The sequence below is a fragment of the Actinia tenebrosa genome, unplaced genomic scaffold (assembly GCF_029948245.1).
Source record: "Actinia tenebrosa isolate PJP-AT-01 unplaced genomic scaffold, QUT_ActTen_1.0 PGA_scaffold7__59_contigs__length_16204524, whole genome shotgun sequence".
NCBI lineage: Eukaryota > Metazoa > Cnidaria > Anthozoa > Actiniaria > Actiniidae > Actinia > Actinia tenebrosa.
The window spans coordinates 3,538,649-3,610,737 of NW_028292584.1; the positions used below are offsets into that span (position 1 = coordinate 3,538,649).

General features: G+C 37.7%; 4 protein-coding genes and 1 long non-coding RNA gene across 7 annotated transcripts; 1 reads left to right on the top strand and 4 right to left on the bottom strand.

Annotated features, from left to right (window-relative positions):
• The first annotated feature begins 18,816 nt into the window (after positions 1-18,816).
• Positions 18,817-34,298, top strand: LOC116286412 (GTPase KRas). Its single transcript, XM_031692929.2, has 9 exons — positions 18,817-18,987; positions 19,115-19,163; positions 21,966-21,994; positions 25,969-26,018; positions 26,636-26,670; positions 26,923-27,025; positions 29,725-29,764; positions 31,671-31,831; positions 32,653-34,298. Exons 1-9 carry the CDS (start codon positions 18,957-18,959, stop codon positions 32,710-32,712), a joined length of 558 nt encoding a protein of 185 aa, XP_031548789.1. The 5' UTR covers positions 18,817-18,956; the 3' UTR covers positions 32,713-34,298.
• A 1,856-nt stretch (positions 34,299-36,154) lies between these two features.
• On the bottom strand, positions 36,155-37,785 carry LOC116286411 (UPF0739 protein C1orf74 homolog). The gene has a single exon (XM_031692928.2). It carries the CDS (start codon positions 37,767-37,769, stop codon positions 36,918-36,920), a length of 852 nt encoding a protein of 283 aa, XP_031548788.1. The 5' UTR covers positions 37,770-37,785; the 3' UTR covers positions 36,155-36,917.
• A 1,571-nt stretch (positions 37,786-39,356) lies between these two features.
• Positions 39,357-46,825, bottom strand: LOC116286413 (SAP30-binding protein). 3 transcript variants are annotated; one of them, XM_089040514.1, is made up of 9 exons: positions 46,245-46,802; positions 46,097-46,130; positions 45,920-46,014; positions 45,027-45,118; positions 44,512-44,572; positions 43,672-43,723; positions 43,006-43,064; positions 41,372-41,426; positions 39,357-40,267 (listed from the first exon to the last, which is right to left on the bottom strand). In XM_089040514.1, the coding sequence occupies exons 1-9, from the start codon at positions 46,266-46,268 to the stop codon at positions 40,137-40,139; spliced, it is 603 nt and encodes a 200-aa protein (XP_088896640.1). In that variant the 5' UTR covers positions 46,269-46,802; the 3' UTR covers positions 39,357-40,136. The 3 variants fall into 3 exon arrangements, with proteins under 3 accessions (XP_088896640.1, XP_088896642.1, XP_088896641.1); XM_089040516.1 differs by having other exon boundaries at positions 40,145-40,267; positions 41,365-41,426; positions 46,245-46,815; XM_089040515.1 differs by lacking the exon at positions 39,357-40,267 and adding an exon at positions 40,292-41,268 and having other exon boundaries at positions 46,245-46,825.
• A 676-nt stretch (positions 46,826-47,501) lies between these two features.
• Positions 47,502-48,499, bottom strand: LOC148905368 (uncharacterized). Its single transcript, XR_016121779.1, has 3 exons — positions 48,269-48,499; positions 47,679-47,749; positions 47,502-47,564 (listed from the first exon to the last, which is right to left on the bottom strand). It is a non-coding gene; the product is annotated as an uncharacterized LOC148905368 (long non-coding RNA).
• A 6,703-nt stretch (positions 48,500-55,202) lies between these two features.
• On the bottom strand, positions 55,203-62,376 carry LOC116286408 (uncharacterized). Its single transcript, XM_031692927.2, has 3 exons — positions 62,324-62,376; positions 58,679-59,024; positions 55,203-57,119 (listed from the first exon to the last, which is right to left on the bottom strand). Exons 2-3 carry the CDS (start codon positions 59,009-59,011, stop codon positions 56,301-56,303), a joined length of 1,152 nt encoding a protein of 383 aa, XP_031548787.1. The 5' UTR covers positions 59,012-59,024; positions 62,324-62,376; the 3' UTR covers positions 55,203-56,300.
• Between the last annotated feature and the right edge of the window lie 9,713 nt (positions 62,377-72,089).

Here is a 72,089-nt window from a genome sequence, read left to right on the forward strand (position 1 = left end):
AGCCCGATTTTTCGCTAGGGTTTCTAACCCCATTTTCCACTAGGGTTTCTAACCCCATCTTGCGATACACTTTAAAGCCCGATTTTCCGCTAGGGTGTCTAACCTCAATTTCTGCTAGGGTTTCTAACCCCAATTTCTGCTAGGGTTTCTAACCCCAATTTCTAGTAGAGTTTCTAACCCCACGCTGCGATAGAGGTTAAAGCCCGATTTTTCGCTAGGGTTTCTAACCCCATTTTCCGCTAGGGTTTCTAACCCCAACTTGCGATAGACTTTAATGGCCGATTTTTCGCTAGGGTTTCTAACCCCAATTTCTGATAGGGTTTCTAACCCCATTTTCAGCTAGGGTTTCTAACCCCAACTTGCGATAGACTTTAAAGCCCGATTTTTCGCTAGGGTTTCTAACCCCAATTTCTGCTAGGGTTTCTAACCCCAATTTCTAGTACGGTCTCTAACCCCAAACTGCGATAGATTTTAAAGCCCGATTTTTCGCTAGGGTTTCTAACCCCATTTTCCGCTAGGGTTTCTAACCCTAACTTGCGATAGACTTTAAAGCCCGATTTTTCGCTAGGGTTTGTAGCCCCTATTTCTGCTAGGGTTTCTAACACCAACTTGCGATAGACTTTAAAGCCCGATTTTTCGCTAGGTTTTCTAATCACAATTACTGCTATAGTTTCTAACCCCAACTTGCGATAGACTTTAAAGCCCGATTTTTCGCTAGGGTTTGTAACCCCAATTTCTGCTAGGGTTTCTAACCCCAATTTCTGCTAGGTTTTCTAACCCCATTTTCCGCTAAGATTTCTAACCCCAACTTGCGATAGACTTTAAAGCCCGATTTTTCGCTAGGGTTTCTAACCCCAATTTCTGCTAGGTTTTCTAACCCCAATTTCTGCTAGGGTTTCTAACCCCAATTTCTAGTAGGGTCTCTAACCCCAAGCTGCGATAGATTTTAAAGCCCGATTTTTCGCTAGGGTTTCTAACCCCATTTTCCGCTAGGGTTTCTAACCCTAACTTGCGATAGACTTTAAAGCCCGATTTTTCGCTAGGGTTTGTAGCCCCTATTTCTGCTAGGGTTTCTAACACCAACTTGCGATAGACTTTAAAGCCCGATTTTTCGCTAGGTTTTCTAATCACAATTACTGCTATAGTTTCTAACCCCAACTTGCGATAGACTTTAAAGCCCGATATTTCGCTAGGGTTTGTAACCCCAATTTCTGCTAGGGTTTATAACCCCAATTTCTGCTAGGTTTTCTAACCCCATTTTCCGCTAAGATTTCTAACCCCAACTTGCGATAGACTTTAAAGACCGATTTTTCGCTAGGGTTTCTAACCCCAAGCTGCCATAGAGTTTAAAGCCCGATTTTTCGCTAGGGTTTCTAACCCCATTTTCCACTAGGGTTTCTAACCCCATCTTGCGATAGACTTTAATGGCCGATTTTTCGCTAGTGTTTGTAACCCCAATTTCTGATAGGGTTTCTAACCCCATTTTCCGCTAGGGTTTCTAACCCCAACTTGCGATAGACTTTAAAGCCCGATTTTTCGCTAGGGTTTCTAACCCCAAGTTCTGCTAGGGTTTCTAACCCCAATTTCTAGTAGGGTCTCTAACCCCAAGCTGCGATAAATTTTAAAGCCGGATTTTTCGCTAGGGTTTCTAACCCCATTTTCAGCTAGCGTTTCTAACCCCAACTTGCGATAGACTTTAAAGCCCGATTTTTCGCTAGGGTTTCTAATCCCAATTTCTGCTAAGGTATCTAACCCCAACTTGCGATAGACTTTAAAGCCCGATTTTTCGCTAGGGTTTCTAACCCCAATTTCTGCTAGGGTTTCTAACCCCAATTTCTGCTAGGGTTTCTAACCCCAATTTCTGCTAGGGTTTCTAACCCCAAACTGCGATAGAGTTTAAAAACCGAACTTGCGCTAGGGTTTCTTACCCCAATTTCTGCTAGGGTTTCTAACCCCAACTTGCGATAGACTTTAAAGCCCGATTTTTCGCTAGGGTTTCTAATCCCAATTCCTGCTAAGGTATCTAACCCCAACTTGCGATAGACTTTAAAGCCCGATTTTTCGCTAGGGTTTGTAACCCCAATTTCTGCTAGGGTTTCTAACCCCAATTTCTGCTAGGTTTTCTAACCCCATTTTCCGCTAAGATTTCTAACCCCAACTTGCGATAGACTTTAAAGCCCGATTTTTCGCTAGGGTTTCTAACCTCAATTTCTGCTAGGTTTTCTAACCCCAATTTCTGCTAGGGTTTCTAACCCCAATTTCTAGTAGGGTCTCTAACCCCAAGCTGCGATAGATTTTAAAGCCCGATTTTTCGCTAGGGTTTCTAACCCCATTTTCCGCTAGGGTTTCTAACCCTAACTTGCGATAGACTTTAAAGCCCGATTTTTCGCTAGGGATTGTAGCCCCTATTTCTGGTAGGGTTTCTAACACCAACTTGCGATAGACTTTAAAGCCCGATTTTTCGCTAGGTTTTCTAATCACAATTACTGCTATAGTTTCTAACCCCAACTTGCGATAGACTTTAAAGCCCGATATTTCGCTAGGGTTTGTAACCCCAATTTCTGCTAGGGTTTATAACCCCAATTTCTGCTAGGTTTTCTAACCCCATTTTCCGCTAAGATTTCTAACCCCAACTTGCGATAGACTTTAAAGACCGATTTTTCGCTAGGGTTTCTAACCCCAAGCTGCCATAGAGTTTAAAGCCCGATTTTTCGCTAGGGTTTCTAACCCCATTTTCCACTAGGGTTTCTAACCCCATCTTGCGATAGACTTTAATGGCCGATTTTTCGCTAGTGTTTGTAACCCCAATTTCTGATAGGGTTTCTAACCCCATTTTCCGCTAGGGTTTCTAACCCCAACTTGCGATAGACTTTAAAGCCCGATTATTCGCTAGGGTTTCTAACCCCAACTTCTGCTAGGGTTTCTAACCCCAATTTCTAGTAGGGTCTCTAACCCCAAGATGCGATAAATTTTAAAGCCGGATTTTTCGCTAGGGTTTCTAACCCCATTTTCCGCTAGCGTTTCTAACCCCAACTTGCGATAGACTTTAAAGCCCGATTTTTCGCTAGGGTTTCTAATCCCAATTTCTGCTAAGGTATCTAACCCCAACTTGCGATAGACTTTAAAGCCCGATTTTTCGCTAGGGTTTCTAACCCCAATTTCTGCTAGGGTTTCTAACCCCAATTTCTGCTAGGGTTTCTAACCCCAATTTCTGTTAGGGTTTCTAACCCCAAACTGCGATAGAGTTTAAAAACCGAACTTGCGCTAGGGTTTCTTACCCCAATTTCTGCTAGGGTTTCTAACCCCAACTTGCGATAGACTTTAAAGCCCGATTTTTCGCTAGGGTTTCTAACCCCAATTTCTGCTAGGTTTTCTAACCCCATTTTCCACTAAGATTTCTAACCCCAACTTGCGATAGACTTTAAAGCCCGATTTTTCGCTAGGGCTTCTAACCCCAATTTCTGCTAGGGTTTCTAACCCCAATTTCTGCTAGGGTTTCTAACCCCAACCTGCAATAGAGTTTAAAGACCGAACTTGCGCTAGGGTTTCTTACCCCAACTTGCGATAGACTTTAAAGCCCGATTTTTCGCTAGGGTTTCTAAACCCAATTTCTGCTAGGGTTTCTAACCCCAACTTGCGATAGACTTTAAAGCCTGATTTTTCGCTAGGGTTTCTAACCCCTATTTCTGCTAGGGTTTCTAACCCCAAGCTGCTATAGAGTTTAAAGCCCGATTTTTCGCTAGGGTTTCTAACCCCATTTTCCGCTAGGGTTTCTAACCCCAACTTGCGATAGACTTTAAAGCCCGATTTTTCGCTAGGGTTTCTAATCCCAATTTCTGCTAAGGTATCTAACCCCAATTTCTGCTAGGGTTTCTAACCCCATTTTCCGCTAAGGTTTCTAACCCCAACTTGCGATAGACTTTAAAGCCCGATTTTTCGCTATGGTTTCTAACCCCAATTTCTGCTAGGGTTTCTAACCCCAATTTCTGCTAGGGTTTCTAACCCCAACCTGCGATAGAGTTTAAAAACCGAACTTGCGCTAGGGTTTGTAACCCCAATTTCTGCTAGGGTTTCTAACCCCAACTTGCGATAGACTTTAAAGCCCGATTTTTCGCTAGGGTTTCTAACCCCAATTTCTGCTAGGGTTTCTAACCCCAATTTCTGCTAGGGTTTCTAACCCCAAGCTGCAATAGAGTTTAAAGACCGAAATTGCGCTAGGGTTTCTAACCCCAACTTGCGATAGACTTTAAAGCCCGATTTTTCGCTAGGGTTTGTAAACCGAATTTCTGCTAGGGTTTCTAACCCCAACTTGCGATAGACTTTAAAGCCTGATTTTTCGCTAGGGTTTCTAACCCCTATTTCTGCTAGGGTTTCTAACCCCAAGCTGCTATAGAGTTTAAATCCCGATTTTTCGCTAGGGTTTCTAACCCCAACTTGCGTTAGACTTTAAAGCCCGATTATTCGCTAGGGTTTCTAACCCCAACTTCTGCTAGGGTTTCTAACCCCAATTTCTAGTAGGGTCTCTAACCCCAAGCTGCGATAAATTTTAAAGCCGGATTTTTCGCTAGGGTTTCTAACCCCATTTTCCGCTAGGGTTTCTAACCCTAACTTGCGTTAGACTTTAAAGCCCGATTATTCGCTAGGGTTTCTAACCCCAATTTCTGCTAGTGTTTCTAACCCCAATTTCTAGTAGGGTCTCTAACCCCAAGCTGCGATAGATTTTAAAGCCCGATTTTTCGCTAGGGTTTGTAAACCCAATTTCTGCTAGGGTTTCTAACCCCAACTTGCGATAGACTTTAAAGCCTGATTTTTCGCTACGGTTTCTAACCCCAATTTCTGCTAGGGTTTCTAACCCCAAGCTGCTATAGAGTTTAAAGCCCGATTTTTCGCTAGGGTTTCTAACCCCATTTTCCGCTAGGGTTTCTAACCCCAACTTGCGATAGACTTTAAAGCCCGATTTTTCGCTAGGGTTTGTAGCCCCTATTTCTGCTAGGGTTTCTAACACCAACTTGCGATAGACTTTAAAGCCCGATTTTTCGCTAGGTTTTCTAAACACAATTTCTGCTATCGTTTCTAACCCCAACTTGCGATAGACTTTAAAGCCCGATTTTTCGCTAGGGTTTGTAACCCCAATTTCTGCTAGGGTTTCTAACCCCAATTTCTGCTAGGTTTTCTAACCCCATTTTCCGCTAAGATTTCTAACCCCAACTTGCGATAGACTTTAAAGCCCGATTTTTCGCTAGGGTTTCTAACCTCAATTTCTGCTAGGTTTTCTAACCCCAATTTCTGCTAGGGTTTCTAACCCCAATTTCTAGTAGGGTCTCTAACCCCAAGATGCGATAGATTTTAAAGCCCGATTTTTCGCTAGGGTTTCTATCCCCATTTTCCGCTAGGGTTTCTAACCCTAACTTGCGATAGACTTTAAAGCCCGATTTTTCGCTAGGGTTTGTAGCCCCTATTTCTGCTAGGGTTTCTAACACCAACTTGCGATAGACTTTAAAGCCCGATTTTTCGCTAGGTTTTCTAATCACAATTACTGCTATAGTTTCTAACCCCAACTTGCGATAGACTTTAAAGCCCGATATTTCGCTAGGGTTTGTAACCCCAATTTCTGCTAGGGTTTATAACCCCAATTTCTGCTAGGTTTTCTAACCCCATTTTCCGCTATGTTTTCTAACCCCAACTTGCGATAGACTTTAAAGACCGATTTTTCGCTAGGGTTTCTAACCCCAAGCTGCCATAGAGTTTAAAGCCCGATCTTTCGCTAGGGTTTCTAACCCCATTTTCCACTAGGGTTTCTAACCCCATCTTGCGATAGACTTTAATGGCCGATTTTTCGCTAGTGTTTCTAACCCCAATTTCTGATAGGGTTTCTAACCCCATTTTCCGCTAGGGTTTCTAACCCCAACTTGCGTTAGACTTTAAAGCCCGATTATTCGCTAGGGTTTCTAACCCCAACTTCTGCTAGGGTTTCTAACCCCAATTTCTAGTAGGGTCTCTAACCCCAAGCTGCGATAAATTTTAAAGCCGGATTTTTCGCTAGGGTTTCTAACCCCATTTTCCGCTAGCGTTTCTAACCCCAACTTGCGATAGACTTTAAAGCCCGATTTTTCGCTAGGGTTTCTAACCCCAATTTCTGCTAGGGTTTCTAACCCCAACTTGCGATAGACTTTAAAGCCCGATTTTTCGCTAGGGTTTCTAACCCCAATTTCTGCTAGGGTTTCTAACCCCAATTTCTGCTAGGGCTTCTAACCCCAATTTCTAGTAGGGTTTCTAACCCCAAACTGCGATAGAGTTTAAAAACCGAACTTGCGCTAGTGTTTCTTACCCCAATTTCTGCTAGGGTTTCTAACCCCAACTTGCGATAGACTTTAAAGCCTGATTTTTCGCTAGGGTTTCAACCCCAATTTCTGCTAGGTTTTCTAACCCCATTTTCCACTAAGATTTCTAACCCCAACTTGCGATAGACTTTAAAGCCCGATTTTTCGCTAGGGTTTCTAACCCCAATTTCTGCTAGGGTTTCTAACCCCAATTTCTGCTAGGGTTTCTAACCCCAACCTGCAATAGAGTTTAAAGACCGAACTTGCGCTAGGGTTTCTTACCCCAACTTGCGATAGACTTTAAAGCCCGATTTTTCGCTAGGGTTTGTAAACCCAATTTCTGCTAGGGTTTCTAACCCCAACTTGCGATAGACTTTAAAGCCTGATTTTTCGCTAGGGTTTCTAACCCCTATTTCTGCTAGGGTTTCTAACCCCAAGTTGCTATAGAGTTTAAAGCCCGATTTTTCGCTAGGGTTTCTAACCCCATTTTCCGCTAGGGTTTCTAACCCCAACTTGCGATAGACTTTAAAGCCCGATTTTTCGCTAGGGTTTCTAATCCCAATTTCTGCTAAGGTATCTAACCCCAATTTCTGCTAGGGTTTCTAACCCCATTTTCCGCTATGGTTTCTAACCCCAACTTGCGATAGACTTTAAAGGCCGATTTTTCGCTAGGGTTTCTAACCCCAATTTCTGCTAGGGTTTCTAACCCCAATTTCTGCTAGGGTTTCTAACCCCAATTTCTGCTAGGGTTTCTAACCCCAATTTCTGCTAGGGTTTCTAACCCCAACCTGCAATAGAGTTTAAAGACCGAACTTGCGCTAGGGTTTCTTACCCCAACTTGCGATAGACTTTAAAGCCCGATTTTTCGCTAGGGTTTGTAAACCGAATTTCTGCTAGGGTTTCTAACCCCAACTTGCGATAGACTTTAAAGCCTGATTTTTCGCTAGGGTTTCTAACCCCTATTTCTGCTAGGGTTTCTAACCCCAAGATGCTATAGAGTTTAAATCCCGATTTTCCGCTAGGGTTTCTAACCCCAACTTGCGGTAGACTTTAAAGCCCGATTTTTCGCTAGGGTTTCTACCCCCAAGTTCTGCTAGGGTTTCTAACCCCAATTTCTAGTAGGGTCTCTAACCCCAAGCTGCGATAAATTTTAAAGCCGGATTTTTCGCTAGGGTTTCTAACCCCATTTTCTGCTAGTGTTTCTAACCCCAACTTGCGATAGACTTTAAAGCCCGATTTTTCGCTAGGGTTTCTAATCCCAATTTCTGCTAAGGTATCTAACCCCAACTTGCGATAGACTTTAAAGCCCGATTTTTCGCTAGGGTTTCTAACCCCAATTTCTGCTAGGGTTTCTAACCCCAATTTCTGCTAGGGTTTCTAACCCCAATTTCTGTTAGGGTTTCTAACCCCAAACTGCGATAGAGTTTAAAAACCGAACTTGCGCTAGGGTTTCTTACCCCAATTTCTGCTAGGGTTTCTAACCCCAACTTGCGATAGACTTTAAAGCCCGATTTTTCGCTAGGGTTTCTAACCCCAATTTCTGCTAGGTTTTCTAACCCCATTTTCCACTAAGATTTCTAACCCCAACTTGCGATAGACTTTAAAGCCCGATTTTTCGCTAGGGTTTCTAACCCCAATTTCTGCTAGGGTTTCTAACCCCAATTTCTGCTAGGGTTTCTAACCCCAACCTGCCATAGAGTTTAAAGCCCGATTTTTCGCTAGGGTTTCTAACCCCATTTTCCACTAGGGTTTCTAACCCCATCTTGCGATAGACTTTAATGGCCGATTTTTCGCTAGTGTTTCTAACCCCAATTTCTGATAGGGTTTCTAACCCCATTTTCCGCTAGGGTTTCTAACCCCAACTTGCGTTAGACTTTAAAGCCCGATTATTCGCTAGGGTTTCTAACCCCAAGTTCTGCTAGGGTTTCTAACCCCAATTTCTAGTAGGGTCTCTAACCCCAAGCCGCGATAAATTTTAAAGCCGGATTTTTCGCTAGGGTTTCTAACCCCATTTTCCGCTAGCGTTTCTAACCCCAACTTGCGATAGACTTTAAAGCCCGATTTTTCGCTAGGGTTTCTAATCCCAATTTCTGCTAAGGTATCTAACCCCAACTTGCGATAGACTTTAAAGCCCGATTTTTCGCTAGGGTTTCTAACCCCAATTTCTGCTAGGGTTTCTAACCCCAATTTCTGCTAGGGCTTCTAACCCCAATTTCTAGTAGGGTTTCTAACCCCAAACTGCGATAGAGTTTAAAAACCGAACTTGCGCTAGGGTTTCTTACCCCAATTTCTGCTAGGGTTTCTAACCCCAACTTGCGATAGACTTTAAAGCCCGATTTTTCGCTAGGGTTTCTAACCCCAATTTCTGCTAGGTTTTCTAACCCCATTTTCCACTAAGATTTCTAACCCCAACTTGCGATAGACTTTAAAGCCCGATTTTTCGCTAGGGTTTCTAACCCCAATTTCTGCTAGGGTTTCTAACCCCAATTTCTGCTAGGGTTTCTAACCCCAACCTGCAATAGAGTTTAAAGACCGAACTTGCGCTAGGGTTTCTTACCCCAACTTGCGATAGACTTTAAAGCCCGATTTTTCGCTAGGGTTTGTAAACCCAATTTCTGCTAGGGTTTTTAACCCCAACTTGCGATAGACTTTAAAGCCTGATTTTTCGCTAGGGTTTCTAACCCCTATTTCTGCTAGGGTTTCTAACCCCAAGCTGCTATAGAGTTTAAAGCCCGATTTTTCGCTAGGGTTTCTAACCCCATTTTCCGCTAGGGTTTCTAACCCCAACTTGCGATAGACTTTAAATCCCGATTTTTCGCTAGGGTTTCTAATCCCAATTTCTGCTAAGGTATCTAACCCCAATTTCTGCTAGGGTTTCTAACCCCATTTTCCGCTAAGGTTTCTAACCCCAAGTTGCGATAGACTTTAAAGGCCGATTTTTCGCTAAGGTTTCTAACCCCAATTTCTGCTAGGGTTTCTAACCCCAATTTCTGCTAGGGTTTCTAACCCCAATTTCTGCTAGGGTTTCTAACCCCAATTTCTGCTAGGGTTTCTAACCCCAACCTGCAATAGAGTTTAAAGACCGAACTTGCGCTAGGGTTTCTTACCCCAACTTGCGATAGACTTTAAAGCCCGATTTTTCGCTAGGGTTTGTAAACCGAATTTCTGCTAGGGTTTCTAACCCCAACTTTCGATAGACTTTAAAGCCTGATTTTTCGCTAGGGTTTCTAACCCCTATTTCTGCTAGGGTTTCTAACCCCAAGCTGCTATAGAGTTTAAATCCCGATTTTCCGCCAGGGTTTCTAACCCCAACTTGCGTTAGACTTTAAAGCCCGATTATTCGCTAGGGTTTCTAACCCCAACTTCTGCTAGGGTTTCTAACCCCAATTTCTAGTAGGGTCTCTAACCCCAAGCTGCGATAAATTTTAAAGCCGGATTTTTCGCTAGGGTTTCTAACCCCATTTTCCGCTAGCGTTTCTAACCCCAACTTGCGATAGACTTTAAAGCGCGATTTTTCGCTAGGGTTTCTAATCCCAATTTCTGCTAAGGTATCTAACCCCAACTTGCGATAGACTTTAAAGCCCGATTTTTCGCTAGGGTTTCTAACCCCAATTTCTGCTAGGGTTTCTAACCCCAATTTCTGCTAGGGTTTCTAACCCCAATTTCTGTTAGGGTTTCTAACCCCAAACTGCGATAGAGTTTAAAAACCGAACTTGCGCTAGGGTTTCTTACCCCAATTTCTGCTAGGGTTTCTAACCCCAACTTGCGATAGACTTTAAAGCCCGATTTTTCGCTAGGGTTTCTAACCCCAATTTCTGCTAGGTTTTCTAACCCCATTTTCCACTAAGTTTTCTAACCCCAACTTGCGATAGACTTTAAAGCCCGATTTTTCGCTAGGGTTTCTAACCCCAATTCTTGCTAGGGTTTCTAACCCCAATTTCTGCTAGGGTTTCTAACCCCAACCTGCTATAGAGTTTAAAGACCGAACTTGCGCTAGGGTTTCTTACCCCAACTTGCGATAGACTTTAAAGCCCGATTTTTCGCTAGGGTTTGTAAACCCAATTTCTGCTAGGGTTTCTAACCCCAACTTGCGATAGACTTTAAAGCCTGATTTTTCGCTAGGGTTTCTAACCCCTATTTCTGCTAGGGTTTCTAACCCCAAGCTCCGATAGAGTTTAAAACCCGATTTTTCGCTAGGGTTTCTAACCCCATTTTCCGCTAGGGTTTCTAACCCCAACTTGCGATAGACTTTAAAGCCCGATTTTTCGCTAGGGTTTGTAACCCCAATTTCTGCTAGGGTTTCTAACCCCTATTTCTGCTAGGGTTTCTAACCCCAATTTCTGCTAGGGTTTCTAACCCCAACCTGCGATAGAGTTTAAAAACCGAACTTGCGCTAGGGTTTGTAACCCCAATTTCTGCTAGGGTTTCTAACCCCAACTTGCGATAGACTTTAAAGCCCGATTTTTCGCTAGGGTTTCTAACCCCAATTTCTGCTAGGGTTTCTAACCCCAATTTCTGCTAGGGTTTCTAACCCCAACCTGCAATAGAGTTTAAAGACCGAACTTGCGCTAGGGTTTCTTACCCCAACTTGCGATAGACTTTAAAGCCCGATTTTTCGCTAGGGTTTGTAAACCCATTTTCTGCTAGGTTTTCTAACCCCAATTTCTGCTAGTGTTTCTAACCCCAATTTCTAGTAGGGTCTCTAACCCCAAGCTGCGATAGATTTTAAAGCCCGATTTTTCGCTAGGGTTTCTAACCCCATTTTCCGCTAGGGTTTCTAACCCTAACTTGCGATAGACTTTAAAGCCCGATTTTTCACTAGGGTTTGTAACCCCTATTTCTGCTAGGGTTTCTAACACCAACTTGCGATAGACTTTAAAGCCCGATTTTTCGCTAGGTTTTCTAATCACAATTACTGCTATAGTTTCTAACCCCAACTTGCGATAGACTTTAAAGCCCGATTTTTCGCTAGGGTTTGTAACCCCAATTTCTGCTAGGGTTTCTAACCCCAATTTCTGCTAGGGTTTCTAACCCCATTTTCCGCTAAGATTTCTAACCCCAACTTGCGATAGACTTTAAAGACCGATTTTTCGCTAGGGTTTCTAACCCCAAGCTGCGATAGAGTTTAAAGCCCGATTTTTCGCTAGGGTTTCTAACCCCATTCTCTACTAGGGTTTCTAACCCCATCTTGCGATAGACTTTAAAGACCGATTTTTCGCTAGGGTTTCTAACCCCAAGCTGCGATAGAGTTTAAAGCCCGATTTTTCGCTAGGGTTTCTAACCCCATTTTCCACTAGGGTTTCTAACCCCATCTTGCGATACACTTTAAAGCCCGATTTTCCGCTAGGGTGTCTAACCTCAATTTCTGCCTGGGTTTCTAACCCCAATTTCTGCTAGGGTTTCTAACCCCAATTTCGAGTAGAGTTTCTAACCCCACGCTGCGATAGAGGTTAAAGCCCGATTTTTCGCTAGGGTTTCTATCCCCATTTTCCGCTAGGGTTTCTAACCCCAACTTGCGATAGACTTTAATGGCCGATTTTTTGCTAGGGTTTCTAACCCCAATTTCTGATAGGGTTTCTAACCCCATTTTCCGCTAGGGTTTCTAACCCCAACTTGCGTTAGACTTTAAAGCCCGATTATTCGCTAGGGTTTCTAACCCCAACTTCTGCTAGGGTTTCTAACCCCAATTTCTAGTAGGGTCTCTAACCCCAAGCTGCGATAAATTTTAAAGCCGGATTTTTCGCTAGGGTTTCTAACCCCATTTTCCGCTAGCGTTTCTAACCCCAACTTGCGATAGACTTTAAAGCCCGATTTTTCGCTAGGGTTTCTAATCCCAATTTCTGCTAAGGTTTCTAACCCCAACTTGCGATAGACTTTAAAGCCCGATTTTTCGCTAGGGTTTCTAACCCCAATTTCTGCTAGGGTTTCTAACCCCAATTTCTGCTAGGGTTTCTAACCCCAATTTCTGCTAGGGTTTCTAACCCCAAACTGCGATAGAGTTTAAAAACCGAACTTGCGCTAGGGTTTCTTACCCCAATTTCTGCTAGGGTTTCTAACCCCAACTTGCGATAGACTTTAAAGCCCGATTTTTCGCTAGGGTTTCTAACCCCAATTTCTGCTAGGTTTTCTAACCCCATTTTCCGCTAAGATTTCTAACCCCAACTTGCGATAGACTTTAAAGCCCGATTTTTCGCTAGGGTTTCTAACCCCAATTTCTGCTAGGGTTTCTAACCCCAATTTCTGCTAGGGTTTCTAACCCCAACCTGCAATAGAGTTTAAAGACCGAACTTGCGCTAGGGTTTCTTACCCCAACTTGCGATAGACTTTAAAGCCCGATTTTTCGCTAGGGTTTGTAAACCCAATTTCTGCTAGGGTTTCTAACCCCAACTTCCGATAGACTTTAAAGCCTGATTTTTCGCTAGGGTTTCTAACCCCTATTTCTGCTAGGGTTTCTTACCCCAAGCTGCTATAGAGTTTAAAGCCCGATTTTTCGCTAGGGTTTCTAACCCCATTTTCCGCTAGGGTTTCTAACCCCAACTTGCGATAGACTTTAAAGCCCGATTTTTCGCTAGGGTTTGTAACCCCAATTTCTGCTAGGGTTTCTAACCCCTATTTCTGCTAGGGTTTCTAACCCCAATTTCTGCTAGGGTTTCTAACCCCAACCTGCGATAGAGTTTAAAAACCGAACTTGCGCTAGGGTTTGTAACCCCAATTTCTGCTAGGGTTTCTAACCCCAACTTGCGATAGACTTTAAAGCCCGATTTTTCGCTAGGGTTTCTAACCCCAATTTCTGCTAGGGTTTCTAACCCCAATTTCTGCTAGGGTTTCTAACCCCAACCTGCAATAGAGTTTAAAGACCGAAATTGCGCTAGGGTTTCTTACCCCAACTTGCGATAGACTTTAAAGCCCGATTTTTCGCTAGGGTTTGTAAACCCATTTTCTGCTAGGGTTTCTAACCCCAACTTGCGATAGACTTTAAAGCCTGATTTTTCGCTAGGGTTTCTAACCCCTATTTCCGCTAGGGTTTCTAACCCCAAGCTGCTATAGAGTTTAAAGCCCGATTTTTCGCTAGGGTTTCTAACTCCAATTTCTGCCAGGGTTTCTAACCCCAATTTCTGCTAGGGTTTCTAACCCCAATTTCTAGTAGGGTTTCTAACCCCATGCTGCGATAGACTTTAAAGCCCGATTTTTCGCTAGGGTTTATAACCCCAATTTCTGCTAGGGTTTCTAACCCCAATTTCTGCTAGGGTTTCTAACCCCAATTTCTGCTAGGGTTTCTAACCTCAATTTCTGCTAGGGCTTCTAACCCCAATTTCTGCTAGGGTTTCTAACCCCAACTTGCGATAGACTTTAAAGCCCGATTTTTCGCTAGGGTTTCTAACCCCAATTTCTGCTAGGGTTTCTAACCCCAATTTCTGCTAGGGTTTCTAACCCCAACCTGCAATAGAGTTTAAAGACCGAAGTTGCGCTAGGGTTTCTTACCCCAACTTGCTATACACTTTAAAGCCGGATTTTTCGCTAGGGTTTGTAAATCCAACTTCTTCTAGGGTTTCTAACCCCAACTTGCGATAGACTTTAAAGCCCGATTTTTCGCTAGGGTTTCTAATCCCTATTTCTGCTAGGGTTTCTAACCCCAAGCTGCGATAGAGTTTAAAGTCCGATTTTTCGCTAGGGTTTCTAACGCCAATTTCTGCCAGGGTTTCTAACCCCAATTTCTGCTAGGGTTTATAACTCCAATTTCTAGTAGGGTTTCTAACCCCAAGCTGCGATAGAGTTTAAAGCCCGATTTTTCGCTAGGGTTTAGTTAAACACACTTACACACATGCACTTACCCACATTTTCACACACTTACAAACACTTACACACATATACACACATTTACATACACTTACACACATTTACACACACATACACACACTCTTAAACATACTTAGATACACACAAATTTACACTCACAGTTACACAAACTTACACACACACTTACACACACTTACACGACACATTTACACACACTTACACACACTTACACACACTTACACACACTTACACACACTTACACACATTACACACACTTACACACATTACACACACACATACGCAGACACTTACAACATTTACACATACTTGCAAATACTTACACACACTTAAACACGCTTACAAAAACTTACACATACAGTTACACAAATTTTCACACATTTATTAACACTTACACACACTTACACACACTTACACAAATTTACACACACTTACACACACTACACACTCTTATACAAACTTACACACACAGTTACACACATTTTCACACATTTATTAACACTTACACACACTTACACACACTTACACAAATTTACACACACTTAAACACACTTACACACACTTACACACACTTATACACACATACACACTTACAAACACTTACACACACTTACAATCACTTAGACAAATTTACACACACTTACACATACACTTACACACATATTCACACATTTACACAAACTTACACACATTTACACAAATTTACACAAACATTCACACACATACACACAAACTTGCACACACTTACACTCACTTACACACACTTACACACACACATATTCACGCATTTACACAAACTCACACAACTTTATACACATTTACATAAACATACACACACATACACACACACTTACACACACTTACACACAATTACACACACTTACACACACACTTACACACACTTACATACACTTACACACACTTACACACATGCACTTACCCACATTTTCAAACACTTACAAACACTTACACACATATACACACATTTACATACACTTACACAAACTTAGACACACTTATACACAAGCACTTACTCACATTTTCACTAACACTTACACACATTTACACACATTTACACATACTTACACACATTTACACATACTTACACACACTCTTAAACATACTTAGACACACTTACACAAATATACACTCACAGTTACACAAACTTACACAGACACTTACACACAATTACACGACACATTTACACACACTTACACACACTTACACACACTTACACACACTTACACACATTTACACACACATACACACACTCTTAAACACACTTAGACACACTTACACAAACATACTTTCAAAGTTACACAAACTTACACACACACTTACACACACTTACACATACATTGACACAAACTTACACACACTTACTCACACTTACACACATTACACACACATACGCAGACACTTACAACATTTACACATACTTGCAAACACTTACACAAACTTATACACACTTACACACACACTTACACACATATTCACACATTTACACAAACTTACACACATTTACACACATTTACACAAACATACACACACATACACATGCACTTACACACACTTACACTTACTTACGCACACTTACACACACTTACATACAAATACAAACAATTACAATAACATACACTCACATTTACACACATATACACACACTTAAACACACTTACTCACATTTACACACACTTATACACAAGCATTTACACACATTTTCACACATTTTCTAACACTTACACACATTTACACACATTTACACACATTTACACACATTTACACACATTTACACACATTTACACACATTTACACATATTTACACGCACATACACACTCTTAAACACACTTAGACACACTTACACAAATTTGCACACACACTTACACACACATTTACACACTTACACACACTTACGCACACTTACACACACTTACACACTTACACACACTTACACAAACTTACACACACTTACACAAACTTACACACACTTACACACACTTACACAACTTTACACACATTTACACACACTTACACACATTTACACGCACATACACACACTCTTAAACACACTTAGACACACTTACACAAACATACTTTCAAAGTTACACAAACTTACACACACACTTACACACACTTACACATACATTGACACAAACTTACACACACTTACTCACACTTACACACATTACACACTTATACGCAGACACTTACAACATTTACACATACTTGCAAACACTTACACAAACTTATACACACTTACACACACACTTACACACATATTCACACATTTACACAAACTTACACACATTTACACACATTTACACAAACATACACACACATACACAAGCACTTACACACACTTACACTTACTTACGCACACTTACACACACTTACATACAATTACAAACAATTACAATAACATACACTCACATTTACACACATATACACACACTTAAACACACTTATACACATTTACACACACTTATACACAAGCATTTACACACATTTTCACACATTTTCTAACACTTACACACATTTACACACATTTACACATATTTACACGCACATACACACACTCTTAAACACACTTAGACACACTTACACAAATTTGCACACACCTACACACACTTACACACACACTTACACACTTACACATACTTACGCACACTTAAACACTTACACACACTTACACACACTTACACAAACTTACACACACTTACACAAACTTACACACACTAACACACACTAACACACACTTACACACACTTACACACATTTACACACACTTACACAACTTTACACACATTTACACACACATACACACACACTTACACACACTTACACACACTTACACACACTTACACACACTTACACACACTTACACACAATTACACACATTTACACACACTTACACTCACTTACACACACTTTCACACACTTACACAAACTTATACACACTTACACACACACTTACACACATATTCACACATTTACACACATTTACACACATTTACACAAACATACACACACACACACACTTACACACACTTACACTCACTTATACACACTTACACACACTTACACACAATTACATACACTTACACAAACATACACTTACAGTTACACACACTTACGCACACACTTACACACACTTACACGAAACATTTACACACATTTACACTCACTTACACACACTTACATACACTCTTAAACACATTTACACACACATACACACACACTTACAACATTTACACATACTTACGTACACTTACACACACTTTCGCACGCTTACACAAACTTACTCACACAGATACACACATTTTCACACATTTACTAACAGTTACACACATTTACACACATTTACGCTTATACAGTTCAACGGGGTCGAATTGAAAGCTGTGTAGAGGCGGTTCTGGTAGCCGCTATACAGTCCATGTATGACCCCGGAGCACAGGTCTAGCCAGTTTAAAGTGCTACTCTGACGAAAATTGCTCAAATTTGGATTCAGCTGAAACTTCCTAAGAATACTATTTAAAGGTCCAATAATCACTGTATGAAATGTTTTCTCGATATTCAGGACGAAAGTATGATATTTTTATGAATTTTTTTTTTTTTTTTTTTTTTTTTTTTTTTTTTTTTTTGGAGTCTGTGATGTCATATACTCATCAATTATTAATTATTCAATTGTTATAACCAATCGTATAATATTTAGACAGCATTATATTAATGCAATAAACCCAGATGTCATAACAGCTGTCAAAAAGCCTAATCATCATCATAATCTTGATCATTTTCATCAACTGTCAATATTACCGTTTAAAACGAAAGATTAGGTTTTAAACGGTTACAACTGAAGGTTTGGCCGTTTTTTTGAATTCAGCAACTATAACAAAAAAAACAAGAAGGGGCTGGTGGGTGAGTGGGGGTATGGGGGGGGGGGGGGGGAGCCGTAGTAAGGCAGCCACATTGCAAGTAGGTCATGGCAGGATATTACTAAAGAAATACACTGTTTATTTTGATACCGAATCTTGCAGGATTGACAAATACGGACTTTCGTCTTTTTTTAAAAAAACGTCTCTATATACAGGTGTAAATACCAGAAAACCAGAAATTGAATAATTAGTTGAGGTCTTTATCCACGTTGTCATATATTCTAAGGCGACTCATAACAGGGGCGAATCCAGGGGAGGGGTGCAGGGGGTGCGCACCCCTCCCTGGTTACACTTTGGGCTCTTACTTCGAAGATAACCAATTTTGTTTTTTGCCTTTGATTCTAAGGGTTACACCCCTCCCTGGGTTATAAACATTGTGCGTAGCACCCCTCCCTTAACAAAATCCTGGATCCGCCCCTGCATAACATTAAGAAATCGCTTTAAATTGAGCACGGGGCATAAAAGTCGACAAATGAAGACGTCAATTAAGGTTGGTAAATCTTGCTCTTAAATTTCTATATATAATACATTACGATCAAAACGATTCCCCATACATTCTCTCTAGAAGTACATCTCTAGAACAGAGCTTGGGCTGCCTGTGTTCCTTCCAGATGTGCAGTGTACTCTGTTGATAGGCGAAAAAGACAATAGCCACTATATAAGAAGGAATCTGATTGGTTGATAAATTTAGTTGGCTGATATATAAAAGGTGTTTGGTACAGCGGATTGAATGGGTAAGACATGCGCATTGCATTTCAAACAGGCCACGACCTTACTCAACAATACGAGGTATTTCCTCTGATCGGAGTCCACCTTACTTTCAGATCAACATCTTGTCAGACTCAGAAACTAATTTGAAACTCCACGGGAACGCCGTGATCTACGAACATGACGGAGTATAAACTAGTTGTAGTGGGAGGTAAGTTTTTTGGGATCCCAATGGAATTTTTTGGAAGGTTTTCAGCCCTGGATCCTGCGATAATGGAACACGATTTTCAACTGACTTTTTGGTCTTTTCTTCGTCCCTGTCTCTCTCTCTCTCTTAGCTGGAGGTGTGGGAAAGAGTGCTTTGACCATTCAACTCATCCAAAACCAGTAAGTAATAATATATTTTAATCCAAAGTTTGAAGACTCCTTCGTATGATATCAGAGTATTTTTAATGTTTATTAATACTTGATATTTTACATGATGGAAATATTGTGCCTAGTCTTATGCATAAAGGGCTGGTTCGCTCGACCTGCCATTGATAAATTTAATATAGTCGCGGCGTTATAGCGCTCACACTGTTTCAGAAACTTCCTCTGAGTGGTATTCTTACCTCAGCTCAACTCGATAATATCCATCTCGACGGCAAGGTGCAGGTATTTAGATATATTCAAAAAAGAACATGCAAATTCGCTAATAAGTTGTGCAAAAGTTGGAGCTACCGGTTTGGGAAACCAGAGTCAGACCAACTCGGTGTGTGCATATATTTAAGCCCATAAAGGCGTTGTACAAACATCAATAGGCTTTAGAAATTCGCCAGATTCAGATACGACACATCCCAAATGATAGTCTGAGTAGCCTTCTAAGCTTCGTGTTCCAGCTTGTACCAAGCAGAACGAACGAAGAGCAAAGAACAGTTCGCTAAGCAAGTCCAGAATTGTGTTCAAATTTTACACTGATCAGCGACCTCGATCCGCGAGAGTCGAAAGTTCCACAGCTATCTATTGCTTTCGTTTGTGCTGCGGTGTTGTGCAGTTTATAACATTATATGACTTAGACCGTTAGGAAAGGGCCAGCTTCCTGCAGGCCTGTAATAGCGCTTAGGATTTGAAGCCTAGCTGTAGACTGTTGTTTTGGTGTCCAGCTAGGGGCAGGGCTTAATTGTATGGGTGTTGCCTCCTACAAGAAACATTATGGAACTTTGAAATCTTAGGTGTTAACTTCTGTTAGCTTGTTATTATCTAGAGAACTGGTGTAAACTTTTAGCTGCATAATTAATCCATAAGAAGTGCGATGTATCATGACCCACCCCTCCGCTCCCTAAGTTTTTGGGAGTGGTGAGGTGAGGGTACGCATCTGAAATTTATTTGCTACCATTATTTAACAAAGATTTCGTAGTAAACTGGTAATAATGCTGCATAACATCCAATCTTTTAAAACTATTGGTTCTAATTGGTTCTGACTTTCTCAGATCTTACTTGACCAGTAACCTTTTTTACCATGGTAACCAAATATTTGGTCCATCACCAATTTCTCAGATTGAAGATAAAACCTAGGTATTGTGTATACGTTGTATATAAAATAAAATGTCGTACCATTAGACATGTTTTATCTGTGTTAAAATTATTTATGCCACACCCTTTTTTGACAAATTCATAGTATAACAAACTACTTTAGTATTTATTATTATATAGTTATGATAGCACCTGCGTGCTGATTGGTCGAAAACTGTGCCACATAAGTTAAGGGAGCACAGTGTGGCTAGATCCTGCCTTGTCTTTCTTTTTTTTTTTCAATAAATTAAATACCAAAATGAAATTAGTAACTAAATGATAAAACGAAAAACGCATCTTTTTCCATGCTTCATTCAGCAATAAAGCACTTACTTAGGAGTGCCATAAGCATTACACTTCTTTCATGCTTACTTCACATCCTATGTGCTTTGTTACTAAAAAAGCTGTTTATTTGTTAATCATTAAAGAATACTAAAAGAACCCAACCACATTGCATTTGTTGGAAACAATGGAATGCTATCCAATGCACCATTTTCTCTGCTACCCAAAATGGCAGTTTTTTAGGTAAAATTCCATAAGTCTTGCTATTGCTGCTAGATGTTTGATGACCACCATGATATAGTGATACATAGTCACTTTATGCTGTCCTTGAGACTATCTGGATTTTGGCAATGAATCTAGGATAGATTTTGAAAGTTATGATGGCTACCAGTTGGATGTCCCAAAAGTTATAATGTAACAAACAGAATCTTTCTGAAAAAATTCAAACTACTAGCTGTGGAATGAAAGGAAAGAGACTTTGGCAGTTTGAAGACTTCTGTATATTTAATTTGTATCAATTTTGATCCATCAGAGCTTGGAATAGCTGCATGATTGATAAAGGCAAATGATGTAACCAGTAATATAGAAATGCTGGCATTGTGTTTGACTAAGATTCTTTAAGACGCCAAGGTGCATAATGGGCATACATTAATGCAATGAGTATTAAGTATCAATCATGATTAGTGATTGCATGTATTTAAACATCAGACACCACTTGTGTCTTGATAGTAATTAACCAAAAACTAGGAGCATTTTCAGCCAAGCTATATTCTCAGTATGTGGTTGTAATTGTAATAGCATATTTGATTATAAACACTTTTCTGATAATTTGCCATTTTAATACCATACAGGAGATTCCTGTGCATGAGTTTTTTAAGGAAAAATTGAGCCACACGACCCTTGTTAAATAAAGTTTTTAATTTTCTTTAACTCATTAGTTTATTATCATTATTATCATTACTACTACTTATTGAATTATATTATTTGTAATTATTGTAATTTAGTAAAAATATACAGGTGATTATAGAAAATCTCGCGCGTTGATTGGTCAAGAAACTACTTATTGAATTATATTATTTGTAATTATTGTTAAATATTTACACCTGATTGCCATTTTTTTAATATTTATTTACAGTTTTATATTTTATGTTCCATAATTTTATAGTTTCATGATTTTATAGTTTTATAGTTTTTATATTATAATGTAGTTTAATACTTTTAAAAGGTGAGGGCCACAAGTTTATAAGTGTTATCAGTTTTAGTGTTTACCCTCTTTAAATAAAGTCTATCTATCTATCTATCTTTCTACTACTACGACTGCTATTCTAATACAATTGATCATGATCTTACTTTCAGTTTTGTAGATGAATATGATCCTACAATTGGTAAGTAAATGCACTGTACAGTACATGTAGAGGGAGGACACATTTTCACCCCTTAAAATCTAGGGTATCTGGTCTTTTCAATCCAAAGTCTTTTCGATCCAGGTATTTTCGAACCACCGATATACACTTTTGATCCACCTATAAACACTTTCGATCCACTATCATATAACTAAAGCATATAACAAGTCCTTTTTGCTGTGTACATGCAAAATGTAAAAGAGTATAGTTAAAAAAGTTGTCAAAAGTAACAACTAAAAATCATGATCAGAAAAGAAATCGAAACTATGTGCTTTGGACTATGAGTTTGGCTGGGCATGATGATTACATCGGTGGTGTCACAGACTTTTTCAAACAAATGCCTTCCAACTGTCTTAAATAGTAGGACATTGTTATAAATTCTGAAGTGGAAATATCATTGGCTAAGTTTATCGTATAAGATGCTAACTACAGTATTTTTGGAATCGATCAAATAGTTTTGGATTGAAATATTATGAATTCAAAACGCCATTCAGTTCTGATTGATTAAGCTTATTTATGTGTTTCACATACTTGAATATTAAAGTTTTTTTCTAGAGTTAATCAACATCTAAATCAAAATGAAAACTGTTGACTTCTGAAACTATTTAGTCTCTTAGTAAAAACTTATACAAACGGTTCAGTTGAAAGAAACTCCACTTCGTGTATCCAATTAGTATATAGGTGAATCTTGTCACAACATTTTAACGCATTCGCCATGTGTTTCCCTTACTTTATTTGCCATGTATTTAACATTACTTGAGAAAGTACCTGTATTTTTGTACTCAAGATTTGGGCAAACAAGCAAATATTTTTTTCACATATCGGATAAGTTGCCGGTTTTATTGACAAGTTTCACATGTAACACTCTTGTTGTCACATGCGCACATATATTCGTTCGCAACTTAAGTTTAACTCATTCAAGATGTTTCCCCTACTTTATTTGCCCTGAGTTTAACATATAATTAACAAATAGATCAGGCTTAGCTATGTTCTGTTCTCTGATAAAACACGACTGGAGCTGTAGGAAACGAAAAAAGTTATAGAAATCACGAGCCGTAATCGCTATATGTAATCGATTTTTACGAAAAAAATAGCGTAAAATTTCAAATAAAAAGATTTGTTTACAAAAAGAGCACACGTCTGTCATCAAACTCACATAAACAAATTTGATCTATGCGATGATTGGCTAAAAAGGAGACCTATGGCTATCTGATTGGTCCAGTTTTGACAGGTAATGACATATCTGTACAGGCTGGCATACAACTGGTTTATCGCAAATGTTCAACAAGAAAGGAGAATTGCTTGTAAATTTTAGCAAAAAAGCCAAAGAAAACAAGCATTTAACTGCTAGAAGAAATGAAAATTCAAATACTGAAGTAGTATTGTAGTACCAATCAAATGTGCTTCAAAACGACATATTTTCCTTTTATAGAGGAAAGACATAATTCTTGATAAAAATGGATGAATATTTTAAATTTGAAATGTGAAAATGCTTTAAATTAAAAAGCCGAATTCCCGTGACGTAATTTCTATGTTTAATTTTGTATAGAAAACATGGTTTTGACGTCATATCTATGTTTCTATACTCTGATAAAATGTAGCTTTTCAGCCAATCAGAGCGCACGTTCATGAAAATCTATTATATGATATGTTATAAAATGCATAATAAAACTTTTTTGCACAATAAGATGGATTTTATGTTTATCATGAACTGCTTTTTATGGTGTATTATGTAACCAGCTTTATAAATAACCACAGCGTTGTGTTATGTGTCGCTCCTTTAATTCATGAATAATCTGTCTTCTCTTTATTCTTTCCTGATGTTCCTCTAATTTTATTCATTTGAAAGGTATTTTAAAGCTTCTTGGATATAAAAAAAGTTTTTCCAGAAAGATTCCAAAAATCAATAAATAACCCGTTACCAAATAGAAGGTTTACTGTTTTCATTGACGAGATAGTAACAATACACGCTTGTCACACAACATTAATCATTCGCTTCTAAAGTTTTTGACTTCTTCATGATATTCCTTCCTTTTATCAACTAGGAGATTCATATTTATTAAGGGAGAAAATATTTTTTCTTGGCTAAAGACTTTACGTTGGAAGTGACTATGGGGGATAACTTAACTTTGTAAGCAATAACACATGTCACACACGAATACACACAATACTTGGTTCCCTCAGTTGGTTCACTTCTTCTGTGATATTTCTGTAATATTTCTGAAAGAAAACACTAAACATCTATAAAATATGTCATAACTGTATTGGATCGAATGTGTATGTATGTGGATCAAATGTGTATGTATGTGGATCAAATGTGTATGTATGTGGATGGAAAGTGTATATAGATGGATCGAAAGTGTATATGGGTGGTTCAAAAAGACCTGCATTGAAAAGGCTTTGGATCGAAAAGACCGGTATTCAAATCTAGCATTAACTTCTTTTCTGGCTACATATCTTGTTCTTTAATGACAACATGAAATGTACTGTCCTAGGAGGGCACTAAGTAATGTTTAATAAACGAGCAGGAGTGTTTTATCGGGTATAAAACACGAGGCACAGCCGAGTGGTTTTAGACCCGATAAACCACGATCTGTGAGATTATTGAACGGCTTAGAAAACTTATGATGTTTGTTCTCATTGTGTACCGATTTTTTTACGAAATAAACCAAGTTTGATAGAGAAAATCCAAGTTAAAGTTTATGCAAATGAAGACGAATCTTTATCAGATATAAAATCACCTTCATGGTCATGATTTCTATTGTGTTTCCTTCATGAATTATTAATGAGTTTTCTAACTAGAGTTAAAACCCTTAACACTGACCCATGCAGTGCCCAAAACCGACTGTAGAAAATGCACCTTCTTTGGCAAATTATAGCTTTTGGTAATTTTGAGTGAGTTGGTCTTTACTGCCATTTTCATGAACATGCAAACTCAGTAGCTGTGAGCTGCACTCTGAAATTTAATTTTTCACTGCCGCCAGCCAACAATATGAAAGTGATTAGTTTTGATTGACAGCAGCGAAAAACCAAATTTCTAAAAAAAATCTAAAAATGGCTGTAAAAAAAACTACTTGCATCATGTATATATTTACCATCTTTAAAGCATAAGCAGAATTAGAAGATATTGTAATTTGACTGTAGTTTGTTTCAATGTGTAGTTTCTTTTGATCATATCCTTGTTGTCGTTACTCATGACAACTTTTTTAACATACACTTTTACATTTTGCATATACACAGCATATAGGACTTGTTATATGCTTTATTTATATACATGGATCGAAAGAGTGTATTATTATTTGGATCGAATGTGTAATATACATGGATCGATGTGTACATGGGTGGATTAAAATGACTGGTTACCGTGAAAAATATATTAGAGACAAAATGGCTGTCACTTGTTGCATTGATAGAATTGATGGCAAAGAAAGCACTAGAAACCAAAGACTAGACTAGGTCTAATGTAATAGTATTTTTGAATAGCGATAGATATTTCTTCAACCCCTTGCCTCCCATGGATGTATACGTACCTTAACAGATTCTTGTATGATCTACATCTTGAGCTTGATCATTGGTGATCATGATTTTTAAAAAATCTGTTTGTTGAGTGTTCTGTTGCTTAAATAGCAATGTATGAGTATTTGGCATGAGTATTTGGCTGCTTACAGCATTTCCCATTGATCTTATGGGAAAATCCAAGTTGCCTGCAGGTAGATCAAGTGAGTGCCTTGTTACAGACCCTGTGCTTCGAAACTAACTTCAAAAATATGCATTGATATTTCAACTGAGTTTGAAGGTGTTTTTGTTATAATTTTTTAAGTTTTTTCCAACCTTTTCTATTTCAAAAGTTTTTATGTTTCCAATAAGGTGCATTTTTATGAGTGGTTTCTTGCATTGCAGGAGTACCAATAATACCTTTGCTTTCTTTTTCTTTGTTTGTTGGTTGAAAATTGCAGAAGATTCATACAGAAAACAAGTTGTAATAGATGGAGAAACATGTCTGCTGGTAAGTGAGGGGTATTATTAACATAATAAAACAATGATTTGCTTTCATTTTTCTTTTGGATATTTTGCGTATATACCCAGAGTTATCAGTATTAAGCTGGTAGTTATTAAGGTAGTTCCAGACCTTTGCTACTGCGCATCCATTTTGCTCTTCTCGTTTTTTACTGTTTATTAGCATACTGTAGTTTTGAAAATTTCTCCAAATGATATCTTACTCTGACTACCTTTTCGTAATCTGACAAAATATTCTGTAATTTCATGTACATTTTGATATAAATTGGGCGTTTTTTAAAACATGCTAAGATTTTTATTGCTTGACCTGGTATAAAAGTAACGTAGCATAGCATAATAGTAGCGTAAAAGTTAAGGTATGTTAAAACTTAGGACTCAAAGTGTACGTAAACAGAAACTAGCGAAGAGCCAAATAATTCCCAATCTTGATGAAAAAATGAGCTATCTATGCTGCCCAAGTCGATGTCCATGATACATTTGCTTAGTGATTTACAGACTGCAATGAAAACAAGTTGAACAACCATTATTATTGAAACTAATTTGGAAAATCAGTTACATCAGAGTTGGAAACCTAGATTTTTATTTTTCCTGTTGATTTTGTTGTAGGACATATTGGATACGGCTGGACAAGAAGAATACAGGTATTGCATCACAGAAAAATTATGTATATATTAAAAATCTCTGGGACATGTTACAGTTACCAGGTGAATCATCACCATTTTTTTAAAGAATGACAGTACTGGTAAACCGATAAACATTTGTAAATTAAAGTAAATAAAAGTTGGAACTTTTAGAGGTACACATGTATCGTTTGCAGTGACTTGTGTGAATTCTGGAAAAGTCCATCAGTATTATAGTTGAATTAAATTTCTTGTTAATTTTTTGTATTTCAGTGCAATGAGAGACCAGTATATGAGGACAGGAGAAGGGTTTCTTTGTGTATTTGCTGTAAATAATAGAAAATCATTTGAAGATATAAACCAGTACAGAGAACAGGTAAAGAATCAACAATATAAGAACTGAAACTTAGTTCTTACAGGGTTTTTCCAGACTCTTCTCAAAAATTAGGAAATTTATACCTAAATTGTTATTCTGTCATTTCTATCAATAATTATTATTTGACAGACTTAGTTTTAACTTGTGGATACGCAAAGCGTAGGGGTCTATATATGGAAATGTGTCACACTAAACCACTAAGATGTAAGCAGATCATGTCATCATAATGTTACGAACATTTCGCTAAACTTACTTTCGGACTTCATACAAACACAAGGTTTTTATCCGATAAGGCTAGCTGAAAGGAAAGATCAGGTGTAGTTTATGACTCAAACTTAATGCACACTCGTAAATTTAACTGTTGTGAAACTTTAATGATGAAAAGGTAAATTATACACTGTGAAAAGATGAAAAAACTTACTGACGTTTCGGACGCTAGTCCTTCGTCTTTTACTCCGACGAAGGACTAGCGTCCGAAACGTTAGTTTTTTCATCTATTCACAGTGTATAATTTACCTTTTCATCATTACTGTTTCATTAGAAACACCGACGCAGCTCACACTAGTTTTTAGCTAGTTATATCTTGTTGTGAAACTTATTCATTGTTAAATAGCAATTGTGTCAATAGACTAGTTTCGAATTCCAAATTACTGCTGTGTTTCTTGATTACTGACTCATTTGCACAGGGTTAGCCTCAAGTTTGTGCAGAATATACACGTGTTCAAGTCAAGGTCCGTAGAGTTTCAAAGTGTTTGTATTGTTGAAATTGTGCATTCTTTACTTTGCTGTTGGTATTTGTGAATATTTAAACACTGATACGAGGCTAACCCTGTGTAAATAAGTCTGTAATCAAGGAACACAGCGGTAATTTGGAATTCAAAACTGGTCTATTGCATCACCTCTAGATTACAGTCATGAAAAATAGCATCCAGTCTAGATAAAGAATGATCCAAAATCAATAATTTTCTACTTATTCATTCAACTTTATTCAGTACAACCTCTGATGGAATCCCTCAATTCCCTCTGATCATTAACTACCAAATTAGAAACGTTACCATCAGATTTCCCTCTCAAGACCTCTCAAATGAAAACAATGTGACGTGCCTGTGCAACAAGGTGTGACTTTATGAACACTTGACTAACTGGCTTGACTACCGAAATAGTTTTCTTATGAACTATGACTTTTGACTGAGGTATATTAAAATGGAATTAGCCAACATCCGCTTTCATGAAATATGCATCTGACTTTATTCAGAGATATCCCATCATAATAATTTGAGAAGAAGTTTATAGGTGATCAAAATCATTTCGACTAACTCCTGACACTTTATTGGGTCCGAGCAACCAAACTTCTTGCGCCTTCATGGACCAGGAAAGCGGTAGATTTCATATGTGCCCATTTTACAACTTGCCGTTCACTTTTGGTTCATGACAATCTTTGTTTGATCGTGGTCGTACTGATTGCTAAAACTAATCTAAAATGCCTTTAAATGTTTTATGAAGCTTTACTACTGCTAAATAAGTTATATTTGTGTTATTGGTTTGACAATTCCCTTAATTAATGAACTCCGCACGACTGAACTATGCATTGTGGGTGAACCGAACCACAACCACAGGCCACTTGAGTACAGGCAACTGAACTCACGGGCAACTTCAATCTGGATACCCTTGAATAGTTTATATCAGGAGCTGGAATTTCACTGTTCCATGTGGGATGATGTCTAGCACTGAGCATGCTCACACTTTCACATAGCTTGACCTTTGGTTATTTATATAAAATGAATCAAGGCAAGATGCAGGTTGAAGTGAAACAAAAAGCAATCATCAAAACTAGAGTTTCAAAGAGTTAAGTAAGCAAACAGAAATCGCTTGCATATAATTGTATAGTTGACATATCTATATTCAGAATAGTTGTAGGTCAAAAGATTCATGGAAAAAGCACTTATTTAATTTATCTATTTATTTAATCAATTTAATGGCAATAAAAGAGAACATAGAGAGAAGAAAGAGCCATATGGATAATCCATAAAGGAGTCCTAGACCCCATATGGAAACAGATCACCAGGCAAGATATAAAATAGAAATAAAAATAAAATCTATACAGTACACACTAAAAAAAGCTAAAGTCCTAAAAACTAAACTTTTGAAGGAATTTATTGTGTATAGAGAAAGTCATAAAGACCCTATGAGCAAAATAAGTGATATGTAAGTGATTAAAGCTGTCTATTACACTGAGTGTGAAGTAAATATGAAACATCGTTTTTATTACAGAAAACTCAATAAAGTAACAAAGAACTAAGCTAAAAATATAAGGTTGATCACCTATCTTACCAGTTAAATTGAACACTTAAATTTGATCTATGTAAAAAGGGCACAGGTTTAGTATCCACAAGTTTGCCAAAGGCAGTTTGATTATGTTTGAATGGCCTATTCAGCCTTGCTATTAAACAAAGAAATGATACTCAAAGGATTCCCTGTGATTAGAAATGGAAAAGCAGTGGATTGGGTTTATTTATATTTTCAAGAACTGCAGAGTATTAAATGATATTGAAATATATAGTAGACAATCTAGTAAAAGTTATTGGATCTATGATTTAGTTAAAGGCTCTCACCCTCTCTCTCTTTGGCAAGGTTCAGTACATTAGATTATTCTTTTTGCATTTGTGTATATTGAGTTATTTTTTATTGTTTTTTCACAGATTAAGAGAGTTAAAGATGCAGAAGAAGTACCTATGGTTTGTAAGTATCAGACCATACTAGAAAGTGACTGTTATCAATCATTATGATTATCTCCACAGCGCATTGAGGTAGCAGAATGCGCTATACAAGTACTGTTTATTATTATTATTATTATTATTATTATTATTATTATTATTATTATTCCAATCTTGTACCCAGAGCCCACGTTCCTTTTGGTCAGCACCAAGAAACCAGAAACTGCACATACCTAAATCACAGGCTAGGCATTGTTTGGGTTACCTTTGTTTGGTCTTTCTCATACTATATTATAGTAAATCCTGAGTTTGATCCAATCAAATTTAGTGCTTGAGAAATCCAGTTATTTTCTAAAAATTTTCTTGTCATTTTATTTTGAGGAAGACTATAACTTTCTATTGTTTTTTGTTTCCTGGACCAATCAGAATCCTCAAAAAATCGGCCACCTTTAGAGCCTCTAGGTATTATCAGGCATTAAACTTGATATATAAATACCTTAACTCCATTGTTTCACACTATGTTAAGGATCTTTTAAATTTAAGAGAAGTTAGTTACAATTTAAGGAGGCTCAAAACGGTTTTTCTTGAGCGCGCACGCTCTAGATCCAATCACGTAGAACTTGCAAAAGGAAACTTTTGCCCTCAAAAATTTTAATATTCAAACTGAAAAAAATCAAAAACTGTATGGTGAAATTTTTTCATATGGCTTAATTGGTCTATGTTTTTCGAAAACTTAAGGAAAAATTGAAGACATTCTGTAAGAGGAAACTATCCCAAACAAATTTTATTAATTTTTATTAATTCCATCTTACAGAATTTTTTCTTTTTTCGTCAAAAAAAAAAGATCATGATACAAAGTTTAAATATTCTGGTTTTTAAAAAATTTACCATTTGGTTCATGAGTTATGATTTTTTAAATGAACATTTTTGATGGCATAAGAAGGGTTCTGATGTAGTCATAGCAACATATTACGTCATTTTTTCATGTTCATTGTGATTATATTATGGCCATATTAATTTTTTTAGTTCATAATTGTGACTGTATGTGAAGGCACAAAACACTTTCGAGCCTCCTTAAGGTGAAAAGGAAGCAATTTGGATCAACCTCATTTCAACTCTGAATGGCATAAGTCGTTCTCCTATATAAGTCATAAGTTGTGGAATAAGCTACCTATTAAGGTCAGAAACTGTGGGAGTCTACAAGAATTCAAGAGGGCTTTAAGAAAATTAGAATTCACTTTGTTACATTAGGCAAAGATTTGTAAAATATCTACCAGTGGGGGGTTCAGTGTATTCTTACAGAGATTCCTACACTTACATAATATTGTTAGACCTAGAATTTTATATATATTGTAATATTTAGTTTTTAGTTTAACAGGTGCACGTTCTAACGAGACTTAATTGTAAGCTCCTGTGTGAATAAATTACTTATTCACTCACTCACTCACTTACTCACTAAATCACTCACTCACTCACTCACTTACTTACTTGTTTCTCAGTACTGACCAAGGGAAGCATGGGCTCTGAGTACAAGATTGTCATTATTCATTTGGTTGAACATTAGTCAAGTGTGGTAGGAGGCCATGGTCTTCAATCCCTGCAAGACCATCTCCATGCTAAACACTCTGATAAAAGGAAAACATTAATATATTACGTAATTAATTCTTTCAATAAAAATGCCTTACCTTGTCTTTTGCAGTACTGGCCATCACTTTTGGCATTTCTTCTACCCCCTTAGTAGCATTTATAAGTTATTAGCATCCATAAGTTATTAATGTTACAATACAAAACAATATTGATTAAATTACAAAACAACATAATATCTTGATTTATGGAGAGATTCAATACCCATTTACAGTTATCTGCACACAGCTTTCATAGTGGTTTTGGATTTTCTGGGATAAATCTGACCCATTTTTGTTTTCTTTTAGTGGTAGGAAATAAATGTGATCTTCCACAAAGGACAGTTAGTACAGGTGATGCACAAGAACTTGCTAAAAGTTATGGTATCCCCTTCCAAGAAACATCAGCCAAAACAAGACAAGGTGTTGATGATGCTTTCTACACACTGGTCAGAGAGATTAGAAAAGATGTAAGTTAACAAATTTAGTGATAATAGTCACAGATATTATTAATGATAGATATTATAAATGTATTGTTCCTAATTAGCGGGGCATGTGTACCCAGCTAAAGGCAATGGCAATGATAATAACAATTTTAAAAATAAATGATGATGATGATGATGATAATGTTGAATTTAAAAAAAGAATAATAAGGATAATAAAAATACACCATAACCTTTTACATAAAGATGATAAGCATTGGCCCATTTTAATTCAATTTTTTGGGTTCAAGGAAGTGAGAACCAAGGTCATGTGACCACTATATCTCAAAACTTTTCATCCTAAAAACTTAAGCTCAAAAAGTTGTGGCCATGGCAATTAAGAAATTGAGTAAAAATCAACAGCATTTTAACAAAAATAAAACTATCCTAGCCATAATTGGCCTTTGACCTACAGGACAACAAAAAAACAGATGTCTCAAAATTTTCTGCCATGTTATTTGAAGGTTCTTACCTGCATAGGACCTGGGCGAGAACGAATTTTGACCTTACTACTCTCCCACACAGGATTTTTGTAACGTGTACATGACCCACCACCAACCACCCCACAGGACTAGTTTTGCTCTTGAAAATTCCTTCCACAAAGTTCTCTATGGTCGACATTTTTTTGCTTTTTTGGTTGGGTTTACTTTGAAAAATGAAAGATAACTACAGATAATTCAACACGATTTTAATGCTGTCTTATATATTGTCTATGTTGCAGAGGGTGGTTGACTGAATTGGATGCTTGTAAAATGATTATATGTTTGACATCATTTTGATCCTTTCTATTGTTTGGTTTATTTTAACAGAAAGAAAAACGTGGACCTCCAAAGAAAGATAGTAAAAAGAAGAAATGTATTATTCTTTAAATCACAACAACAATTGATTCACTAACAGTCTAATGACTTTTACCAAGATTCTGCAAGACTCACTTATTTCCTTTGTCTTCAGAGAATAGGTTGCCAATGGTAATTCTCTGAAAATAAAAGGGATGACATTTTCCCATCGCTACAAAACAAGAACACTTCTAGAATTGAAAAAAAAAATGCATGGTTTTCCATCCAAAAAACTACATATTTATTTTTGTAGTGTATGATGTAGTGGTAGTGGGATTTTAAGCCAGTCAATATACGTAGGATAAATAATATGTAAATGTGTACCTAATAATTATGTAATGCCATTTCTCTTCTTGATCTCTCTTGCATGTAATATACTGAACTGTAAGGAGAAATCACAGGTAGCCCAATCGTACAGTTTAGGGATGTGACGTTATTAGTTTTAACGTCAAATGATCGATTGAAATTCAACATAGTTTGAGAATGTGCTTTCAGTTGTTCAGTAGTTAGGAATATTTTGATAATGAAATATTGTAAAGACTTTAAGCCAAATCATATAGCATTTTGAGTCCTCCTGAAAGCACATTTTCGAACCACACAAAATTTCATTCACCTGTTAAACCTGATGACACATCCTGGCAATAACTCTATGCTAAGGTTACCTGTGGAGTAATGAGTACTCTCGGCGGGTAGTTTAAGAGTAGGATAGTTGAAGGCCTTTCAAACAAATAGTTCTCTCCTTTGTGTTTAGCACTTTTTGTGTTTCTGTGACCCTGGGAACTCCAAATATACATGTAAGCACATTTTTAGCTGTTTTAGGTGCATCATATTCAATGGGCCATTAATTGCATTATAGCATCATTACTTTCTTTTGTTTAGTATAGTAACACCAGTTGTCTATTTTAATGAAATTATCAACATTTTAATGCTTCAGAAAATTCACGAAACATTCTTGTAATGGTAGTAAAGTGATGCATTATATACAAGCAGCTTGTGTGAGGTTTAATCTGAGGCTACAGAACATGAAAGCAATTCTAAGCGATAGGTACATGTATCAACAAAAATATCCTCAGGCCATTATCACAAACAAATTTTTGTCCATACCTCACTCTTCAAATGATTAAGGTACTTTGCAAATGCTATCAAGCACCATAGTCTGTTGTTTCCATAGCAACAAAATTAAAATAACTAGGAAATCATTATACTCAATTCTTAGGTCCATTTTAGGTTACATGTACTATATTCCCCAAAAATTGTAATTTTCTAGTCTCAAAATGAATGCCTTTGTTTATAATATTTTGACTAATTTTATGGTAAAATCTAAGGTAGTGTTTCAACCCGGTTTTCTGTAGATTTTAAAGAATTCATTAAAATCATATTGTAATTAAGAAATTCATATGAAGTGGCTCAACTTGATTATCATGATTGCAATGATTTAATTGTTTTGATTTTACAATCTAAGGTTGACTTGAATGCCAGTCCTTTATCAAACACAGTATACACTAAGAATGACTGACATTTATGTCAAAACTAATGAACTATTTTTGTAACTGCATGACAATGGAAAATGTTGTCTACAGTGTGTAAGAAAGTGTTATTAAAATACATCTTTAATTATTGACAGCTATATAAATATTCATGATACAATTTAAAATAATCTGCACTGGTAGCATAGTACATGTGCTAACAACAGAAGCTACATCTTAAAGCAGGGTTAGTGCTACTCCTTTAAACTCCTTGAAAACTCCTTGAATTTAATCAATTAATGTTTTCAAGGGCACTTGAAAAGCTCATGAATTTTATGATTTTAGCAAAACTCCTTGATCTTTTGCTTTGATCATTACTTGCATTGTTCTAGAATAGATCTAGTCTGAAAGATTGGAAAATCTGAAAGTCAGCCATGTGCAACCACCATGTAAGACCTTGGCATAGTTAGCTGAACATACTCCTTGAAAATTCATTTTTGGATCCTTGTATAGTCCTTTAATAGTCCTTGAATTTTAGGTGGTTACCTCAGCACGAACCCTGTAAAGTTAGAGTAACTTAATATTTAGCTGCTTTGGTCTTCCTGGACAACATTCGGAAGGCTATGCCCACTTGGAGTCAGCTGTGGTCTTACTACCCTGGCTCCAGAGGTTGTCTCACTGATTTTAGTGGGAGAATCTCTGGAGCCAGGGTACTGTCTTGCCAGTTCCAAACATGAGGCCATTACCAGGTCATATCTGCTTGGTGGATACGATGTTCATAAAACTTTATTCGGGCAATGATAAACAATGAAACCCATGCTTAACTTTGTTTCAATTTATCTCGGCTATGATTTTGCTTATTTTTGGGTCAAATCAACCAAATGCACGCTTTTTAATTTTTTTATTAAAACATGAAGTCATAAATTATGTACATCAGAACTAGATCACAAACATTTCATAAATTGGTTTTGTGTGTGATTGACAACACAAGAAAAACCTTGTAAAGATTTAAATCTTTTCCATGTAGTATCTATGGCTGGTAAATAGGCAAGACCCCCTAGCACTAAGAACTAACACTTAGTATAGGACACTTGCATTATGGTGTCAAACTACAACTACCAGAATACCTTGCACACTTTTTTGTTCAGTTAATTAGCACCAATAGCACAGCGCAGCCATGACGTAGTAAAAACAAAGACAAAGGTGAAATTCGGACAAACAAACTTACAAGTTTACTTTCAGCAGATAATTTTCACCACCAATCGCAGTTGATCTTAGTTTACATGGGTTATTATTGTAACTTTTAAGTAAAAATAATAAAATGAGTTCGTATAATCCTGGTAGCGGTTAAACAGAATGCAATGTTTGTCCGAATCTTTAAGCTATTTTTAGAATCAGCGCACTGCGCTACTGTCTTCATTCTCATAAAGCAATACAATTTGTGAAGCATTTTGGTAGTACTAGCGGTCAAATGACACCATTGACAATATTAACAGTCTACAACAGTTCAGTTTTCCAAGTCAATAGATAGTCGATCAGCAACAGTGTTGCATGGGCCATTTGACTTATGGAAAATGAGAATGGGTAGTCTAAATGCTTTAGTAGAAACTAGTTAATAATCTACTATCTTCGATTTCATACCAATATTTAATTATCAGTTTTAGCTCAAAACACTTTGCAACTTGAAGGATAGATAAGAGTAGATTATCCAATCAGAGTGCACGATTCATGATTGTATGTTAGTATAAAGTTAAGGTTTCTACTAATTGATGGTTTTCACGGTGGCCATGTTGGAGGAACTTAAAAGAATTATCAATGAATTCTTTTGTTATGTCCTCCAACATGGCCGTTGTGTCTTTTGTTATTTAATTCAGTGGGAATGGTTGAAAACCATCAATACTTAGCGCTTATTGACTAGGACCAAGGGAAACAGTGTGTTTATTGGACCCAGGGAGATTTTTCAAAAAAATAGATGTTGAGGGAATACAAAACACTTTGCTTTTCAGAGGTTCAAGATAATAAGTGTTTTTATATACTGAGTTTTAAAGAACACAATTCAAGCAAATTTTTAATTATTTGATTTTCAAAAACTTGGATTTCTGGAGAAACCACTTCTGGTATACATGTAATTATTATTACTGGATATTGTTGCCCGCTGAGAGGTGTGGCATTGCCAGGGAAACATTGAAACTTGCTCAAGTTCATGTGATACCCTCTTGTCCAATATTAGAGTATGAGAAAAATGGCCTTTGACAGTTGGTATTTAACAATTCTCTTCTTTTACATACCTTAATATATTATTTTCCTGTTTGTGGAGTAACCAGAAGATGAAGCCACACTATTAAATTGTGCTAAAGGCTGAACAATGTTGAAAATACCACATTTGATATCCAAATATAAATGAAACAATAAACAGGATGACAGAATCTTGAAGAAGTTTAAGTAAATTTTTAAAAAAATAATTTATAAATACATTTTCTGTAACTCCAAGCCTTTTGATGTACTGAACACCAAAAATTGAACTCAGAATGAACTGATTATCAATATTGCACAGAATGGGATAGTATTTTGACTCCCCCCCAGGGCGGATCTAGGAATTTTAGAAGGGGGGTGATTATTACAAAAGTTTTACCAGGAATTCGAGGGTTTTTTTAAACCATTCTTTTAGTTAATCCCTCTAAGGGAGAACGAAATATTAAGACTTGGTTTGGTAATAATTCCATCAAGTAAATGTCATGCGTTTTGATCACCAGCTCATTTTCTTTTCTCTTTTTACAAAATGATTTCCTTTTCAACTACGTGTGTTCTATCAAAAACGACTGGATCATTGACACCAAGTTCTACAGCCAAGGATTTTTTCTGCACATATTTTATCCAATTTTGAACATGTATTTCGACGACCGAATTAAGTTGCTCCGGAAATGAGAAGGAGTACAATATCTTCAAGTCTCTGGGGTTTGCTTTCTTAAGCAACTTATTTGCAAATTCTTCAAATGTCTTAAACAAGTCATAGTTGACGTGTAAAGGGAGTTTGAGGTAGGCCCTGTGCAAGAGAAGTGGTACAAGTGAAAGACAATTGGATTGGTATTTACTGTCAAACCAGTAAATCACAGGATAACACAGAAGAAATCCAAACATTGTAGAAAGATTCCATTCTTCTTGGAGATCGACATTATAAAAATGTTCTTCTGGAATTCCAGGAAGATGGGACTTCTGGTCCAGTTGAATTAACAAGTCACCAATCTGTCTACAAACTGTTGTTTCTATTTCTTCAGTAACGGCTCTTGGTTGTTCAAGATTCCCGGTCACATCTATCAAAGAAAAACTTTTTAATTTCAGGTTTTTGTTCATGGCTTTCAACAGAACATTTATATCCGTTATGAAGAAATCTTGTCCCAGAACAACTACGTCTAAAACTAGTGTTGTCATGCCACTTTTATGAAGGTCTTCAAGAAGATGTACAACCTTTATGGGATCGATAAAGCAATAATCGAAGAGCAAAGATGGTTTGAGACCAATGCATATTAAAATTATGTCCATCATCAAACTATCGTAATGTTTTTGAAATGGTTTTCCCAAGTGTTTTCTCATTTTTGATTTCCATTCACCACACTCAGCAGACATCTTTAATTTCGGTCAGTACTTCGTGTAAGACTACATGAGTCGTCCCGGCTTTATACACCACTATTTTAAAGATTCCCTGAATTCCCCTGTGATCCCCTGCGTTTCCCTGCATTCCCCTGCGTTCCCCTGTGATCCCCTGCTTTCCCCTGTGATCACCTGTGATCCCCTGTGATCCCCTGCATTCCCATGTGATCCCCTGCGTTCCCCTGTATTCCCCTGCGTTCCCCTGCGTTCCCCTGCGTTCCCCTGCGTTCCCCTGCGTTCCCCTGCGTTCCCCTGCGTTCCCCTGCGTTCCCCTGCGTTCCCCTGTATTCCCATGTGCTCCCCTGTGGATGACAGGGGAATTTAGGAAATCTTTAAAATAGTGGTGTATAAGCCGGGACAACTCATGTAGTCTTACACGAAGTAATAACCTTAATTTCTACGGGTTGGCTGCCATTTCTCGTACCCAGACCCTACTCATTTCACTGAAAATCCGCGTGTCGAGCATCATGTTATAATGATGATAACAGGAATGTATATAATTGACATACCGAAAAACCTGATTAAAGATAACCTGACCACAGGACTACATGTATTTATAGTTAATTCTTACTTTCCTCAGGTCTAAATAATGAAAATGTGGTAAGCAAAAAAAATGATGATGATCGATGATGATCATAATAATAATAGCTATGCCACATGTATCCCAAATTAGCCAATCATTTTAGTGTCAGTTGAATTACAGTAAATGTATGGAGTTTGTAAACGATATATAATAGAAGCTAAAAAATTAATTTGGAAAATTAACTCACTTGGTGGTTGATTGATCCCCTGTGGGTCTAGGCTACTGTGGGTCTGGCATAGTTTGAGGCCAATCCGTCAAGTATTTCACAAGTTACAGTAATTTTTTTTTCCCTTTTAAAACAAAATGTTCTATAATTCATGAAATACTGAAACGGATCTATCAACCCAAGCAGAATGAAATGTGTGCTAAAAATGTGGGGTATGGAAACAAAAACCAAAGTGTTATTGGGGGCACTTGGATTGACACACAATTCGAAGAGTAGTATGTTTACCAACTACAAGGGGCATTGGTAGCAACAAAAACAAAAATGATATTTTATGATGGGATAAAAATTTTATATTAAAACTAACCTAATCTTGTAATGTAAACTTGAGAAGCATTACTCCCCAGACCCCTCCTCAACTGCCCCTAAAACAGTTATAGACCAAATGCGAAACTTACACCGACGTGAGGCTTAGTTGTGAACAAAGGGATCTGGCATGGTTCATAACTTTTGAATCACTCCAGATTGTTTTGAATCATACCAGATCCCTTTGTTCACAACTTAAGCCTCATGTACATGTTCATTGGGTCTTTGTTGGATGTGACGTCTTTTTTCATATCAGACCCTGTGTGAGCATCTTTTGAGGTAGAACAACATTTGTGGAATCATTCAAAAGTGATTTATGATTTCATTTCAATGTTGACTAGTAGGTAATATGAGGACCATCAGTTTCCAACCTTTATTCTCGGCTTCAAATTTGACGAGAAAAACTTCAAACCTTACTTAGCAATTAAATGAAACACAAAGAACAGGTAGGTGTAATTCAAATGAAAATTTATTTATTTCTTCAAGATTTTCTTTGTATATATTATATATCACATATCAGCTTTTCCAAGCACACTCATACATGTACATGTACATAGCCTGGGCTACCTGTGGTAAGACTGACCTTTATGACAAGAAAACAAAAAAAACTAAACAAAGTAGATATTGAAAGAAAAAAATAGAGGAACATTACTCATCTTACTAGTGGGACTGAGCGTTTAAAATATTGATGGGTTGCAAGCATTCCCTAGAGAGTCAAAAGACAAAAACATGGCAGCCATCGTGGTGCCATTAACGATGGATGATAATGAGAAATCTTTTGTTGAATGGCACCAACATGGCTTCGATGAAGTAATGTGTAATCAAATAATTAAATAGAGTAAAATGCTATGAATCCTTTGAATGTCAACAAGCATAAAGGCACAGGGAGCCCAATCTCTGAAAAGTGCAACTAGTATGCATGAGTTTCACCAAATAACTAGATCTAGACACTATAAATATTTTGCAATTTCTTGTAATACAGTCCAAAATTTTCAATAAGTAAAAAGAATACAAAAATACAATGTTTAGATCACAGAAACCTGAATATGAGTGAACTTGCATGACCCCCTTGCAATAAGTCTTTGACATCACATGCAAGTGGTATATGAACTTCTTCAGTTCGGCCCGTGAGAATGTAATACCAAAACTAATGACAGTTGCAAAGGAGACTAGGTTCATTTCAACTTCTTCTGAATCAATGGTGATGGAGATTTTAAATCTTCTCTTTTTGCTATGACTTTGCTTTCTTGGCAACAGATGATGTAGCATCACTTATAGCTTTAGCAAGCACAGGAGCAGTTACAACTGGTGCTGATGTGGCACTGATATCCCACTTAGATTTTCTTTTTTTTGCCTCTTCAACTAAAAAATGTAAAAAATAATAAGAATTGAGGGTTTGCCTAAAACGGACTCCGGTATAATCACACAGAATAGTAAAACACAAAATCACCAAAAAAAACTTTGAATTTAATGATTTGATGAGCAAATAAATATTTTAGTAAAAAAACTAATTTGCAACGTTTCGCTGTCATCTCGACAACATCATCAGGTCTAAATTGTATACCTAAACTGGTCCTACATGCCAGTGATACCCAATTTTTGGCAACTGGTAAAAACCTAGCGGTTTCCAGTTTGGATAAATTATCCAATTAATTAGTTCAACTTAGTTTATATGTATTGCAAAATGACTGTAAACCAAGTTATGGGCATAACTGGGCACACCACTTTTTCTGAAGTTCTTTGTAAAAAACGTAGGCATAGACATCATACATAGGCAACAAAGGCATAATCTTAATTTTTCCATTAATATCTGAAACATGATGAGAGGAAGAAATGAAAGAGAAGTATGTTTTCAAGATTTCCTTACTTCTTTGTTGCTGTCCACCTTACTGACCGGAGCAACCGCATAAAGATTGGACCTCAAACAGTACAAGTCCGCATTTACATCCACAAAACATGCACAGAATGCAGGGCCAGATCCAGAGAGGGGTGCAGGGGGTGCGCATCCCTCCCTAGTTCCACTTTGTGCCCCTACTTCAAAGATAACCAATACTGTTTTTTCCTTTGATTCTAATAGGTGCACCCCTCCCTGGGTTAACTTTGTGCACAGCACCCCTGGATCCACCCCTGGAATGCTGAGCAAAGTGTCAAAAATAAGTAAAAGTGGTACAAGGTTGGGGGTGGGTAGGGAATAAATACCACACTACAAATTCTTTTCTGCTGAGGAATGTGTTGAAATTCTCATTGTATCACCGCTATACCATCAAGGCATTAAAAGTAGAAAATATTCATTTGTTCATCAAATTCAACCAGGTTTTTTTGGTGATTCCAGGTTTTAGTACTCCATGCAATTATTCTGGATCCTGGAAAAAAAGTGTTCTGGGACATTAGCTTGTACACACAAACATAAAAAGCAATTTCAAATCTTTCATTATTATTTGCTATAATAATAAACATACTTTTTACCTGCTGTTGCAGTTATTTCTGTAGCAGATTTTTTAGTCCCTGAAAGAAACTGAATCTGTTGGGAAATAAAATTTATAACATTTGACTATAATGACGAAAATAGAACATTAGTGATTTATTGGGATAGGAATTATATTAAAAAACAAAAGAAGATCACTGAAGCTGAACTTTTTCTTTTGCCTTTTAATGTATTCCTTTCTCACAAAATTACTTATGTTCAAATATCATATGACAACGTTCTTGTAAGTAGGTGTATATCGTATGACAATGTTCTTGTAAGTAGGTGTATATCATATGACAACGTTCTTGTAAGTAGGTGTATATCGTATGACAACGTTCTTGTAAGTAGGTGTATATCATATGACAACGTTCTTGTAAGTAGGTGTATATCATATGACAACGTTCTTGTAAGTAGGTGTATATCGTATGACAACGTTCTTGTAAGTAGGTGTATATCATGTGACAACGTTCTTGTAAGTAGGTGTATATCGTATGACAACGTTCTCGTAAGTAGGTGTATATCATATGACAACGTTCTTGTAAGTAGGTGTATATCATATGACAACGTTCTTGTAAGTAGGTGTATATCGTATGACAACGTTCTTGTAAGTAGGTGTATATCGTATGACAACGTTCTTGCAAGTAGGTGTATATTAGTTTTGCTTATTTGAATGTTGTGTTTAAAGTTATAAAGTCTAATGTTACATTATACTTTCAATAAAAATATTATGTTAATAACTGTGACCTCATTTCCCTGGTTCACAAAAACAGTATTTAGAAGGATAAGCTTTCTAAGGTAACTAAAAATAAAATCAAACATTGCAATATTGCATGCATTCTATACCCGGAGTTGTTGGCTTTTCAATGCACTGCCACTTGCAGATGTTTAAGGCTTTACGAATATGCATACCTGCATGCTTTTCATGTGTGGAAAATGCAAATGCTAGAACTATAGTCATGCTAGTAAATGGATGACGCTGTCTTAATCCAAGGTTTCAATAAATTGCATATTTTTTATTTTATTACTAAATCAATGAAAATAAATCAATAAAAAGAGGTACTTGTAAAGACAGTTGAAGACTGCATAGTTATTTCACTAGTGTGACTATGTAGTTCTAGTTTGATTTGGGGGGGGGGGGGAATACAGAGTGAAATTACATTATAATGAAGGCACTCTGTTAAAATAATTTACCAAGTTCTAAAATTCATGAGCTTCCAGGTGCTCTTGAATACTAATCAAAATTAGATTCAAATAGTTTGAGTAGCATACATGTATATCCCTGATGCTAGAGTGACTTTACTTGGCAGGAGAGAAAGTAGTAATAATAAGTAAGATAGTAAGTACATGTAGACACCAATTCCATGATACACTCATTTTGTTTTTGGGGCTTAGTAAAATCACTAAAGCACAATCTCTTGTTTGCTTTATAATACTAAGAAAGATATAACTAGCTAAAAACTAGTGTGAGCTGCGTCGGTGTTTCTAATGTTTCTAATGTTGCTCTTTTACTCCGACGAAGGACTAGCAGTCCGAAACGTCAGTTTTTTCATCTTTTCACGGTGTATAATTTACATTTTCATCATTACTGTTTTATAATACTATGTTGAATAAGAAAGTGAATGATATAATTTACCTGAGTTCTTTTAGCTTTTTCCTTTTCTTTTTTCTCATATACTTCTTTCTGTTGCTTTGCTGTCAGCCAAGAGTACAAAGTAAAAATCAAAGATAAATAATGGAGTATGTTAATTGTTCAAGTAAAAATGGACGTGTATTGTCTATATTTTACTATACTACTGAGTGTTCTATTTTTGTTTCATCAGTGTTTTTATTACCATTTAGAGCTCATTCAGTACATGTCTGCCCTAAGCTTACATTCGTTCATAATGAAATAGAGGGCAGGGATTGGTTAAGTTCTCATAAGTTCTCAGAAGGAAAGAAGTGTGCGATGAAGAGTCCTTGTTGAACATTACTTTCCTAATATGCCCAAAACCGCCAGTAAATATGTTATACTTTTCAAATAAAAAACCCCTACAAAATGTCTAAAATTCTAACAAAAAATCCTTTAATCATTTTTGGGAAAACAAAAATTTCTATTTTTGACGTCATCTTTAAAAGCCAAAAGTCATTCATTTTCATTGGATTGTTTTACTTTCATTCTTTTAATTGCTACTCAAAGCATACCCAAGGGTTATACATAGTAAAGTTTGGACCTCGGCCTTAGTTTTTGAGAGCCATAGTCATCTTCATAAGAATTAGATAGCCTGGCATTAATATTTGATGTACACTTCTAGTTTTTTACCTAATATTTCATAGTTTGGCTCTTTCATCCATGCTTCTGGATCATACAACTCCTGTAAACAAAAAGACTCTTACTAACTTGTGCTAAAATATTTTACTATTTTCATTAAGAAAACAAAATATTGTACACAATTTAGTACTACTAAGTTTTTGTACCTTTTCATTGGTTTATTACAATTATTATTATTATTATAGTTTCTGTTTGTCTTCACAACACAACAATCTCTCTTGTGTCTCTGCTCACGATACAATCATGTCACGATACAATCACTTCACAATACAATCATGTCACGATACAATCACTTCACGATACAATCATGTCACAATACAATCACTTCACGATACAATCATGTCACGATACAATCGCTTCACGATACAATCATGTCACGATACAATCACCTCACAATACAATCATGTCACGATACAATCACTTCACGATACAATCATGTCACGATACAATCGCTTCACGATACAATCATGTCACAATACAATCACTTCACGATACAATCATGTCACGATACAATCACTTTACGATACAATCATGTCACGATACAATCATGTCACAATACAATCACGTCACAATACAATCATGTCACAATACAATCATGTCACAATACAATCACGTCACAATCACGCTATATTCAAAACACACTAGCTCGCGCTCAACTATAAAATACAACTGAAAAACATTTGTTTAAGTTCACTTGGCTATATCTGCATCTCATAAAAATATTACTTAAAGCACTGAAATGGTGAAATTACAAAGATCTATATTTTCTTTTGTAATTTTCATTTTTAAAAAGAGTTGAATCAAACATACAAAGTTGTTGTGTCTACTCACTGGAGGGTAATTTGTCCCATTTTCTTGTATGTTGAGAAATGATACCAGTTTTTCATAAATACTGCAAAAAAAAAATAGCAGGAAATGCAAATCAATGTCTTTATAGTTTCCTTACAATAATCTCTCCCAAAAGGTCCATTAACATCAAGGCTAATCTTCAAAGCTTATTCAATGATATGGCGGCCATCTTGCCAGGAGGCAAAACAATACAAAAATGATGGAATTTATATATAAATTATAGGGTTAAGTTGATAATGGGCCTGCATATATAAAATACAAATTAAAATTATTTTAGATAGGAATGACTCAACTGAAAGTGTGAGTGCATGCTCTGTGCTCTCATAAAGCACATGCTCCTAAATAATCAGAACATGAGATTTGTAATAATTCCCTTATAAACAGTAATACAGGATGTAAAACCTGATTGTTCTGGATTCATACATGTTTTAATATTCAGTTTTGAATAATCCATAACAGCACTTAAATTATATAAATTAGCTTTTCAATAAAGATACCTTGGATTCCTAAAATCTTTCATTTTCTGTATCTTTGCATTGAAGTCTATTCCATTCCTTTTTTTGTTTTCTAAAGAGTCCACTATTCTTTTCTGCCAACAAAAGAGAAAATTGTTTGTCAAACAAAAAAAATATTTATTCAAAGAAAATTCAACCTGTATACTTAATTATCTTAGACTCAGATAAAATGTCAAACTTCTCATGAGCCAAACCTAATTGAAACAATGGATAACAACGTGCTGGTCTTCTTTAATGTCATTAAGTTTGGCTCATGTGAAGTCGAAGTTTGACCTTGTGTCTGTATCTAATTTAATATTGAAGAAACAACCCATCATAATTCATTATAATTTTGTACTGTAATTGTGGTCAAGTTGAAATAGAATATCATAGAAGAGCCAGCTGGTGGATTGCTAATAATAATGTTATTATTACGCTGAAACACCACTCCTCTCAACCAAAAGAAATTTCTATTTCTATTATGTCATATCGTAATGGTTGTAAAAGTGTAAGTTTTCGAATATTATACAGTAGGTTGTTATCAATAGACGTCACTTCTGGTAATAGCTGCATTTTTAATGGTTTGTAGAATTGTGGAGGTTGTTTTAATCTCTTGTTTTCTGGTTTTATGTCATAGAAATAGTCTGCTAGTTGCCCCTCAGTCAACCACTTGTTTCCCCCCGGTCAGCTTCACAAAGTCATGTGATTGATAGTTAGCAATTCCATGTTTTTACGTTTTAGTATTCTGTGTATTTTTTTCTAGATAATTTACCATTCCAGATTCCGACATTTTCAGCTCACTTGTTAATTTGTGTTAATGGATGAAAACTGATGAACCAAATAACCTCAAATGAACCCTGACACATAAATATCACACATTCTAGAAAGTATTGTACCTGTACACTATTAGAACATCGTCCAGTTGGTTCAGGAGGTAGCACAACATTTGGATGACTGAATCTTACATCAGTCATCTGTCTTTCCTTCTCCACTAATAACAGAAAAAGAAACAATCCCATTAATTACCTTAAGTAGTAATAACAGTTACATTAGTTCTTCTGGTTAAAGCTCACCATTATTTTCATTTGCATCTTTATCATTTCCTTCCTGATTGAAAAACAGAACAATCATTAAACTTAAAACATTTGAATAATTATTGTAAAATCCTAATCCAAATTTAATATTTTGATTATGATTATACAGGTAATTTTATAAACTAACCTTATTTTCAGTATCTTGGGTCATAATTTCTTCATTATCTACATTTCATAAAAAAGAATTGCAACTTTTACTGTGTGACTACACCAACCAAGGCCTTTCCAGACAACTTTTCGTACAAATCAGCCAATTAAGATTGAGGATTTAAACAAGAGAATCAAATTTTCATATTTTTTTCCTTAAAAGTACATTTTACTTTATACAAGTGTGTGTCTGAGTGTTTCCCTGCTAGCAGAGCCTATTTTCCTTTTGTTTTGGTTGAGAGAGAAAAATAGACTCTGCCGACATAAGACGTTATTTCTGTCGCTGCCTGCATGGCGTAACTTAGCAACGCTGTCATGATTTTGACAGCCAATCTCGTCAAACAATGTTTGGTGCCATGGTGTGTTACATTTGCTCATGCACACTACACGTAATTGGTTAAAAACTGGTTTTAAAACTGGTTTTGTTCATCTACGATCGTGGATGGCAGTGTATCAAAGGAAACACTCTACATCGGCAGAGTCTCCTTCCTCCCTACCTGAAAGAAGGTAGAGAAAGAGAAGAGAGACTCTGCTAGCAGGTAATTTGAGTGTACAAGAAACAGTTTAAAGTGCTACTACGACGAAAATCGCTCAAACTTGGATTCAGCTGAAACTTCCTAAAAATACTCTTTAAAGGTCCAATAATCACTGTATGAAGTGTTTTCTCGATATTCAGGATGAAATTATGATATTTTATCGCTTATTTTTTGGAGTCTGTGACATCATACACTCAACATCAAACATTGCTACATATATTTCTTTGTATATAAATCCTTAATTTATTTTATTCCTATGAAGCCCAAAGGGTGGCTAATGTGCTTATTTCACATCACTTGTGACTATAATTTATATTTTGGAGTGTTTGGGTATTTCTTTCTCCCTTTACTACTGATATTTTGATCATAAACTACAAAGAAATGTATGGAGCGATGTTCGTATTGAGTGTATGACGTCACAGACTCCAAAAAATAATCGTAAAAATATCATATTTTCGTCCTGAATATCGAGAAAACACTTCATACAGTGATTATTGAACCTTCAAAGAGTATTCTTAGGAAGTTTCAGCTGAATCCAAGTTTGAGCGATTTTCGTCGTAATAGCACTTTAAACTTGGGAAATCCTCACCATCCTGTTACTCAAATTCAAAAATATGATTTGTGAATTTGATCTAAAATTTGTTAAGATGGCCATTGTTCATGAAGTTGCACTGTAAATAGGTTGACAAAATTGCATAAAATAATCAATTTTAGCCTCAAATTTTACCTAGAACTAATGCAGGTAACTTTGAATCTTCAACAACCTTAAAAACGTACAATTTTATCAGTAAAATACATGTATGACATAAAAAATAAAAAACTCAAATGCTTGGTAAACTATTAAACTCATTTATTATAAATACTAATAACAGACATACCAATTTTTCAACATCATGGATCTTTGTGGCATCTTCATCTTCTTCCTCACCATATGAAACAAGTCTTGAACCTAAAACATTTTTGGAATAATCTTAATCTTAAAGTGCCCTGATCACCCCTTAACTCAAAACTTTTAGCATTGATTCCACATTTAGTATTAGTATGGTATGTACGCTTGGACATGGAATGCCATCAGCATATGATCTAAACTGAAATGGAAGCAAGAAGTGCAGTGAGTGGTTTGAATGCAAAGCAAGGATCATATGCTGATGCCATTCCATGTTTGATAATAGTACAGATCATGTTATATAGGAGGCATTTGAGTTTATTTAAGGCCAATGGGACGTAACTTATCTTACTGCACTAAAATAGCGATTAGATATAATCTATTAAGACAGTTTGAAGTAGACATTTTAACACTAGTAATCATCCTTTACATCATTGTATGGCACTCGCAGCATTCCACTTGCATATTGCAACGACTAGTAAGTTATTGTTGAACTTCGTACAAGCTAAAACAATAGGTCACAACAAAGATTGTAGCTGGAGCTCCTGTTTTAGGCAGTACCTAAATATTATAATTACTCACTTGCACTGACAACTCGTGGTACACGAGGTTCGTCAAAACTTCCCCTCACGTTAGTCAAAGATTCCTCCTCATTTTCGTTGTCTGAATCTTCAATATCGCTGTCTCCAAGACCATAATCCGACAGAGATTGAAGAGAACTTATCTTGTCCATGTCTTGAGTTTTATTTTTACATTTGAATGTCTAGAATTAAAAATAAATGTTTTCGGTCCAAATAGCCGCGCATGCTCCATCGTCTCAATACGCATAAAGACAAGGGAGCATGCGCGGGGTTTTGAAAAGTTGGGTTTCCTGTGGTGTCACAGGGTATAAATCGTTTTAGATTGTGTTACAGTCACCAAAAAGTTCGGACATTGTCCTTGAATTTCCGTAGTATACTGAATCTAAATGAACTATTTACTTGGTTAATGTTTATTTAGTTCTCTAAATACAAGTAAATAACTATTTTTCTAACTTACCACGGGCAACCCAAGCTCACTACATATATAAGAGAATGTATGGGGATCTGGGGATTTAGAATATGCCGTAATTGACCTAATTCACTATGACGTCACTGCTTCTTTATGTCGGGGATAGAATCGCCAAATCCAATAAAAATTCAACTAAATTTGCTGCTAGCGAAACAGTTCAATCTAAAATGGCCTGGTTTTCAGATATAATATGTGTTAATATGTACTAAAAAATATTCTGAGCGTATGCTGGCTATTCTACTTCTCTTCGTGGAATGTGCGGAATTTAGAACAATTTTCGGTTAGTTTGCGTTGACTTGACCCCGTCCGACGACCATGATCCTTTGCGTTTAAACAATAGATTGTTGAATATTGTTTTGATGTGACGTCATAGTGAAGTAGGGCAATTTATTTGGGAAAGCGTGGATAAAAGCTTGTCGACTTACCTGCATGCAGTTTCAGCTACAATACATTCATATAGTGCGAACTCGTCTTGAAGTATTTCAAACATAGTCAGTCGATAACTTCCGAGAGCACCAAGGTCGCATGTTTATGAAATAGCCGTGTAACGTAAAGCTTAAATTTGCTCTAATTCTATAGCTTTTTATCTCTATTATTACTGTCAAAACTCTCTTTCCAATATTTTTTACCTTATCAGTTCTTGGGATCATTTTTTTTTAAAATTAACTAAACCCTGACTACAGGGTGAACTCGTGCCTTGTAAGCGCGATTTCTGGGAGTGACGTTAACTATTGTGAAGTGAAGGTGGGGGTTCTCAACAGTTGATATTTTTTAGTGCATCACCACTAGAAACCCTAGCCCAAATTAGGGCTAGAAACCATACCATTTGTTGGGGTTGGAAACCATAGCCTAACTTTAGGGTTAGAAATCCTAGCACAAGTTTGGTTTACAGTCAAGGTTTAGGGTCAGGGATATTAAGAGATTAAAGTGTAGGTTGCTGAACTAGGTCAAGGCTTCTCATCAAATCTGTTTGTTTAAGTAACCTCTGCCCCAGGGCCCTCTCAAATTGAGAAGAGAAGACCCTGACGTTGGCCGGTCACGCGACAAAAAGCACCCGGAAAATTCGAGTGTTTTGAAAATACCGCTGAAGAAATGACTGGAAGTATGCAGCCGCATGTAAATATTCAAATGAACCAGAGTTTTTAACAGTGCTTCTTTGAGTGGAATTTGTTTTAAACAAAGGCAATTTTCCTTCTATAAATTTTATACCTCCTCAAATTAAGTGTCCGGCTTAAGTATGCTCAAAGGCTAGGATATCTTTGGTGTCCTGCCCAGGAACACCCCAAACCAAAATTCAGGATGAAGTTAGCCAGTAAAAACCCTTTTTTGACCAGGGTCAGGGTTTTCTTGCCTCGGCGTGAGAGTGGCACAGGGAATGATGTTGGTAGATCAATAACCTATATAAGTTCAAAAAAGCAATTAGACATTGAAAGAGAAGAACAGCTACAGCAAAAAACATAACTTGGAGAATCCGGGTATCGATCCCGGTACCTCTCGCATGCTAAGCGAGCGCTCTACCATTCCGAGCTAATCCCCCTCATTCCTCGTTAGCTGCTCATGTTAGTTATGCTATTTTCACATTACTCTACTTCAAGGGTTGGATATTGTATAAATATATTATCGATATCACTCAAGAGGATGCAAAGATGAGAATATGTGGACCGCGTAGCACTTATGAAATACATGAAGATATAGAAATATAGATAAGTTATAGTGCTTGGGAACGAGGGTTATTCAAGAGGATGGTCAAATATACAGATGCAGCCATCTGTAGGTAAAAAGACATGAGATCGGTTGTTAAAGGGTAAGACCTTCAACCACATACTAAAAAGTATTATGCATTATTTGATTTTTATTATACGGCACACACATTCCCCATGAATCACGACCATTTTCGAGTGCAATAACCAGATCATACAGAGCAATAATACACATCTTTGAACCAGTATTCAACAGGTTTATTTAGCTGAGAAAAGGCTAGAAAATGTTCTCCTTTTCCTTTACGCGGCTCACGTCATTGGTTTGAGTTCGCGTTTTTCAAGTTTGCTTGTTTTCGATAAAAATGGTTTTTTATGCACTTTTTCTCATTTTTTCGTTTTGTTTAATAAACAAATTCAATGTTAACGTTTACACTTAATAAACAATTTGTTACATTGCTGGTTGCGTATTGCAGCCGGATAGTTTTTGTCTTGAATCTGAATTTATTTTATACCGTGACTAAAATTTTCTTATCAAACTTTCGTGTGTGAAAAACAAGTTCGCGACTTTCTTTAGCCAATCAGAGAGGCAAAACGATTTGTCACGCGTGAAAAAAGCGTTTCGTCCAATCGCAAACCACTGTCGAGGCGAATTGTGTTTTCGCGGTCATTGCGCGTAGCTTTGTCAAGCAGCTTTCAAATACTTTCAGTGTATTCAAGTTGTTCGTTCGCTGCGCTCACTCGTTCGATTTCAGATACTTCACCAGCTCGTGCGAAAATCCCGTACGCGCGCGCTTTGCATGAAGTAATCTCTATTTTTCGCGCCTCTGCGGGGCTCGAAAGACGGCCGCAATTTCAATCGTAAAATTTCCTTACTGTAGTACGCAACTAGCAATGTAATAACCTCTATTTATTGTTTGGTGGGAAAATTACTGCCAAAATTTTCATTTCCATACCGGTAAACGAGACCGGGCCACGGCGATGAGAGCGCCGCCTCCTAACCACTAGACCATGTGGAAATACGACTTTTGCCTTCTTAGAAACCAAATAAAGAGAAAAAAATGATAAGAAGATTAAAAATTTTATATTTTCAGGCAGAGTCAAACCTAAGGGGGGAAAAGATGGTGATTTGAGATAAAGGAACCTGATCAGCAGAGTAAAAAACAACGAAAACACATGACGGAAAGAAGAAAGGAATATAAAAATACTAATAACTACATAGCAGAGCAAGGTTTCGATCCTTGGACCTCTAGGTCTGGCACACCTAGCCACATTGAAACGGCTACAACTTTGTCTTAAATAACTCGATCTACAAGCGCTTTTCACACAATGCCAGGAAAGGATTAAAGGTTTCAAAAATGATAAATTAGTTTAAAGCAGCCTTTTCATTATGACGTAATGATGACATCATAGAAATCGTTTACCGCTTATTTTCTCAAAAACTAGGCCTAAACTTTCTAAGCGACTTGCACCAGTCGATAGTATTCATCAAGGCACCCAACATATTGCAATATGAAAAAAATATATGAGAGCGTTTTCCAAATATTACGCGATGAATATTTTCATGGACTTTTTCAGCGTGTCAACTTTATACCCTCAAAATCGGGACTTTAATTTAGTGGATTCAATATTTTTAGTAGCTAGGATATAGGTACGGATATAGACACTATACTTATTGAGTATGAATCAAATTGTGACTTTCTTTCTAACGTTATGGATCTTTTGGATTTTTTTTTTCGCTCTGGTCTGAACAGGTCTGGTTTAGGCGGCACGAAATAACTTCGCCACCATCTAAAGGCGCGGTCCCTCAAGAACAGACATCACTCTTTGCAGATCAAAATGATTGTGATTTACTTTCTATGTTTCTCCATTGCTTCCTGCATTTTTTCATGGTGATGCTATTTCTTCAGTTCCTGTTTTTGAACAGCTTCTGGTGCCTTTTCATAGCCCTCAAATGGCAAGGCAAGGTCAAACTATGAAAACTGCAAAGCTGGAAACAATCATGGAATGATTGAATAGAATATTACAGAATGTGCACAGAATATTGGTATTAGAAATCAGAATGATTGACTGAATCACTAAATAAAAGAATATATAACAAAAATGGTTTACTTAATGATCATAAGGAGCCTCGATAGTCTGAGGGGATATAATGTGCATTTTCAAGAGCTATATATATATGAGAATTAGGAAACCACTCCCTGCATTATCAAAGTAAAATAATTGCACCCTTATCTTTTATTGGTTTTTTAAACGCAAGGCTATTCCATAGTATGTGTTTCAAGCTTTAAAAATATAATTTTTTGGAATACCTGTGATTTTTACTCTTCTATTTGCTGGGTTTAAGATGCCCGTTCGTCTTCCTGAAGAATTTAAAATGTCCTGATTAGTATAGGTAATCGTATGGGGCTGAGTCAAATTAAGACTTAATTTCACGAGTGTTTTCAAAGTTTTGAAATTGCTCGAGTCGGGAAGCGACAAGGACAATTTCAAAACCCTGAAAACACAAGTGAAATTAATCCTTAATTTTACGAGGAACCATACGATTACCCGTTTATCATATATAGGGCAAAATTCAACGAAATTTTATCTGGAGCACAATTATATGAAACCCCAAAACAATCTCTGAGATGATCATTGTCATGGTAGCACTAGTTCATTAAAATGGACTTTAGCTTGTTAGGTTTTGCAGAGCCAAGCCAAAGGAGAGGGATAACAAACTCTACTCACAGAACCCAAAGGTAGGAAGCAAATATATTGTTGATTTGAAACCAGCTATTTAAAACAATTGAAGAATTACACTTAGCAGTGTATTTAAGTCAGGTAGCTCTTCCTCTTCATAGTTTTATAACTAGCTCTTCCTCTAACTAGTTTTCTAAGACGGTTGACTGTTTCTTGTTCTCTCATGGCTTTTTTTCTTGAGTTTTGTAACTCTCTCTGAAATTAGTATAGGAATACTATGATTTGTAAGGATTTTGGCATAAGTGTCAGGAGTGATATCTCAAATCTGTTTGTATTTTCATGCCTATATACCACTACCTGAGAATTCCAAGTGACACCATCTTAGTTTTTGGTTTTTCTCAGCAAACCTAACAGTAGAAATTTCCAGGTAGATCTATATGTGGCTTTGTATGGTATGCTATGTTTATGAATGCTCCAAAGAGAAGCCCTTTAAAGACACTCTTTTAAAGATAATCTATGAAACACCATTCTAGTAGATTTTGTTTAGTATCATGAATTATATTCACTGACTAAATACAGACGCTCTTGTTATTATGATTCAACTTTCTCTATACTAGTCCCTTTGACAACTGTAAATAATAACAGCATTATGCTGTCAGTAATAATGATGATGATGATAGTAATAATAAATAAATCAACTTTATTTCAGGAAATATCCAAAATAATAAATGCATGTAAATAAATATGAACATGCTAATAAATGTGACCATGATATAGCATGGAATAATTCGAGGATCCTGGCTAGTGAAGCTTCTTGGTCTAAGCGCAAATGGACTGAAGCATTTTAACAGCTTCCAAGAACAATGTGCTATTCAATAGAGACTGTGGAAGGACTGTTCCACATAGTTACGTGTTATTTATTAATACGATCAAACGCTAGTATCGTCTATATAAATTTTTTCGTTTATTTATCTATTTAATTATTTAATTATTTGTCTATTTGTTTATTTGTTTTGTTTACTATAGAATATCTTAGTTTTAAGTAATTTCCGCGCGCATGATTGTGACGTTCGTTAGCTCGCGCGCATGTGATTGTTGTTGTCTCGCAATTTTGAATGTAATTTCAATCAGTTTTTCCCTGACGATGGGTTTGTAACCCGAAAGCTCGGAGCAGGATATGAAAATCAAAATCGTGGATGAAACAAAGAAGTAGTAAAATCATGACTCCCACGAACAAAGAAACTCTCAAATATATATTGTTCCAACCAATACGAAATTAAATGCAAAAGTATCTATAACAAAGTATGTAAAGTAGAATAATGTGTACAAGTTGGTTCTGTATTAAAACCAGAGGCATAACTAACCAGATGAACTTATGCAGTCATGAACTCAGCTTCAGTGATTTTCTACCCAGAGTCCTTTTGGTCCAGTCACATAGGCTTGAGTTGGTCTATGACAACATTTTTTGACATGACTGCATGGATAGAGGCTAGCTGTTAGGCCAAGTTCAGTTTTCAAGACCAAGGGCACAGTTTTTCCCTATTTGGCATAGCTTTATTCCGATAAATAAATTATTTTTACATTTAGTTTTTAAGCCATCCCCCAATTTGTTTTATTGCAGATTAACAGTCCGTTGTTTTCATGTGGGCACTTAGATAATTTAAGCCTTACATCACAATACCAGACTGCGGGCAGAAATAGAAAATGCTGCCTGGTCATGCAGCCAATCAGAATGCAGATTTTTAGGATACTGAGCCAGAAAGATAGTCATATTTCATATGTTATGCTTGGACACCGCAGAGGTTCTTGAATCTTTTGGAGATGATATTTAATGTAACAAAGCTTTTAGTCAGTGGAATCTGTTCCAGTAAAGTCATTGAGTTATCAATAAATAAACCCCCTTCTGGCTTGTTTGAAATATTAGTTGATGATACCCTTGGATAAGAAATGGTCCTAAAAATATCACATATCCTTTATGAATAAAAATAAATAAGAATAATAATAGTTTTATTGAGTCCTCTAGCAGTCTAGCAGTCCTCCTTTACAAAGGTAAATATAACTAAACTATTTACAAGCGCTATGAAACTAATAATAAAGCTAATAATCTCTAAAAAATGGACAAAATGTGCATAAAATATAGTATATCTAAAGCAAAACGTATATGTTTACGTACAACATATTAAAATGTCTCGAAGTATCTGGACTAAGAACCAAGACAGTCGACAAATATTAGTTAGAAATATTTGAACATGAAAAAGTCCTGGCTTCGTTTTGTTCTACATACACTGCGATTATAGAAAAGGTAAGGATTGTCCTTCCTATTCTTAGATTGTAAGCGAGCTCCCTGGTTTCATTTCTTAAGGTAATTCCCTTGTTTTGCACTGAACATTTTCTGCGCATTCAACTAAAAGCATGGAACTAACAAAGCTTAGGCATTTTTCTTTCGAAAACTAAATAAGAAACATGCTCAAAACCCATTTTTTACTTTTTTCTCTTTTTTGAGTAGAGAAATTGCCATTTTTACCTGACTCGCACCAGTTTCCACTTGGAAAATTGTCAGTTTGCGGCTATTTTGAGATGTTTTTTCAAGATAGATGAAAAACGAGAATGGTGACCCCCATTATTCATTTCAGAATTTTGGTAAATGCGATGCTCGTTATTATATATCAAAATATGAAGCAAAGTTTATTGGATAGATTTTGAAATATTTTGATGGGAATCATAGTTGACAAGTGCAATTTTTGGACGTTCTTAGAGGCGCTTATACCTGCATTGTTCACTAATAGTTGAAGAATCATAGTCATCCAATGACTGTGATGGATTTAATAGAAAGAGAAATGATCAGATAGGTTAATTATATACTCGCACCCGTGGGACCAGTAAAGATAGCCGATACGACACGACCGCTCAAATTGTAGACAGTCATGACAAATATGGTAAGAAGAATAGTGCTTATAAGAATCAAAACGAGGCTAGTTTTCGTCCCCAAAAGTGCATTACACGTGTACATGGACCTCTGTAATATCTGTATAATGTTCACTTTCCATATTCCAACTAAAAAATCAAAAACTAGCAACAACAAAAATGCGGAAATTCATCTTGCAGTGTATTTGAATACTGGGTTAGTGTTACCATAGTAACAAGTTCCCATATCCCAAGGTCAGTAGATGTGCTGTGTGGTCACCCTATTGCTGTTCTCCTAACCACCACTGTGTGGTAGACTGTTGTGTTGCAGTGCATTTTGACAGCTCTCGCCTTATTGGATTGTATTTACCAAAGCAGTCATCTTCTGCAACACTATCGATAAGTTTCAAATTTCCACATGGAGCAGCATGACAGTCAAGGTGAATCTGATGGGTATTCAACTTGTGCCACACAGCTGTTGTTATGTTAAAGAATTCCTGCCCTCTGATGTTGATGTATGCAAACTTGAAACATTTTCCTTCGACATCACCACCATTGATGAGGTCGTAGTCACTCAGATATCCAAGAAGAGAATCAGTGAGAAGATGGTTTGAAGGGCGGTTTGGATATTCACAAGTTGCCCTGAACATGACGGCCTTGGATCGTATGTACTTCATCATGTCTAACGACAGACGATAGTCTTTCCATTTGTCCGGAGCATCGACGTTTCTAGAAAAATCCTGGTGAAATGCTTTTTCCACATATAGCTGTAAATTCTCTAGTGAAAAGGACTCGATAAGAGTCCAGACAAGTTTTTGATCAAACAAGCAATAGACAGGCACAGTAATATTGGTGTTAGTCAGTGTAATGTTGTACACTCCTTTATCAGGCCTTGGTCCCTCTGGTGCACTCTTCAAAATATCCCAACAAGATGCCACTTTTTTTTCGCACACTCGTCCGTGATATTGAGTCGTACATTTACAGTTAAACTTTGTTCTTGGATGTTGACACTTCTCTTTACATGTTCCTCCGTTCAAGCAAGGCTGATTTTGACAACATCCGTTGCTACAATCGTTGGGGATGACGAATGATGAAGGGTTCTGGCATCAAGAAAAGAGAAAAATGAAACCAAACCACTACAAACAACAATAACAATAATAGTCATTATTATCTTCCTAACTAGAATACACCAAAACCACTACCAACAACAATGATAGTCATCATCATCTTCCTAACTAGAATACACCAAAACCACTACCAACAACTAGAATGATTATTATAATTATATCAAATCAAACACGCACTCGTGTCGAAAAATGTGACGTTTCACCGCATAGCAAGCATTACAACTTGAACAAACAAATTCATAAAGGTTTCCTTGCAATAAGTATCTTTTTACTTCCATGATTTCACTTGTGTTTTTGATGGAACCCTATTTTAAACAACGTCTAAAAACAGATATCAAGACCATGAGTAAGGATTTCTTCAATTACTTGTCGGTCTGGAACCTCTGGCCTCTGGCCATGGTCTATCGAATTTTTTTGGATTGAAAAATTTAATTAATCAGGTGTAGCTCGAATAGCCTAGTAAGAAGAGAGGGTCTCATGCACATATTTCTTTTATTTTATGTTTTGTTCATTCAATTAATCAGGCGTAGCTCGAATAGTCTAGTAAGAAGAGAGGGTCCCATGCACATATTTCTTTTATTTTATTGTTAAATATACCCATATTGAACAACAATATATACAGAACCAATTATATAGAATTTTTTACAAACACATAAACTAGTATAACTGTAAGGTGTTATTAAAACTATTTGAAAAGAAATTACAGATTAACATGCAATGAGATATAAATTATTCATAAGAAATCATCTACCCGGATGATCATAATACTTCGATTAACATTCATTCACCTGGGTTCAGACCGTTCTATACAATTTCGAAATCAATGTCAGAAAATGTCATCTTCTTCACATGGAATCGATTGAAAGTGTTAATTTTGCACTTTGAGCACATTTAAAGGGATTTTTTGGTCATGTTTTGTCCATGTAAAATCAATTGCATTTTTAGATTGGGTTTCCTGTGGTATTAACGGGAAGTTTAGGCGGGAAATTCAAATAATATAAAACTGAATCCAATTCAAAAAACATCATTTCGAAGCCTTTTTTCAAGCCTTGCGTCAATTTTTTGTTTACAAATTGCTCTACTACGATATGAAAAAATCTTCTTTGGTAAACAACGCCATCTTTGTTTTTAGGAAAAATTTGCTTTGGCACAGCGCACCCGCGCGCGGATAAACGAAGAGCGCACGCATGCGCAGACAAAATTCCCAGCTGCTTGGTATGTTCTCTTATCAAACATTGAATGGCGTCAGCATATGATTCAAACTCTAGTAAAATCACGAGCGCAGCGACGTTTGATATGTTTGATAAGAGTACAGACCGTAGAACAGGAACCTCGATTTGCTAATTTTTCACCAATGAGAGCGCGTGTTATATCTAAATATTTTGCAATATAGAACTATAACACTAATGATGATGGCGATAAGGAGGACTACATCCGGCTTTACATTTGGCAATATGGGAGAAAAAAGAGAGAAAGAGAAGGAAAAGAAATAGCGGGCTAAACCGGAGTTAGTAGCCCTGCACTTTACTCACCCCTTTATAGAGTGTCTGCTGTAGATCATAGTACACGTATCCTGTCTCATCTACAAAGTCTGCTGCCTTGGAAGTCTTGTCCTCATCCAGCAACTCACACCTGACATCTTTCATCTGGAACGCCTTACAACGACAATCATTGATACATGACGAGAAGCACGTGTGTGGAACATCAGTGGTAATGTTCTTGTAGGAGTATCCTCTGAGATGTTTTCCCTTGATGACTTGGTTGTTCTTTGGGAAAGATCCCGAATAGCAGGTGCCTTGACATTGGAATTCACTGGTCACGTGGGTGACGCATGATAACAGCGTGATGATCACGTGAGCAAACATGTCGTGGTCTGTTCTACAAAACATTTAGAAGTTTCTTGTTATTTTCTTGGATTATTCATTCAAAATTTAACATCAAGTTAACTCCATTGGAGTGACCCTTCAAGTCACGTGTCCGATAAAATACTTTTCATTAGTAAGGGTAGCCTCCTTTGCAGACGTTCTTAGGGTCGTCACGCAACGTTGCGTGACGACCCTAAGAACGGCTGCAAAGAAGGCTAGGTTGAGGGTTGAGTGCACCTAGATCTATCAGGTATTTAGTTTAGTGTGTAAGTCCATTTACTTTCCGTCAATCCTTGTAATTTTTACGGCTGTGGTTTTCAATGTTTAGCGAAAAGTTACGACGTGACACGACGGTTGGATTCTTGTTTAATTATGCCAAAAATTGCCCATTCAAGCGCGACAATTGCTTTTTGGTCGTCTCCTATAATTCAAATTTATAATATAGCCCAATTCAAACAAATTTCATCAACCATACTCAATCGTTTCTTATTTTTTACCATGGTTAATTAGATTATTTTAGTGGTTGCTTGTGGAAACATCAAAGTTATGTAGTTATGTAAATCAATAAGCCAACAAGGGTTTTCCCTCTGATATCTAGAAGAATAACTCTACAAAAACCTTCAAGTAAACCTAAACGAATCGTGTCTAAATGCTAGTAGTAGCTAGTAGTCCCCAGAAAAGCAGGTTTTTCCTATCGACTATGCTTTCAGCGTCGGTATTGCATTTCTCGTCATTTACCAGAACCTCCGAGAAGCTAACAAGGGGAGAAGGGGTTAGCACGTGCCACCTAGATCTGGTGGCCCACATCTCCTGGTCCCACACGCGTCTGTTGGGCCCTTGACCATATCTCCGGAACGAAGCATGCTATGGCAACGAAACTTGATAGTAAAGGTGAGACTTGTGTTGTCATACATCAGACCAAGTGACATGGCGTGACGTCACATATCACGTGACTTATGAACCAAACATTATCGCCGATTATCGCCAAAAGCATTACGATAAATGCTATGGTAACAAAATTTGGTACATTGGGTGAACCTCATGATGTAAGTCATAACTGGAGAAGAACGTCTATAAAGCAATTAAATTTTGCTGGTATTTGGAACAATGTGCGAAACACCAAGACTTCAAATTATTCCAAAATGTGACCCCGCCACACTATGCTTTATAAATTTCCTACGTGTTTGCCCCCTCGCCATCCCATGATTCAAGGTGACCGCCGTATCAGTTCAACATTCGTAACGAAATTTGAAACGTCACCTCTAATAACGGCGGACGGGATATCTTATAAAATTAAGAGTCAGACATTCTATAAGCACCCTTCTTAATTAATTATTAACCAGCTCGATTTTCAAAACCTCCAAAGCAATAACAAACATCACAACACAATATGTTTATTCTCGGAAACAGTCTAGGAAAATTAAGTATCCAATTTATCCTGGAGTAATAAAATTTGTTTCTGTCGGAAGTAAGTTACAAGTTTTGAGTTTTAACCGTTTTCCTCAAAATTCACTGAATATATTTAGTTATATTTAGTTATATTTAGTCTAATACGACAGACTAAGCGATTCTTTGTCGTTTTTGCACCATAGCTATAATTTCTCTAGCCATCCCGCTTCTGATTCAATAGTCAGGGACGAGGAATAACACCTTTTTAGTTTGTCAAAACTTGCTCATGTCGACTAGACACTTCAATGAAAATATTCGTTTTTTCTTTAATTTTGTCCTTTAAAAAACAAAGTAGTGTCATAGAACATGAAAGTAGTATTCATTTGAAAAGACATGGATTAAAAATTACGAATCGGTTTTGGTTTCTATCTATACTGACGCTACAGACTGAACTTGAACCAGTTTCAAACTGCGATGTAATAATTGTTCAATAAAGTGGTTTTTATTCTCCTGTCAAAGGACCTACGTAACGTCATATACCTGTACATGTCAACAAATCCTGACTTGAAACACGCATCTAAAAGTTGCATGTTTTTGAGATATTAAACAGCCCTGCTTTCTCAGTCAGCTCAGTGTCAACAATATGACATAATATTATGTCTGTGACTGTTTAAATTTTATTTCAGGATCGATATCAGTGTGTTAATTCTATTTAGCTCCTTTTTGTTCACCTTTGAAACATTCATAATTATTTCAAGTTTAGGATTTTTAGGATAAATTGAGTGAAACTTTCGTGAGCATATTGTTTTCGAGAAATAAAGTCCTTAATATGTATAGAATCTGAGAATCTATATATAGGCTTACAGTGCGACTACATCAACCAAGGCTACCCAAACAAATTTTAAACCAAATTCACAAATCGCATTTTCAACTCTGCATAACACATTAATTAGTGAATTCTGGGTTTTAAACTGTTTCTTATTCACTCCTGATCATACACACACTCGAAGAGGAAAATGTGAACATATGTTTAGATTCGTGAATGGCTAATTTGTATGAAAATTTGACTGGGTGGCCTTGGTTGATGTAGTCGCACGGTAAAGATGAACATAATAAAAAGAGGAAATAAAACGACCTATTCTTAGGGAATTAGTTTACCTCCCTCGATCGCCAAAAACTACTGGTGAGTTAAAAAGTGTATCAGAAAACCAAAAAAAGACATATTTCTTCAATTAAAATTAAAGATTTCTGAATGACTATGATTATAACTCTTTGTTATCATTGATGTATTTTCTGTATTATTTGTGTGTGAATTTGTGTGGTTATTCTCTTATTTTTCAGTTCCTGATTTAAAGAGCTGCTTACTCGTCCAGCTGTTCCAGCTACTTTAGTTGTACTAAAGTGTTTTCTGCTCAATTATTAATAACCGTAAATCGTTCAAATTCAATAAAATATAGCATGGAATACACGACGCTTTTTCTAAAAGCTTAAGTATTATAGCTAAGAACATAAATAGTCTGCATCGTGATATATATTGGCTAGAATATTAAGATTCAAACTGGTTTTTGGGTTTAAAAAATATCGTTATGTAATTTACTTGCAACGAGAGCTTTTTTCTAATTAATCATTTTAACTAATTAATCATTCTGTTTCTTATTTCCCATACTATCAGTCCTGGTAAGCGATGTATCAGATCTAATACGTCAAAAACTCACATTTCTAAATGTTTTTAAACATTAAAAGTGCTTTCTAAACCTAAATAAAACGTGATAGTAAATTGTTTGTACGTCAGTCTGTTTTTGATATCAACTAGTGGTATTAATGCAGTAATTGTACTTTAAACATTTTAAAAAGTGTATTGGTGGTCTTTTAAAACAAAGTATATTAAAGTGAAAAAAAGATTGAGAAAACTTTTACTTGTACCTTTAATTTATTGTTGAACGCCCAACACAGACGAAATGTTCCCAGAAAACAAGATAAAACAGAACGGAGCCAAGACCGGTGGGCTATTGTTCTAAAGGACCTTGCTGAAGCAAGTTCATTGGCCAGAATTGAGAAATAAAATGGATCTACTGATTTGATTGGTTTTCTATATTTGGACCTTTTTTAGTATAGTCCGCATTGAATTGGACTTGCAAAAGCTTGAATACCCTTCACTTTTTTGTCGACTAATTTTTTTATGTTTCCAAATGTCCTGTAAGTGTCCCGTAAGTGTCTTTTAACATGTTAGTTATCAATAAGAAAATTATTCAGGATTTGCGCTTTCACTCAGCAGCAGTAAGGGGGACTCGCGAATCGCCGGCATTGCCAAAAATCACAAATCGAAAAACACCAGGGGGGGGTGGGGTTTTTGGAGCAGTGACGAGGCCCTACAGGGGGTCTTGCGCGATCGGGTGGCAGCGCGAAAAGTCCCTTACTGCTGCTCTGTTGGGTACTGCAAACGGAGGTTAAAATATTCCTTAGATATAGATGGACGCCATCAAGAGCATACGAAACAAAACTGTGCGTAAGCTAAGAACTCAGGTGTTGGATCGCCTGGACGCCGACTTTGCCTTCACAACATTTATGGAGGGAGATACAGATGAGACGATGAACGAAGAAAGAGCAGAAAGAATTATCGACATGATGCCCGAAGGTAACTACCGTTTGGAGTTGACGTTTATAAAGTATTTAGACGGCGAGTGGATAATCGAAAAGGGCCGTAATCCTATTCGGGCGTCAGGTAAGCAAAACCTGTTTGTCTTAAGTGAAAATACGCGCCCGGGAGCGTTAGTAGGTATTGACATGATGTTTTACGAGGTCGCTTACCCAGTTACTGTGGTCATTTACGGTGCGTACGAGATTAAGAAGCCCGACGTTAAGAAGCTCAAACCAATGCGACATCCAGGTAACTGTGTTGCGAAGTTAGTAAGAGAGTTCTTTGAAGACTCCACCCGTGGTAGTAAGTTAACTTTAAAGAGAAGAGAAGCCATCAGGAAATGGGAAAAAGACACACATAAGGCCGGAGCCACCATAGACAACATCAAGAAGTTAGAGACTGCCTTAGAACGCCGCATACACGTAAAAGATATCACTGACGGGTTCATTTACCCAGGTACGCACAAATACGGAGGTAGAGGTGCCCCCATAATCATTTACCAACACAATGGACACGCTTGGCGAGAACTTAGGTTCCCCAAAAAGAAGGAAACTAAGGTCTATAAAGCTTCTCCGTTGGTAGAATTAGTCCACGAAAACTCCGTTTGGTTGATGGATTCGGAAGGAAGTCAGTTTATGACGCAGGATGGTACTCTTTACCGCCCCGAAATTGAACACCAACGCATTCAAAGTGCCTGCGAAACCTTAGGGGAAGACTTCTCAGACGAGGTCCTTAGCTCTCGTAGTTTGGACTTCTTAGCCGCAAAGAAGAGGAACGGATGGAAGTCCACGCCTAAGGAATTCGCCGACATAGCCAAAGCCTGTGTAGAACACGGTCATGGAGGTCTGTGGAACATGGAGTATGACGAAAACGAATACGTCTCCTTAGACATGAAACACTGTTACCCCGCAAGTTTTAAAGGATTGGGGGATTGTAAGGAGTATTATGACCGCTACGGACATCCAGACTCACAGTTCTTTCGTGTGTCCTTAGACGGCAGCTATGACGCCCCAGCTACGGGGTTTGTAAGATTAACCTCATGGAAGTTAGCAAAGGGCTTACACCCCATAATTTACGCGTGGTATGGGAAGCACCTGCAGGAGAAGGAATGGATTCCCGTGCCGTTGTTAAAGTTCTTTGAAGAGCATAAACTTATGACGTACACCGCCCACGAAGCCATATTGTGTCACTCCTCCTTCACAAAATGGTTACCTGAGCACAACCCCACCGCGCGGGTCGTCGTAGGAAAGTTCACTCAGGGCGCAAAAGAAGGCGAAAAACATATGCAGCGACGCTTAATAACGGACGAAGGAGAGTTAAGCTTCCTCGTAAAGCGCGCACATGATGATGGATCGATGGTATCTGTGGAAAAGTGGAACTACTTCGTAGAAGGTCAAAAAGAACATAAGTGGAATGCACTGTGTTACTACCAAGATCACAGACCGCAATATTACCATTTACGCGCCAGTATGTTAGCATATGCGCACATTAACCTCCTTGCGATGCTGCTACGGTTCGACAAAGAGGACATACCACGTGTAGCCACGGATTCCTTGTACGTAAAGCCCGAAGTGTTAGAAAAGATGCAGGAGTTCTACACCGAAGACGAGTTAGCGGAAAGTGGTCAATGGCGCGTTAAAGACGAAGAGATAAAAGCCTGGAGAGAACGTGTGGAATATCATGGTGGACACACAAAAGGCGCCATTACCCCCACAGAAGAGCCATTACCGTTAGTTACGGACCCCATTTCCTACCAACGCTTCTCTTACCTTTACGGAACGGGTGGTAGTGGTAAGACCACCAGGGTTTTGGAACTCTTTCCAAAGATAAAGGTGTTAACGCCAACGCACCGTCTGGAAAGAGAATTAACGGAGATGGGTTACGACGCGCAGACCTACCACAGCTTCTTTCGCTGGAATGGCCAAAAGTGGGTACCGGAGGCAGTACGCGACATACCTCCGGTAATACTTTGGGACGAAATTTGCACCGTTCCCTTGGAAATACTGCAGGAGTTCGTAGACTTCCTAAAAGGGAAATGCCAGGTGATATTTGCTGGGGATCCATGCCAACCTCCTCCAATAGCCGGAGAAATGCCCCACGAATGGTTAAAAGGAATGGTAGACCACTGTGAAGAAATCAACACCGACTACCGCAGTAAAGACCAAGTACGTAAATTAAAGGCGGAATTAAGGGGCCTTAGCGACGCGGAACAAAACAAGATACTACGTAAGCACATACGAGCGAAGAAATACGAGGACTTCCTTTACGCATGGCATCCAAAGGATTTGGTGCTAAGCAGCAAACGCGCAGCACAGTCTCGCATACAAAAGGATTTGCTAAATATACACCGAGAGCGCTTCCCTACGCATCCCGTACCTGTTTGTTATAAACCCCACGACACCCGCATGCAAAAAAGAGACGTCTGGGTACCTGGTACCGACATCCAACTGCAGAACGCGGTAACGCATGATAAAGCCTGGGTACCCATAGAAAAGGTGGAAAAAATAACCTCCCATCCAGATTGGCGCTTGGGCTATTGCATGACAGTCCACAGCGCGCAAGGGCTTACCATGAAAGAAACCTTATGGATCATAGACCAGCGGCTGTGTTGGAGCAACCTTATTTACACTGCCGTAAGCCGTGTGGAGTATGCCAAACAGTTAAAGAGAGCCTGGGGTCCGCAATTGCGTTACGACCGCACCCCAGAAGATATAGCAAAGGAGAACATTGCTAAGAAACTCCTTCGCTACAAGCGGCACGACGAAGAAAAAAATATGACGTTCGACCTATGCGTGGACGACGTCTATAAGAAAGGGGCAAGGTGTGCCAAATGTAACATACCTCTACTATGGAGGTTTGACCCAAATGACGATCAGCAGTTCTCCGTGGATCGCATAAATAACAAACGCGGCCATTGCAGAGGCAACGTAAGACTGACATGCCTAGAGTGTAATCGGGCGCGTGGAGCAGCACTACTCTGAGTCTTTGGGGACTATGAGCAGCTCTTCCTTGACGAATCCGCGACTTGGGCCATCTAGGTAATACAACACGGGTTGCCCTTCCTTGGTGACGGACTTCGAAATCTCATACGTTTTCAGGGACCAGTTAGGATCCGTGGCTCTCTTACTGCCACCTTCGAGTTCCCCCGGCTGATAGAGGTATCTGACCACTATGTTGCGGGGGAGCTTTTTTTCCTTCAGTCCGACCGCCCTCGAACTTCTGACGTAGGACTTGTGTTCCACGTGTTTCTTTTTTATGGCGTCCCTGGGTTTCATTCCCGTAGCCCTGGCCGCCTCGTTGTTCAAAGCCGCGACGACCTGGGGGAGCCTCTGAGTCCATTCCCTGTTGCGTTTGGAGGGATCTTCCAGCTCTTTCCAATACTGGTATCCAAAGAGACGCTCAGCCAGGGTCTTATTGAATCTTTCGACGATGCTCTGACCCCTGTGGTACTCAGCTTCAGCTCTCCTAACCTTAGTGCTGTGGTCTTTCAGGGTCTTGGTAACCACGCCCATGAACTCTGTCCCCGCATCCACTTGCAGCAGCTTAGGCCATTTCAAGACGCGCTTATAAATCCTACCTAGGGCTTCTGCGACTTCCCCAGAATCCTTGCTGGTTATGGGTTCGGCGTCCTTGTATCTGTTTGCGATATCAACTACGGTCAAAGCGTACCTATAGGTCTTTTTTCTCACCTTATCGTGCGGTAAGAAAAGCAAATCTGCCTGATGAACTTCATTGGGGGCATTTACGGTGAAGCTGGGCCTGGGAATGTACTTGGGCACGGGAAGATAAACCTGCCAGAGGGTTTGTTTTCTTAGCCAGTTCTTAGCCGTTTCTTCTGATACCCTGGCCGCGGTCGCGAGTTTCTTGATAGCCGACGCTCCTCTCCAATAGCCTTCGGGCCCATAGTAAATCCTTTTGAGTTTGTCCTCTACGCGGCCCATTATATGAATTCCAGGACGAGATTGATCTTGCGTCCGTTAAAATCCACCGTCTTTCCGTCCACTTTAATGGTGATGTTTATGCTTTCTACCAAATTAGACAAGTCATAGCTTAAAGAAATGGGCGCGTATTCTACCAGGTCAAATGGATTACCCTTAGGTGGAAACTTGGACATAAGAGAAGACTTTTCTCCATTGTTGTAACTATGAACCAAGTCGCAATAGACTTCGTAAGAGGATGCAACTTTCCAACTTACGGGAACTGCCGTGGTGGTAATTGCCTTTTTCGAGACATTTAATAAAGTTCCTAATGGTTCAAACTTTCCTAGGGTTACTGTAAGGTTCGTCATGTTATGTTTGAGGGTCATTTCGTGCGGCAACCCCGTGGTGAGAGTATAACCGTGTTTTGCTAATTCCTTAGCAAGGGTGATTGGTGTGTAATGTCCATCGGGCAGCAATACGCCTTGATAATTGCCGCCGCCTTTATGCTCAGTGACCAAGGCATTGACTAAATTATACCAAGAATTGTACAAAGAGCAACTAACCAGCCTAACCTTATGGGCTTTAATGGGGGGATTCAAATAAGTGGTAAAGTTATTCTTGTCGCTTTCCAAAAAGACGATCATTATATTAGATACGCCAAAGCTACGCCTCCCGCCAGCCCTGCGACTCCTACAAAGACCAATTCATTGTCTTTTTGTTTCTTAGAAGGCTGATAGTAATCCTTAAACTGAGGCTTTCTCATTCTAAAGTCGGGGTGCGCTTGCGCATAGAGCTTAAAGGCGTAGTCTGTATTTTCGAAGTTCTTGTCTGCCTGCATCTTGTCTTGGTAGTTCTTGTCCAACCAATCCCTGTAAGCTTGTCTTTTTTCATTCCAAGCTGCCACGTCTCGCTGATATTTCTCCAGCGCTAAGTCGTGCCTCTTCCTTTCGGCGTTAGATTCTGCGTTTCTATCACCGCTAACTAATTTATCCAGATATCTACCACCATAATTAGCTCCAGTGAATGCTAAAGCTGCAATGACTCCACCTGCGACTAAGCTAACCATTATATGTTAGGCAGGTACTTTTCCTTCTGTAGGTAATTTCTTAGCATGATAGCCCCGCATACGGCAGCGGTCATCTTAGCAAAGTTACTCAGATTTTTACTTGGGTCCTCAGTAAGGTCCTCCTTTAGGACTTTCTTACCTACCCAGCCAATACCGGCGATGATGGAGGTTGTGATAGCAGCTTCTTGGACGGCGTCAATTAATTTGGTTGACATTATATTACAAAGCGAGAAGGTTACTCCATTTCAGGGATCTTACTTTTTCTAACCTCCACAGGTGCGTGATATGTTACGGCCTCCCACTTTACTTTTGGCTTCGTAGCCCGCCATTGTAAGTAAAGGCTGCCTGCTGCTATAGCGACTCCTAACGCGCCGATGACGTAGCCGGGATTCCAAAAGGATCCCTCTTCTTTTTCCTCCACCTTTTCCTCTTTCTTTGCTTTGTTCTTCCTGTTCATCTCCGCGAGCTTCTTTCCGGCAGCGACTCTGCCTGGAGATTTAGCCTTGGTAATCTTTTGCTCGGGCTGCTCTACCTTCGACTCTGGTTCACTCATCTTATATTAAGGGACTTGATAAGTAACTTGATGACGACTTGAAGGACTTGAAGGACTTGATGACGACTTGACTAAGTACTTGAGAATGACTTAAGGATAACTTGACTAAGTACTTGAGGCGACTTGATCAGGTACCTCAGCAAGTGCCACCTGGAAGACCTTTTCGACTTCTCTGTCCTTCTTGAAGTCCTTCCAAGAGGCACCAAAGGTGCCTGCAAGTTCCTTCAAGTCGACATGCTGAGCTACGTGCAAAGCCACAGAGGCGACTGCCATTAACTTACCGCACTTCAAAGACAACCACCCGCAGGTTATCTTAAGTTCTTGGGCGATAACATAGTCATCTCTTATGTCCTTCTGTAGTTGCTCCACGTCGTCTATAGGCAGTGCAAGTCCAAGCAATTTAGTCGCAAGTCGGATAGCGGAGTCTGCTACGGCGTCCGTGGTCTTACTTGCAAGGGCAGCCTCATACCTCTTATGGAACTTCTTAACTTCCTCTTCTGACAACTTATTAACCTGCTCATGGGTAAGTTCCTTGCCTATCATTTCTTTGCACTTTCCAGATGACACAAGGATGTTAAGTTGTTCCTTAAGGTTACTTTCATCTAGCTGTGTGGGGACTTCATCTAAGAGCTGCTCAATATCCATATACATTAGGAATCATAGATTCCAACCGTGTAGGGAAACCTCAAAGAAAAGATCATTTTGGAATGTTGGTGCGTCTTTAAATGCCGCATGTATTCGTGTAACTGTTCCTTGGATATCTCACCCCCATAGTCGCTTAAGATGGTTTCCAGGTCACTCCGGCTCGGAGTATAAAATACGACAAGTGAACCTATGTTTTCCCTAAAAGGCTTAGAGACGCTGGTAAGCTGCTGGGAAAGCAACCAAACGCTGATATTGTCATGCCTACCGCTGAAGGCGAGTTTAACGAGCTCCGAAGTGCGTCTTTTTACGTCGTCCCCGCAGGCAATGTCATCCAGTATGAGTAGTGTCTGCGTATCTTTAGGGAATTGCTTGTGCCAGAACTTCAAATGGCTGGATAACTCATTAGGGTCCAAAATATCCACAAAGAAGTCGTCATCTTTCACTCCTATGCCTTCCCAGGTGCAGTTATTCACGTAGGTGGGGCATAATAGCACTATGTAGTCGAAACGGTATCTAAAGGGTCCTAATAGCTGCTCCACGACGAACTGCGTTTTGCCGCAGCCGGTGGGTCCTACTATCAGAGCATTGCAGGGAATATGGTTCGGATCCATTATATATACGATGGACCCAGTGGAAGCAGTAAGAAGGATTGCCGCCGACGCAAAAGATAAAAGAGACACCATAGAAATGCAAAGGGAGGAGATCGATCGGCTGCGGGAGCGCGTGCAGGAATTGTATGATGAAATGTGCAGCCTGAAGCGCGCGGAAAAGTTTGGTGCCTTGTTGACGATGGCCGGTTGGGTAAAAGAAAGCGTGCAGAACTTTATGCGATATCCGCTGTAGAGCTGTTTGAAAGACACCTAAGAATGTTAAGTATAAGGTTGTTAAATTGTTAAGGATGTTACTTCTAAGAAAAAAAGACACCTTAGAATGTTAAAGATAAGGTTGTTATATTGTTAAAGACATATGCATGCTGCTTTAAAAGATGTCTTAGAATGTTAAGTGTATGGTTGTTAAATTGTTAAAGATATACGTATGAGTCATTTAAAAGACACCTTAGAATGTTAAAGATAAGGTTGTTATATTGTTAAAGACATATGCATGCTGCTTTAAAAGATGTCTTAGAATGTTAAGTGTATGGTTGTTAAATTGTTAAAGATATACTGCGTGTGCTGTTTAAAAGACACCTTAGAATGTTAACTATAAGGTTGTTAAGGATGTCTTGCATGTTACTTCTAAAAGACACTTCAGAATGTCGAGTATAAGGTCGTTAAATTGTTAAGGACTATTATTTCTTCTTTTAAGAAAATATACCTAAGGATAAGGATATTTCTTTCCTTAAAAAAAAAGAAGAGATAATAGTCTTTAACAATATGATAACCTTATCTTTAACATTCTGAAGTGTCTTTTAAATGACTCATACGTATATCTTTAACAATTTAACAACCTTATCTTTAACATTCTAAGACATCTTTTAAATGACTCATACGTATATCTTTAACAATTTAACAACCATACACTTAACATTCTAAGACATCTTTTAAAGCAGCATACGTATATCCTTAACAATATAACAACCTTATCTTTAACATTCTAAGACATCTTTTTTCTTAGAAGTAACATCCTTAACAATTTAACAACCTTATACTTAACATTCTGAGGTGTCTTTTAAAGCAGCATGCAGACATACTTAACAATATAACAACCTTATACTCAACATTCTTAGGTGTCTTTTAAACGCAGCTGTATGCTCCCGTAGACCTGTTTTAAAAGACACCTAAGAATGTTAACAATAAAGTTAAAAATACGTTATATTGTGGTTAAGGTACACTTAAGTATAAATGAACTGTTCAATGTGTAAAAAGGTGTTCAGCACCAAGCAAAGACTACAATACCACGTTCGTCGTGGCGTTTGCACAAAGAAACCAATTAGTAAAGTTTGTAAGGATTGTGGTAAAGAATTCAGCACCGTTCAAAAGATGCGACAACATCAAGACAAACGCATTTGTGGGCTTTGTAAGGGCTGTAATAAGGAATTCCCTAACACCTCCGAGCACCTGAAAAGGGGCGTCTGTGAACAAAGCAGACAGTGTAGTTTCTGTAATAAGATACTAAGCAGTCGTCAACGTTTACAGACGCATCGGAAAACACATGAAGTCAACTATCGATTTCTCTTTGGGAGCTACGACTTAGAAGGCCTGGATTGCCACCAATGTGCGGATATGATGAGTCGCTGCCCGCATAAAGAGGATTACTTAAGGAATCGCATAGATTACCATAAGAAGATAGTCCGTACTTACCCCTCTTTCGAACGCGCAGAAGGCGTTCCGTGGACTAAAAGGGAGTATTGGAGGCAAGAGTGCGATCGTTGTGGTTGCATCAGAGAAGAGGAACATATCTTCAACTGCCTCGACAAATAAACGTCCTTAACAATATAACAACCTTATACTCAACATTCTGAGACCCTTTTAGAATGGGGTTTGCGCAAACCCCATTCTTATTCTCATTTATTATTAAGGATAATGAATAAAAATAAGAACCCCTTTAAAGGTATATGCTAGCCTACGCAGCCGCCTTCTTAGGAGGATTCCTAATCACCCTTTCAATATATGGACTGTATTACGTGCGAACTACCAGCCGATTGCATTACGCCCACTCCTGCACCGCGTAAAAAATACACCTGCCTTCATTGCGGCAAGGTATTTCTTGAAGGATCCCATTGGTGCTCCGCGGAGCAGCGGACTTTAGCAGACATTACGAATGCAGAGGACTCTCAGGCTCCCAATTAACCACGTCAAATACCCACCTGCCATCCTTTTTACCATGACTCATAACATGGGTAACATCCTGCCCTTCGATGGCGTACC

Excerpts from the sequence above, each read along its gene's own strand:
- LOC116286413 (XM_089040514.1), bottom strand. The coding sequence starts at position 46,268 with ATGACCCAAGATACTGAAAATAAG. Across the intron at positions 43,724-44,511 it reads ATGGGACAAATTACCCTCCA|GAGTTGTATGATCCAGAAGC; the intron begins GTGAGTAGACAC and ends TTTTGTTTACAG. Across the intron at positions 40,268-41,371 it reads AGAAATAACTGCAACAGCAG|TTGAAGAGGCAAAAAAAAGA; the intron begins GTAAAAAGTATG and ends TACATTTTTTAG.
- LOC116286412 (XM_031692929.2), top strand. The coding sequence starts at position 18,957 with ATGACGGAGTATAAACTAGTTGTAGTGGGAG. Across the intron at positions 21,995-25,968 it reads TGAATATGATCCTACAATTG|AAGATTCATACAGAAAACAA; the intron begins GTAAGTAAATGC and ends TGAAAATTGCAG. Across the intron at positions 26,019-26,635 it reads ATGGAGAAACATGTCTGCTG|GACATATTGGATACGGCTGG; the intron begins GTAAGTGAGGGG and ends ATTTTGTTGTAG.
- LOC116286408 (XM_031692927.2), bottom strand. The coding sequence starts at position 59,011 with ATGTTTGCTCACGTGATCATCACGCTGTTATCATGCGTCACCCACGTG. Across the intron at positions 57,120-58,678 it reads AGCAGACACTCTATAAAGGG|AACCCTTCATCATTCGTCAT; the intron begins GTGAGTAAAGTG and ends TCTTGATGCCAG.
- LOC116286411 (XM_031692928.2), bottom strand. The coding sequence starts at position 37,769 with ATGTCTGCTGAGTGTGGTGAATGGAAATCAAAAATGAGAAAACACTTG.